Below are 72,089 nucleotides of genomic sequence, written 5' to 3'. Positions count from 1 at the left end.
AGACAAGAACTCCAGGTGTCCATGCAGCTCCACCCAGTCCTCTGCTCGCCCTCTCCACCCTTTCTGCCATGGCCAAGAGGATCTGCATTTACACATAGTACTCATTTCTAGTCTAAGTCAGAGATCACTGTGGGCTGCCCTAGTTGTTGCCCACGCCAGGAGGCTGCCTGCAGGAGATTCTTTGGGAAGTACTCCCAATTATTCCCCCGTTGGTCACACCAATTCTCCAGTTTAGACTCTTACCTTCCCAGCCTCTCCCTGAAGCCTTTTAAGATTTCTCCCAGCTCAGCCCTTTTTCTGGCCTCCATTATGTCAAGATCAACACAGTCCTCATTATTTTGTAGATATTTACCTGCTGGTTTCTTGGGGGCAGTGACATGCCTTATTCACTTCCCTAACACGCTAGCATCTCTTGCTTGTATGGAGGAAGCCCAGGGCACAATGGGAGCATGAAGGAGGCCATCTGACCTCAACGTGGGTCCTCAACAATGACTTTTTGGAGGAGGTGATGTCTAAGACATAAATTTTAGAGAAGACAGGAGTGAGCTAGGCTGAGAGTTAGGGAGATGGTGCGTCTTCCCCAGTCTATCTATTTTTCATGCACTTTCACTCCCCTGCTCCAGCAAAGGGTTTGCTGCCATATATCAAGAACTCAGGCAAACATCCGTGATAAACGCTTCAAATGCAGAAAGCACTTTTAAAGCAAATTTACTTGTTTTTTGGTGTGTGTACGTGTGTATGTCCAGGGCAGTATTTTAAAGCAATTGTCTATCAAACCTTAGACAACTTCAGCCGCAATGGATTGTTGATCCTAATAACTTTATAAGATTTTAAAAAGGATCAGAAATGCATATGAATAGGACCAGGTACTGTAATTATTCTTGCAACAGTCTCTCAGTGGACATTTAGCGGATTAGCCGTTTCATTTGATCAAATGTTCAGGCCATTTACGTACTATACTTAACAGGCCTAAGAATAGATCCATTTGTCTTAATGTAATAGTCATCCTTAGAAGAATCACTCAGCTAAGCGATTTACCACCATTAATTAAACTGAAAGCACTACCACTCTGAATAACACAGCAAAACTTAATGGTTTTTATGTCTCCAACATCACAGGGAATTTCATCCCTTCTTAGAATTTCACAATCATATGTTACTCGTCCCGTGTGGATGGGTGCTCCAGATCAAAGACCATGCGGATATACACATGTTTTATATACAATCTAGATAATTCTTATGTAAGAAAAATGGTATGACTAACAGCTAATTGTAGAACTACAAGGAATAACACTGTGAATATTATTAAGTCTGAGCAATGACTAGATGTTCTCTTCTAAAGAACAAACTTCCTGCTTCTTAATAAGTGAATCACTCACATTAAGGTAATAGCTTTCTTTATATGTGAATTCCGATTTTCCCAATCAAGGTTCCAGCTTAAAGCTCGGTATCTGCTATTTCCTTTACGTAAAACATTTGCTTTGAAAATAAAGAGACTTTTTACGATGACCATATATATGTACATATATGTATATGTTTATATACATATGTATATATACACACATATATATTGCTGCCCTAAGGACTGTATTTAAAACAATTGCTATCTTTTAGAAGTTACTTGTATTTTAGAATATAGTTATTAGAGCTGTAGCTATTTATGCTGGCTGTTCTCATACACTTTCCCTTTCTCATTTAAAAAGAGGGGCTGTGGGCCGGGCGCGGTGGTTCACGCCTGTAATCCCAGCACTTTGGGAGACCGAGGTGGGCGGATCACGAAGTCAGGAGATTGAGACCATCCTGGCTAACACAGTGAAACCCCGTCTCTACTAAAAATACAAAAAATTAGCCAGGTGTGGTTGTGGGTGCCTGTAGTCCCAGCTACTCGGGAGGCTGAGGCAGGAGAATGGTGTGAACCCGGGAAGCGGAGCTGGCAGTGAGCTGAGATCCAGTCACTGCACTCCAGCCTGGGCGACAGAGCGAGACTCCATCTCAAAAAAAAAAAAAAGAGGGGCTATATTGGGATTTAGGGGTGTACTGTGGAATGAATGTGGTTGGTTCTGGCATTGTTTATTTTATCTTATGGATAATGTTGGGACTGCATGTACTCGTGAAGTATAGGTGACTTGCAGCATGTGATGGGGTAAGAGTGGTGGTAGAACAGAAGCCCTCAAGAAAGCTTAGTCTGCTTCTGCAAAGACGTCTCCTTGGAGAGTGGGCTGCAGGAGGAGATCCTCGCTCACAAATCCCTGCCCTAGCTGGCCTCCACCAGGGTTTTGGTGTCCTCTCTGTGGAGTGACCAGCCTTACTTCGTACAGTAGTGGTACCCCACTGTCGCCTTACATGTGCAGACTCTTCACTTGGGGAAGGAGGAGAAGCCCCACACAGCTTCTTGTGTCTCCCACTCAGGGTCTGTGGTTTGACACAGTTGTGGCTGTCTGTCCTCTGTGCAGAGTGACACACCCCAGCTCTGCCCACTGGGCTCATTTGAAGAGGGAGGGCGAATTTGGGATTGGGGGGCTGTCCGGGTCTTTTCTTATCTGCTGGAAGGGAGTCAAGACTGAAACGTGGAGCCAGACTGCACAGGGTTCTGATTCTGCTCCATTTGCTGGCTGTGCAACCTTGGGCAAGGTATTCAGTTTCTGTTAGCCTCAGTTTTTTCATTGTAAGTACAGGTAATAACTAACCGACCTTGCAAGGTTGTAGTGAAGTTTAAACTCAATATTGCTTCCAAAAGTATATTTAATTCAGCAATTACTTCTTTGTTGCCTGTTTAAATATAACCCAGTGGATTCAGTTGTATGATTTACATAATTTATATTATAACTTAACATTGACCGGCTTCAATTAAAGCTGCAAATATAAACGATAAAACACTGTCAATCCAGTTTTGCCGAAACTGGGAAGACATCTGATCACAAAATGCAAAAACATTGAGGACAATACTTAGAACATTGTAGTCTTTAGTAAATGCTACTTGAATAAGATCCTTCAAGGAGAAGAAGGAGAAATTTGTTTTTAGTTCAGTGGGATGGGAGAATATTAAAGGTTACCAAACAATGATAATCCTTTAGTAAGTGTCATTATATTTTCACAACAAGCTTAGAACACGGATCCTCATGATATGTAATCTCCAGGAGCTGCTATTTGTCGGATCAAGTTTGGCTTGTTTTCTAGCAAGTTCGAGAACTAGAAATCCTAGTACTTACAGAGATTATCTGTGGAAAAGGTGCACGAGCTAGACTCTCCCTCTTGCCGGCATCACTTCCCAGCAGGGAGTCAGAAGCTCAGAAAGCCACGTTCACTCACAGGAGAACCTGGTTGGCCAGTAGTGACCCTAGTGTCAGTGGGAAGCATGGAGTCCATTGCCAACATTATCATGCACCCACTGTGCTCATTAGCGGGGGAGAGGCTGCAATGCCGAATAAAGTTCTGTCTTTCAGGGGCTTACTGTCTAGCTGGTGAATAGGACCTACGTGGAAAGCTGATAAATAACACTACATAAAAGTATATGCTGAGGGTCCAAGGAGTGGAGCCAAAAGTGAGAGCCCCAAGTAGTCAGGGGAGGGAGGGAGAAGTCGTACCAAGAGGGTGGCACTGGGTTGGGCCTGAGGACTATGCAGAGAGAGGGCACAGCACCCTGGGCAAGAGGTGTGAGGGCGCCGGTGCCCCCATGGGCAGATTGGGCAATCACGAGAAGATCGACTTGGCTGGACTCAAAGATGTATATGGAGACGGGGACACAGACCTAAAGGCCACATCAGTTGGAGAGTGAGTTACTTGTTTTGGAGGGAGGAGATGGTGCCCAGGGGGACTGTGGGGATGGTTGGGTGTGCTGGGGACTGAACGAGGGTGGGGCACAGGGAGGGAGAAGTAGGGACAGAAGCAAAGGGAGTTATGGAGGAAGGAAGAGTTAACAGGACTCGGTGAGGGAGGAGGCAGAGCGGTCCTAAGGCTCTTGGCCGAGAGACTAGAACAAACGTGGTGAGAACGGGGAACATAGAGGGGAGAGTCGTTGGGTGAAAAGAGGGAGATTTTGAATAAACATACAGTATGAGGCCGGAGGGGCAGTATCCAGCTCAGGCAGCCCAGGGCGGTGGTGCTGGCTCCCACATAGGCATCCCCGGGGTCCCCCCTCACCCCCAATCTGTGGGTTCCCAGGACCCCTGATCTGAATCACCACCTGGCTCCTGCCTGATTGATCACATGGCTCTCCACCTGCCCAGTGGCCAGAGTGATCTTTTCACGCCATGCACGGTTCACTTCCCCAGCGTGAATGGCCCCCACCAAAGGCTGCTGCCTACCCTCCCAAGGACACAGCCTGGCGAGGCCCTGCCCAGCTCGTCTCTCAGAGCCCTGTCTTTTCTCTTGGCCTCCAGCCTGGGACTCCTGCGCTGTCCACCTGGCCCCTGGGCCCACAGACACAGACCCACTGCTCCCTCTGTTTCCTTACAACTCCTTCAGCCCCGCTTCTCACGGGGTCTTCCTGGCCCCGCAGGTGGCTGGCACCTCTCTCTTCCCTGTGCTCCAGGCAGCTATGGTTCATCCTTCCTTGTCTCCTCTCTCTGTCCCACATACTGTTTTCTTGCCCTGACTCCCTGTCCAGGCTGGGAACTCACAGGGAAACTGTGTTATTCCTCCTGCTATCCGCAATCCTAGGGGTGCAGGGCTCGTCACACCAAGGAGAATGAACGGGGTAGGGGGACCGAGGTGCACGGTGGGGAGCAAGCGAAGGTTGTCAACCGACGGCGCAGGGCCCGATTTCTTAGGGTGAAAAGTAGATGGTGAAGACGAAATGTGGGAGACAGAACATTTAGAGAATATGGGAGGACACAAAGCCATTGAAGGGGAGGGCACCTGCCCGTGGGAGGAGAGAACATCGCAAGGGGGTGCAGCCTATGGGTGTGGCTGGCTGTTTCCAGCTAGGTCAGTACTGTGGGGCCTCAGAGAGCTCCCAGTGCAGTAGGAGGCACTTACGAAGGAACAAGACAGACCCCGAAAAACAGGCAGCACGAGACCAAGGGAATGCAAGGGGCAGCACAAGACCAAGGGAACGCCAGGGGCAGCTTTCTCCCAACAGCGTTCCAAGGAGTGCTCTTTGCGATGTTAATAGGTGTCCTGCTTAAAAACGGCTCTCTTGGCCGGGCGCGGTGGCTCACGCCTGTAATCCCAGCACTTTAGGAAGCTGAGGCGGGCGAATCACGTGAGGTCGGGAGTTCGAGACCAGCCTGACCAACATGGAGAAACCCCGTCTCTACTAAAAATACAAAATTAGCCAGGCGTGATGCCGCACGCCTGTACTCCCAGCTACTTGGGAGGCTGAGGCAGGAGAATCACTTGAACCTGGGAGGCAGGGGTTGCGGTGAGCCAAGATAGCGCCATTGCACTCCAGCCTGGGCAACAAGAGCGAAACTGTCTTAAATAAATAAATAAATAAATAAATAAATAATAAATAAATAAAGGCTCTCTTGTAGAAAGGTGGTTGCCAAGGGCTGAGGGATGGAGAAATGGGGAGAGGTTGGTGAAAGGGTGCAAACTTTCAGAGATGAGATGAGCACTTTGTGGGGCTCTCCCGTATGGCATGGGTGATAAAGGATGTGTTAATTTGATTGTGATAATCATACACAATTTACATGTGTATCAAACCATTCCATTGTATTCCTTAGATATGTGCAATCTTTATTTGTCAGTTATTAATAAATATTTAAAAACAAACATTTTGCGTGACTACTTGACTGCTGTGTGTGGATTGTTGAGATGATATTGTAATCAATGATCTGTTTTATCTCGTGAAGATGATGGTGATGATGATGATAATAATGATTCTTTTATTGCTACATTTTGCTTTGTGAGCATTTTTTTTTTTTTTTTTGCCCTCTACAGGATGGCAGTCAGATGCGTCTTAGTAACTGTAGCAAGTTGCTGTTAGATACTTATCTTTCAATCCACCAACTATGACATTTAGAGTTTTACATATGGTTGAGATCAACTCTTAACATGTCATATATTTGTGCTTTAGGATGTTTGCAATAAATGTGTGTCTACCTCCCCCAAATAAAATAAAATAATAAAATAAAATAAGCTATCTAGGTATCATAAAGGCTAAAATAGCATGTCCTACTAGGTTAAAAAAAAAACTTTCTGTTGTCAAATAAGTTAGGAAAATGCTGAGTTTTTACTGTAGAACTTTTCAAAGCCCTTGATGTACAAATGGAAACAACTCTCTCAGAAAAGTGTGTGCAGGGATTTTGAAATTTACCTGCCAAAGGCATCTTTAAAGGGTGCATGGTGAGGATGAGGAACATGTCACAGGGTACTTGTGCTTCTTACACAGTGCTGCTGAGGAAATAGGACATCATGATTCTAAGGAGGCAGACACCACATCGTACTGGAGGCTCAGAGCCTTCCTTCCTTTTGCATCCTTGCCTGCACAGGCAATGGTGTGGATGCTGTTCGCTTTCTAGGTTTTGACTCTGTAGTGCCTGACCCAGTGCTGGACAAGGCAGGGAGAAGGTGTGTAGACTCAGAAACCCCGGTGCACCTGGAGGCTGATGCATGCTCTAAGAAAGCCCCAGGCTGCTTCCCCAGTGCCCTGCAGCATGAGCCAGCTTCGGCCAGTATTCCTCAGAAGTGGATGTGTGTGACCGTGCAGCTGTGTGCCCATTTCTGTGTGCAGGAGAGCTCAGGGGACATAGAGAGCAGAGAGGCAGCAGGCAAACAGCACTGCTTAGCCTGACTTCTCCAGGTGACCCACAGAAACCCTCCTAATATTTTCTGAGTGTGTAGGTTCTGGTCTGAACACTTGTTTTTGGAAGGGAGGAAGGTGCTGCATTTTCAGTTAAGGCTGCTGAGGTGACTGAGCCTCATTCAGGGATATGCAGGGACTACAGACTGAGGCATCTCTGGGACCAAACTGTCTCAGGAAGTCAGAAGGATATTAAAGGATATTGGGAGTGCCTTTTACTATCATGGACCACGGGAGATTGAGGCAATTTGACTTACATTTTTTTGGTGGCAAGGAGATTTACCCTTTTCCCCGCACTGACAATTTTAATAACTCCCTGTTCGTGTCAGCTAGCTAGTTGTTTTCTCTTCTTTATTAATAATGATATCTAAGACAGCTGATTGAAACTCCAGGCCTGGAGTCCTACCTGGAGACTCAGTCTGCTTGGCTAGGACCCCCACAAATGATAATTTTTGCTGTCTTTGTTGGTCCCTCCCCATGGGACACAGAGATGCTCCTCAGTGGGTCCTAAGACCACCCTCCACACTGAGGGGGACTGCAGTGGTGTCACTTCCTAGAACCATTTCCTGGAATCACAGAATGCTGTGACTGCCTCTCTCCTGCCCACCGCCCCTCCTTGGGCATCGATGCTGGATTGAACTATGTCCAGGCATCACTGGGTGCTGGGTACCTCCCTCACTCCCCATCAGGGTGTCACTGGGTGCTGGGTACCTCCCTCACTCCCTGTCCTGGCACCACTGGGTGCTGGGTACCTCCCTCACTCCCAACCTGGTTCCTCTGTAGCTTGTGCACCTCCTTTCTTTCCTGGATTCTCCTTCCCCTCTGGTCATTGAGGTTCCAGATGCCTCAAAGAAGACCCTGCAAATGGAAGGAAGTATATGACTTTTGAGACGAATGGTGATGGCTGGGTGGGGCCTTGTCAGGTATAGATTTTGACCATCAGACCTTCAAGGAGGCAGGGAGGTGTTGGGGTGAAGAGTTGGGGAGGAGCTCAGAGACTAGAAGCTGTGTTCCTTGGCTAAATGGCCAAGGACCTGTGCTCTAAGGGCTGCAAAGAAGCCCAAGGGGGCCGACTAGGAACTTGCTGATGGGCTTTGATAGAAAAATAACCTGTGATGTGGGAGAGGACGCACGTCGCCAGAGAGGGAGCCCGGAGAGGCACAGGCTGCAGGGGAGTGCCGGGAAGGCTGAGTTTCCCAGAAGAGGCACGGCTGGGTATAAAGGGGTTTTCCAAAGCTACTGGCAGAGCAAAGAGAAGAATGAGGATGGGCCAGGCCTCTGCTTGCGGGAGAGGGTGTGATGCTAACAGGAGATGGGAGAAAGCCAGTTCTGTATCAGGGAGAACTATCTTCATGCCCCAAAGGGATTAAGAGGCGACCGAATCGCACCAACACGATGAAGGGGCAGCTCAGACTGGTGAAGAAAGTTAGAAAGCCCCGAGTGCCTTTGGGTGAGTTTGCGACATGAATCCTGAAGCGTCGATTGCATTTTGTGGTGCTGACAGAACCTGAGGAGTCCGCAGAGCCGCAGTCAGCACACTTGGAAGAAAGATTGAGAATGAGGACTATTCGAAGACGCAGGTGGATGTGCCTGGGTCAGGGAGACGCCGGCAGGCGAGGTCCTCCGGGCCCCACCGCAGCCTCCTCCGGCTTCTTCCTGCCCACACATGGACGTGCCTGGAGTTCTCCAGCTTCCCAGGGTGCGGAACGCTTCTGGTCCTTGAACCTTGCCATGTACTTGTACCCAGAGTCCATTCTCCAACCTCACCCCAGGGATGCATTACTTTTACAATTACCGTTGTAAATTGTAATGGTATCATTGTAAATTTGTACAATTATACTTTGTGTGTGTGTGTGAGATGGAGTCTTCCTCTGTCACCCAGATGGGAGTGCCGTGGCGTGATCTCGGCTCACTGCAACCTCCGCCTCTTGGGTTCAAGCAATTCTCCTGCCTCAGCCTCCCAAGTAGCTGAGATTAAAGTCTGCACCACCACATCCTGCTACATTTTTTGTGTTTTCAGTAGAGACGGGGTTTCGCCATGTTAGCCAGGCTGGTCTCAAACTCCTGACATCAGGTGATCCCACTGCCTCAGCCTCCCAAAGTGCTGGGATTACACTGCACCTGGCTCAATTATACTTTTAAATTAGAACATTGAAGACCCAGTGCTCAGACAAGACCCTAACCTTAGACATGACTTCCTGTGTGCAGAAAGAACCCACCAGTGTACATAGTTACTGCCTTTTATTTCGTATTTCATATTAACTCTTTGGCCCCAAGGAAACTTAGCATGCCCTTTCAGAATTTAAAGTAGTACTTGAATTTCATAAGATCCCAAAGATACATGTCCTTCAGTCACCAACCTTTTTCTCATTCACATCTTCAATAGTCTCTCCTAAGAGAAAGGCCAATGTCATGCTTCTGCTGGAAAGTCGGCCCTGAATCCAGGCAGACTTTGGAGTAAAATCCAGCTACCTAGAACCATCAAGGCCCTACATGGACCCAGAGAATCTTCCCAGCCTTGTGTCCTGTCCTTTCACATCCCCAGCAGTCAAGGGTCTCCTCTCTCCCCAGGTGGGAGACCAATCCTAGATCCATGAACAATATGGACTATCTCAGGGTAGGTAGACGTCGTGAATGCAGCCTAAAATCACCCCCAATTTTTGAGCAGTTTCACAATGTGGTTAATAATAGCCACATATGTAAGTCAGGGTTTACTGATGCCCACACTGGTGACATCGGAGCGGGCTGCATCTTTACAGTGGGGACTGTCCTGTGCACTGTAGGATGTTTAGAAGCATCCTCTACCCACCAGGTTCCAGGAGCACCCCTTCCTTCAATTGTGATGACCCAAAATGTCTGTAGACATTGCCAAATGTCCCCTTCATTGGGTTCTTTCTGGGAGGCAAAGTTGCGCTACCTAATGAAAACCACTGGTATACATAGAACACCCGGGTATTTTTTGTAAGGGAGATGGGGGTGGGTGACATGTAGGTAAGACATGATGAATCCTAACAGTCTAAATTCTGCCTGTTGGAAACACAGTTCATTTTTATGTATCCCCAAAACTGTATGAGAGGAAAGAAATGTGTTCCAGTGTGTATCAGGTAGAGCTTAAAATAAAATAACAGTTGTGAATCTCTTGGGGCCAAATTAATTAATGATTTAGCACTGTCAAAAAATAGGTGTATCTGTCCTAATGTATCCAAGCAGCCTCTCCAGCATTCAAATGCCACAAGCAGCCTTTTGTGGTATTTCTTCCACCCCATTTTGAAGAAGTCATCTGAGCATGAAGAATCTTTTGAGTCAAAATGTGAGTAATTGTGCTGACTTGTTCTAAACGTCTAAGGAGAATCTCTCACTCGAGTGTAAAGGTGGGGTGTGGAGGTTTGAGTAAGGCAGTTTATGTAAGATGGGTGTGTTGGTTTGTTAACCAAGGCATTAAGGAGAGGGGTGGTGTGCATCAGCAAATCAAGTGTTGTTGATAGGAGACAGGAAGAAATCGCCTTCTATTGTTCTGTTGTACAATGTGCCTGGAGCTTTACCTTGCTGGCACTTTCTAACTCTGGCTTCCTGACTCCAGAACTGTTTCAAAAACCATTTTTCACACCACATTCCTACCATCCTACTGTGTTTCCCACTGGAAATGCCATTTCTGCAATTTTTCATGTCTGTTTAGTTGTTTTAGAACCTTGGAATGGGAAGCACCTCAAGATCAAAGCAAAATAAAATTGATAAAAAATAACACACATTTCTCCAACCATAACATGTCCCTAATTTGTGCAGTGACAGGCTCAGGGAGGGAAGAAGTGTGGGGCCTGTGGAGGACCCGGGGAAGCCATTGTCTGTGAAGCTCCCATTGCCCTGGCCTTTTCATTGGTGAAACATAAGAAATACAAGTGCCTGATGTAGACTCCTATGGAAAGCTTTAAGTGCCTCAGACGTTCACACAATCTCTTAACTTGTATGGAGTTACAAAGCTTGCTGTGTACTGGGAACTAAATTAAGGTACTTTGGGAAATCTCTCCCAAATCAACAGGAAGTAGATCTTTGAAGACCTCTGAACTGGGGCTTGGGTACAGTGGTATTGGAAGGAGTACCACTCTCAAGACCTTGGTGTTCAAGCCCTCCTCATCAGTGAATCCAGGTTCAGGTGGCTCTTACATGCTTTGTGTTCACGGCTAAATCAACTGCTATGAATTCCCTTTCTTGTGGCATGTTTTGGAACTGGAACGGCTCTGGCTTTGGTGCTAAGTGCTTCCGGGGACGTAGCCAATGTGGACACTGCTGGCTCTGCAACCCGAGGGGATGTGATGCAACATAAGACCGCATTGCCAAATGTCCCACCTGAGTGTGGCTCAGCGAATGCCTCATTATCAATCCTGGAGTGTCTCCCTTCCCTGGTGAAAGGCTGGCTCGCTTCCCACAAGAGTGAGGCAGTGCCTGAGCAGGGAATTCTGCACCTAGATGCCATGGGTTTAAGTTTTCTTCCCCAGATTAGTGGCTTCAGAGGAAGACAGCCACAGAATTTTGGGCAAGGCACTCTAGATTATGGGGATTTAGTTTCCTTAGCAGTGAAAGGAAGGAGTTAACTTAGACCTCTCTGTTTCTAGCACTCTATTATTTTGAGTTTATTAGAGCAAGTGAGTACGTCTATCTGTAAGAGCAGATGAATAACATGAACTTAGGACCAAGAGGCTGTCTTCCCAGTGTTTGCTGGGGATGTTTACTTTGGGATAAATAGTCTGACTAACGTCCCCTCTTTAACTCATTGAGAACACATTTGTCTGCAACAGAAGCTGGCAAACTATGATCTTCTGGTCAAATGCAGCCTGCCTCCTCTTTTTATGAATAAAGTTCTACTGGAGCACGGCCATGCTCATTCATTTAGACGTAGACTGTGATTGCAGTTGCACTAGGAGGGCACAGCTGCGTGGGTGGGGCAGAGACCACCTGACTTACAAAGGCAAAAGTATTTGTGATCTGGCCCTTTACAAAAAATTGTCTTGACCCCTGGTCTGGAACATCATTCATCCCCTAATACTCACCAGGGTTCTGCAATGTGCCACGCTCCCTACCAGCCGTTGGGGCACCGAGATGAGCCAGACCCAGTGCCCGACTTGGAAAGGTTCCCAGCCTGGTGAATGTTCGATGAAGAAATTAGAGGTTCCTTTATTTAAAACAGTAATACAGACAGCAATGTTGTTCATAAGAAAAACTGCACATTGTTTTCTATAAACACCAGTAGTGACTATTCTTCCCTGTTCTCTTTATTGTATCTGTAAGAGATGTGGCTACCTGTTTGGTAATGTTTCCTGTGTGTCTTTTGTTTTATGCTAGATTTCAGTGTTCCTTAGAGCAAAGCAATATCTTTTTCTCAGTGAAATGAAAAAGTGAAAATGATTCTTCACATCAGGTTCATGCCGAAAACATCCCGTGTGCCCGTCTTTTACAAAGAGAGGCCAAACCCTTTCCCTCGGGTGCCGAGGCCTTGGTGTCCCGGCTGCCACTCCCCTCCTGGCTCCCTCCTCCACTCGCCTTCTCTCATGCTCTCAGCTTGGATCTCGCTCAAGTGCTTGCAGTTGCCTGCAGTTTTGGGTCTTCTTGCTTTTCTGCACACCGCTTTTCCACCTGATGTCACCCCTGCTCTTTCTTGTCTACCCTTTGAATCCCCACTCTTTTCTTCAAGGCTCTGTTCAAGTCTCACCTCCTTTGATCCCTTCCTAGGTAAAGATGTTTAGACACTCTTTTGTGCAGCAGCAACAGTTTGTATATAACTCTACTACTGTACTTCCTACACTATATTGTACATATTTGTCTATATCAGTGTTTCTCAGTGCGTGGTACAGCAGCGATTTTGTTCTTCAGAAAACATTTGGCAACATCTGTAGACATTTTTGGTTGTCACAACTTGGGGAGAGGTGGGTGCCATGCTCCCATGGGTGCATGTGAGGGATGCTGAAGGCATCTTACCATGCACAGGATAGCCCCACACACAGGCCCATCTGGCCCCAGGTGCCAACAGAGCCGAGGCTGGGAAACCCTGGTCTACATACACGCCTTTCCCATTAGGCTGAGCTCCTCATCCGCAGGGGTTGAGACTGGTTCGTCTTTGTGTGTTCAGCACCTGGGACACAGTGGGCAATGCATCTTATTGAAAGAATCCATGTCTTCCATGTATTTTGCCACCTGAAATCCATAGCACAGAGCTAGGGTTAGAGCAGGTGCCAATAAACACATGTTGATGAATTGCTAAACCGACGTGATGAGTGAAAGGAGAAACATCCTTGCTTGCAATCTGGTGACAAATTGGAACCCATTGCTCTCCAGTGATGTTAGCTTCCTTCAGATCAATCACAGCTTCAGAGGAAAAGGTCCTCTTTCGGCTCAGAATTGTTTTGTCTATAAAACATTTTCGCCATTCCAACCGCCTCGTTCTCACAAAGGGAAAGAAAGGAAGAGAGGACGGGTGCTCAGGAGTAAGGGGAATTGGCTGGGGCAGAGGGGGCACGCCATCCTGCCCTGCAGGCCCGGTGAGGGAGTGAGGAGTTTGGATAGGCATCGGCGTTGAGTGCATTTGGAAAAGACATGTCTCTTGAAACTTCATTGAGAGGTGATGCAAAACATTCTGCTCAGTGCCCAGCAATTGTTGCCTCTGGGGCTCTGCTATCCTGGAGAAAGTTGGGGAATTCCAGGCTGGAAATATTCAGAAAACCATTAGCTAGCTGTCATAGTGGGGAGGTGGAGGGCAAGCTGTGCAGAGGTCACAGATCATCTGAGGCGTTGCTTCAGCGTCTGAGCTTGCTTCCCACACACCTCTGAAGAGTGGTTCATTAACCGGGCAGGTGACCACTGGTTTTGGAGCCTCTTTTTCTCTTGCTCAACCTTGGAAAGAGCTGGGTTCCAATGACCATCCAACTCGCCAGCAAGTAAAGGTGTGAGACAGGGAAAGGGTGTATTTGCTGAATATCTAAGTCCGCTTGATAATGCTGTTTGCAGGCTTTGATCCTCAGTGTCAGAATTGTGAGTTCAAATGAAATCTGAGGATGGAATTAACTCTGGGCATTAAGAAGGGAAGAATTGCAGTTTCTCTGTCGAAGAAGGCCACCCACTCATACGTTTACCTTGCTAGCCTGTAGCCCTCCAGGAAATCTGTCCTTTTTGAGCAGGTGCTGAGGAGTACTATCTCCTAGATACACCCCTGATTCTGGGCTTTGAGTTCTGGCGACCCACGTGTAAAGGGATCACGTCAGCCCATCAATGGTTAACCGTGGAGACATGAACCTTCCCAGAGGAGGTTATTTGTTCTAGATGTTGCCGTTCTGGTGACTTCAAGGAAATGGTGTGCAATCGTGTTTGCATGTGTGTGGCTTCTCCTCTTTTAAACACATAGATTACAGTGTGATTACATTGTGATTTGGAAATCGGTGATTCTAGATTGTGCTGGTGTGCTGACAGAGGGAGGACTGAGTTACACAACGATGATATTGTAGGTGGTGCAGCCGTCAGGCGCTCTGCCAGCCTGCGGCCCAGGTGCACGCTGTTTGGGAAGATCTGTGTGCTTGTCCTATTGTCATTTATTCACACAAGTGCACAGCTGTGAGAGTGAGGCACATCGTCCCACGCAAATCTGTAGAGTAAGTTTCATGATAAGGCTAGCTCTTTTTAGGAAATCGGGTGGCAGGTTTTGATAGAACCCCTTAGAGGCTTGTATGTTTATTTCTAGGGCTTAAATTTTGCATCCTGGAAGTTTTAGCTATAAATACTGCATAGACTGGTGAGGTCTACAGTAAGCCAATTCTACCAGTGTTTAGGCCACGGGACAGTGATTTCCTTATGCAACTTTCTTTAGGTTGTTGCTGAAACAAGGATAATACTGGCTGCCACCTTGACATCTGTTTCAAGGAAAACCTTGTCTTTCACGGGAGTGTGTTATTGCTTCTCCCAAGGGACACTTTCCATGGGAAAGAGGAACAGCACTGTGGTCGTTAGGGCAGGTCTGAGATGCCCAACTAGGGTGATGTTACCCCCAGGGACATTTGGCAATATCTGGAGACCTTTTTGTTGCCACAATCACTAGGGAATGCTACTGACATTAGTGGGTTGAGGCCTGGGACACCGCTAAATATCCTACAACACACAGGACAGCCTCCAGCACAGAAATATCTGGCCCCCAATGTCAATAGCGCAGATTTTGAGAAACCTTGGAGTATACAAGTTTGAAACATCCCTTCCCTCTAAAACTACTGGCTCCATTATTGTTTAATTTTACTCTACTTGTAACCTGGAAGGCCCACGGGGACCTTGCTTACCATACAAGGCCTTTTTCACCAAACCCCAGGACCTTCATTCCTGGAGTTGGAATTAGATGCTACCTGCTCCTTTAGCAGCTTCCCCACCATTTTCCGTTTGCCCTGAAAAATCCCATCTCCTTTGAATTGCACCCCCTCAGACTATACCATTCTCCTGTAGTGAGTGTTACCACTCCCTACAGTTTCCTACCGAAGGCCTGGCTCCCCTGGCAGTCACCATAGAGTTCCATGGTTGACCTCTTCACCTCTTCTCCTGGCATCATTCCTGGCAACTGTAAGTCTCCCTGGGTGATTCTCTAACATGCAGACCTCTGCACACATGGGTGATTCTGCACTTACAGGCATTTCCACCCACCTCCTTTCAGTCCTTGCTTTGCACGGTGACTCCTTAGACTTGCCATCACCAGTGATTTCATCCTTGCCCGTTCCTGGCCCCCATGGCCGACCCCGGCAGCCTGCTTACTGCCCCTGCTCCTCCTGACTCCTGCACACGGACACCCCCACACCCACGCGGCTTAGAGTGCAAGGCGCCACACTCTCAGCATGCCCTTTGCACACACCCTCTACCTTCCTGGAAAAACCCAGAGCTCGGCTTAGCCCCAAGCTTTCCCTGCCCTAGCTCCTCATCCCCTGGGGGACAGCTCTGCTCCGAGTCACACCCAAGGCTTTCAGTTGGGCACTTCTGGGATATCTGCCTCATGCCATTCCCCCCTTTCAATGACAGAGACCCTCCTTATCCCCACTCCCAGCTGATGATCTGGTTCCTTATGTGGCTGGGAGAACAGAAGCCCTGGACACAGAGCCAGCTCATCCCTGCGTCTGCATCGAGGACCAAAGCCCCTCCTTGTTGGGTGAGCTGCCTCTGCTCCTCTGGCAGGAGGCTCCCTCCTGCTGTGTGCCGGGCCATCCCCTCTCCCCTCCAGACCCAGGGCCGCCTTCGCTGACAAGGTCTGCCCTCTTGCTGCGGCATTGGTTTCGCCTCCTGTTTTGGATCTTTTCAAACAGCACACGAACGTTCGGACTCTCTCTTACTTCGGAAAAGCCCCCCGCTTGGCCCACTTTCCATGCCAGTTACTGCTTTATTTCCATCTCCTTTTCATAGCAAGGCTCTTTAAAACAGTTCTCCAGACAATTTCTACTTCCTCCGTTCTTACCGTATTCACCAGTGAGTTTCACATGGACGGATGAAATGTCATTGCCTGGTTGCCATCCTACGCCTCGCTGGATGGTAATTGGCATCGTTAGCACAGGTCACTCCCTCTTACCGTATTCACCAGTGAGTTTCACATGGACGGATGAAATGTCATTCCCTGGTTCCCATCCTACGCCTGGCTGGATGGTAATCGACATCGTTAGCACAGGTCACTCCATCTTTCTTGCTTGGCTTCTGGGGCATCCGAACTTGGTTTGTTGTTGTTGTTGTCCTTTGCTTTAATTTTAATTTAATTTTATTTTTGCCGAGGGGGTAGCTTCGTGTCAGTCTCCTTTCCTGGCTCCCCTTCCTTTTCCTGATCTGCTTTATCTTCCTCTCCTCCCTGGATACTTTACATCCTATCGCTTAAATGCCCTCCTCTGCTCATTCCCGCGTTGCTCCTTCTCCCCTGAGTTCTAGGTGTGCTTGCCAAACTTTCTGTGTGACTTTGCTACCCAGAGGCCGCCCTCACTAGAGTGTTCGGTCCACAGCACAGGGACTCCATCTCTGTTTGTTACAACACCTCCCTGTGTCTGAAACAGTGACAGGGACAGAGCGGGGGCTTGTCAGATACTTGTGGAGTCTGGAATTGCTTTCCTTTCCCCTCAGACATACAAAGAGAAAAACTGAGCCCAAGAGCTTCATTTCCAACCATCCTGAGAATCACGCTGTCATGGCGCCTTCTGGGGTCCGTCTTAAATGTAGGCGGGGCGAGGACTTTCAGGAATTCCTCTTTTTCTCTAAAATATGTAGAAAGAGGGTGTCCTAAAGTCTGGTAAACTGGCTCAGCCACGTGCGCAGCCCATAATGTGCCCAAACTGTGAGAACAACTTGCCCTTGAAACAAACACAACAATAAAATAAAATAACTGACAAATCATCTTTATTAAATAAGCAAATGTCTACATAGATACAGTCACTCGTCTGTCCCTTATAGAGTATTTGATGCGTGTCTGATGTTGCCTCTACTGAGCTGCGTGATCTGGGTCCAACAGCTTTAACTCTTTGGTCCTCAGTGTCATTTGGTGTCACATTAGATCATCCTTTATGTTCCCTTTGGCTTAAAGTCTCTGCATTCTTGGGCCAGGCACAGTGGTTCACTCCTATAATCCCAGTGCTTTGAGACGCTGAGGTAGGAGGATCACTTGAGCCCAGGAGTTTGAGACCAGGCTGGGCAACACAGCAAGATCCCATCTCTACAAAATAATAATAATAATAAATAATAATGATAAAGTCTCTGTGTAATAATGATAAAATCTCTGTGTAATAATGATAAAATCTCTGTATTCTTTAAGTAGGAATTGATGTAATTGTTCCTCTTAAAAAGCAAATACCACTAGGAAACGGTATTTAAATGCTTCATTGGACAGTTGAGTCATGGTGAGATTTCTATGTTGGATTCTTCTTGAAAGCAGACTTGACCAGGGAAGTGAGCAGGCATGGTCCAGCTAGATGTTTCAAGTAGAAGAAGATGGTGTTGAGGTGTAGAGAATGAGGAAGGAGCAAAGAGGGGGAGAGAGCATGAAGTCAAGCTTCAGAAAGTGCAAGGCCTTGCCAGTGACCAGGTGTGGGTGTTTGGCTGTGTCTTGGTCGGGGATGGGCAGGTAAAAAAGGCAGTTAGCTGTGTTTGGCGATAAATGTGCCACTATGGGCATGGGTGGGAGGATTTCCTACCATTTCTGTGGTGGCTTATGTATGTCATGAAACCCTCCTTGGTTCAGGGCCTAAGACGTTGGCCAAAGTTTGCTTTAGGATTATGTATGAGGAAATACTTTATCAACTAAACCACTAGTGAAAACGAAACACAAGTAGACTCTTTAAACCACTTAAAGGAGTGAAATGTTCTAGAGACTTTGGAATAATGCTTCACAGCTGGTGTCCAGGGAAACCAAGGCCCACTGGAGTCTTTGGGAAAATTTCAGGGAAATGGGGTTCTGTGGTCAAATCGTCCCTTGATGTTCTAAGATACATCAATGCATCTTAGAAATCTCCAAGAGGGAGAATATCAGACAGAATGTTCCATCTGACCGCAAACGCCTTGTTTCCCATTAAGCACCTGTAAACATCTCTAGCTTTCCTTTTGACACCGTTTGGAAACGCTGCTTTGGAAGCAACCATTTGCTTGAATGCAATTTATAAAGTGATCAAAACATTCATCAAAACATATTTACTGCATAGGTCTATCAATAAAGCACTGATAGAATTGGTATAATTCAAGTTAATACATTTTCTTGAACCTAGGAAGCAGCTTTGTCATGAAACGTCGTTGGTAATTCAGCATGTTCCACTTCTTTTCCTTCCCAGTGCTGCCCTTCCTTTAATAAAACTTGGTCTGTATTAAGGGTCTAAAATCAAGTAATGAGGAGAGTCAGATTGGAAAGACAACTTATTTTTGTGTTATTAAATGTCAGAGGTCTAAAAGTTGAAATCCAGTGTGATTTGCATATTTTGTAGGCTTGCTTTTTTTTTTAGAACCGTTTTCTGCGTGGCGGATTCTTGCCAAACCCCCAGTGTAGTACAATTGCTGGACAGAGGCCAGTCTTAGAGCAATTGCTAGTGGTCACTTTAACAAAAGTTGTTTTATAATTTTTCTAAGACGCTAAGACAATTTGAATATAGTGAAGAACATCATTCATCCAAGGTCATTCTATGTGATGGAAGTCATTGTCATTTAATATTCAAGCCTCAAAAAGGAGAAACGTGGGGGAAAGGAAATAAAATGCCGGTGTTTTTAGGGGAGTATTCAGTGGTGACGTCGTCTGTCAGTGGCGTTCGGAGCTCTGCTGTGTGGCGCTTCGTGTGGGTGCCGGGCCAGGTTTCTATGCAGCTGATTCGGGTGGCATTGCTTAGTGCAGAAGCATGTGCCACTGAGGGCTCTCTTACGGCACCATGGAAAACTGCCAGGCTCTGTCATGGGATTGCATGCCACTTCCTTCGCCCCGAGACTTTCCTGGTGGGGTCCTCCCTGAGCTGCCTGATATCTAGGCTCAGAGAAGGGCCCACATAAGGCTGAGAAGTCTCCTGGCTGGGCCTGTGTTGACCCCCGAGGTTGGTATCACTCCCCACATACCTTCTCCTTCAGATTCTACGTGATGACCAGCGTGCTTGGGATTTCAGCTGAATAGAGCCCTGCATGTCTGTATTCCCAGCTCACTGTGCTCTGCAGGCACTTGGGAAGGGGCTTACTACCGGCTGCCTGTCACCTCCAGCCTGTCCTCCAGCGGAGCACTCGGGAACCAGAACGCTCTGCTCTCCACTGTCATTCACGGGGGCGAGTGTGGAAAATGAGCTCGCTCCTACTCCGGTGATCTCATGAGAGAAATCAACAGTTTTGATAATTGCTACAAAAGTAGTAACGATCCCCCCAAAATGACTTGAGACAAACAAGAGCTACAAAACCAAGATTTAATGTTGTCATTATGATTAGCGAAATCTATGCAACCCAAAAGGGTAACTCTCAGGTGGGGAGAAAATTCTGTTGAAGACAATGACATCTCTGGTCTCAGTTCTTTTAAAAATCGGAGTTAAAGAGCATAATTGGATTGTTTGCAACTGAGCTGATAAATGCTTGAGGAGATAAATACCCCATTCTTCATGATGTGCTTATTTCACAGTGCATGCCTGCATCACACATCTCACGTACCCCATAGATATATACACCTACTACATACCCACAGAAATGAAAATAAAAATAAATTAAAAATCAAAAGAAAAATAAAACTGGAGTTACAGGAATATTTTAGGCAACTCACTTCACTGACATTGGCCTCCGATTGCTAATCTTGTACAAACTGGGAGTGGTGATTGGAAAAGGTGATCACTAGGGTCACGTCTTGCTCTCAGACATGAATTCTGCCTTCCACAGATGCTTCTTTCCAAAGGAGGCTGTGCCTTTGAAAATTCAAATGTTCTTTATTTATGCCATTCCTAGTCATGTTTCAGTCATATTTGATGCATGAATTTTAAGACAGGCTATATATTTACAAAGAAAATAAATTTGCCACTAAATCCTTTTTGAAACAAGGTGGGTATAAACAAGTGGTTAGATACAAAGTTTTATTTCAAGTAGACAGAATAAGTTTGGATGATGGTCATCCTTGACCCAGATTTCTGGATTTTGTTAAAAATATGGAAAATACTTCTGCAATTTCAGTGGTTGGATTTTGGTGTCCTGAGTCTGTAACAAGTTTTACGAAGGATGTTTATGTGACTGGACTCAGGGCCAGGCCTTGCCAAAGCAGCAAGCAAGTGACTCTGCTAGTCTTATCACCAATAGTCATTATAACTCTGAATCGCATCACTTTTCTTTTATACAGATTATCAGTCACTGGAACCATTTCAGGTCAGTGTTACCATTTTCCCCTTTGGCATAAAAATAGATTTACTAAGCTAATACATTACTCTTGCTTTTAAAATATAAGCATTGATTGGCAAGTTCATGCCAAACACCTTGCGTAAGTTTCTCCTGGAACCTGTAAAATCTAGTCTGACTACGAAAGTAGGAGCAACTTTTACAGACGCTGATACAAGGCACGCGAAGAGAGTTTTCTCTGATGCCATCCAGTCAGTGTCCTAGCATTTTGTTTCTTCAAGTGGAAATACATCCAAAAGACTCTGATCGTTTCAGGCAAGTTAGAAAATAAATTTCAGTATTTGATCCTTCTTGGCTAAGACACATTGGTAAAGTAAAATTTTCCTTGTTACGTGAGCATTTCAAATGGTCATAACCCTTCTTTCTTTTTTCCTTCTATTCATAAAAGCGGTTGATTCTGTGATCATTTCCTTTTCTTTATCAACTATTCCTCCCGTCTCTTTTCCAATGCCTTTATTTCCATGAATGGTGTCATTATTTTTCTAACTGAGTAGTTTTAGAACCTTGAAACAATATTCTGTATTTTTTTCTCCTTCTTCTCGTATATTGGATAATGGCGATTCCTTGCTGGGTCTGTAAGAACTCACATCAGTCCTCAATGTACTGATAACTTTCTCCTAAACAGGACTGATAACGCTGGTATGCTTAGAAAGGCATATCAAGTTGGAACGATTCGACCAGAAATCCCATGACAAGACCACACGAAAACTAGAATAACTGTGGTACTTTAAATCAGCCTTTGCCTCAAAAGTAACTTCTGGGGCATATTCTTGTCCATCTGTCTTACCATCCTTCCATCCATCCATCCGTTCCTCCATCTCCCTACCTTCACACCTACAGACTGACCCACCTACGTCTCAACATTGTTGACATGTGGACGGGATACATCTGTGTCGTGGGGGCTGTGCTGTGCTGTGCATGGTAGGTGCTTAACAGCATCCCTGACCTCTGCACACCATGTGCCAGCGGCACCCCCTCCTCAGTTGTGGCAACCCAAAATGCCTCCAGACATTGCCACTTATCCCACGGGGGCTGAATATGTTCCCCACTCGGGAACCGCTGCTGTATCCTATCTGCAGTGCCACTCTACAAATTCCATGAAATTGTTGAAAATATGTATCATTTTATTCTAAAATATGCTATTAATGTCTTTTCAAGTTAAGTCTTCTGGAGGCAGTGTTACAATATTCAGCATGAATTTACCATCTCTGTTTGTTTATTTATTTACTTATTTACTTTAAAAGGCCAAGTGGAGAAATTGTTTGGATGACCCTTATCTGTAGCTTCTGGTTAGAGAATCTAACATAATGTGGTATTAAACGGCATCAAATAAAGAGTTTTGCCCAACGGAAGTTGGAAGGCATTTTATGTACAAATGTCTTGGGTAAATCGTCCAGGTTTGCCACTGGGCTTGTTCTGAGAAACACATTTCAAAAGTTCTTTAAGATTTACTTTTTTCAGTTTTAAAATGAGAAGAAGAATTGTGTCTCTCTCATAGGATTGCGGTAAGCACAAATGAACACTTCGAAAGCCCAGGACAGAGGCCTGGCATCTTGTAACATGATGATGGCCACTCTCAGCTGGAAATGGAAATGGCAGGTTTGCTGTGGTTGAAGTGGGGTGGGGGGTCTGGGCCCACCCACTGAGGCCTTCTCTTCACATGAGGCCCAGGTGCACTTTGGCATGGACCCAGCTACCAGCTGTGCTTGTCATCCTGTGGCTGCCCTCAGCTACTCCTGTGCAGAAGTCAGTGAACATGCAACTATATCGTGGCTATAAGACCATCCGTGTGAAACCGTCCATGCTCATGGCATCTGAAGCAGTGGATTTGCTTGGGTGGCAGCACCCATGTTTGTGCAACCCCGTGTTTCTTAGATGAAAATGGGGCAATCCTCCTGCACGTGTGTGCTCCCACCTAAGGGTGTAGGATTCAGCACGGCGAGTCGTACTTTCCGCTGGAATTGCTTTGCTGGACTCTGGTGACCTTTGATTAATGTCCACTTGACCCTTGAACAACAGGAGTTTGAACCGCACCACTCACTTACACGTGGATTTTCTTCCACCTCTGCCACCCCTGAGACAAGGCCAACCCCTCCTCCTCCTCCTCTTCCTTATGATTTTCTAAATGACATCGTCTTAGTATACAACACATATAACATACAAAACACATGTTAGTCAACTGTTTATGTTATCAGTAAGGCTTCTGGTAAACAGCGGGCTATGAATAGTTGTGTTTTTGGGGAATCAAAAGTTATATGTGGATTTTCAACTGTCCAGGGGGGTGGAGTTGGTACTCTTAAGGTCAAATATATTAGTCAATTAAAATACACTGAGTAAACCTACTTTATGATCAAAACTAGACTGGCCATTACCAGGACTGCTCTTCTGTTTTAGACAATCCTGCCCTCTGGGAGATTAAAATGTAAGTGGAAAGAGACGTGTGTCATGTTCAGAAATCCTTGAATCGAGAGTGTGTCTGTCACAAAAAGAACATGAATGTTGGAGTCATTTACGAGCCGAGTTTGAGTTTCCAGTTCTTTATTTGCACACTGCCGTTTCTCTGAGCATTTGCAGGGATTGAATAAAGCAACGCTACAAACTGTGCAGCACAAGGTATCCTTGGACATAGTAAATCATGTCAACGAAAATCATTGTTTTTCTCTGGTAATTCATTAGGCAAAAACGGTCGGGTATATTTTCATCAAATGCATTGGGAGTGTTTGGAATTTCTAATTTAAAATATGGGTGAAGTCGACACTCTGTGACTCAAGGTCACGTCACCCTGGAGGTGGCACATGTGACTTTATCTTCCAGTTCTGGCGTGCAGACCTTCACCTTGGTTCCACCGAGTCCCAGTTCTAATGACAGGACTGCGGCTTGGGCCCTGTGACTGAATTCGCCTTTAGAAACGTCCAAGGACCCAGCTGGTTTTAGGATTGAGGCTTTACTCTTACTAACCTCCCTTTCAGATGTGAGATTCCAGGCCCTGAAGCCCATCCCCGCAGCCTGCCCATGGGACAGGTGCACACCTCCACTTGAGGCAGGATGTACCTCTCCCTGGACACCTCTCCCCAAACCACTAACACGGGTGTGCTCCAAGTCCTGGCCCTTGGAGGGCTTCCCCGCCCTGCTTTCCAAGAGTATGACAATCCCCTTGTTTAGAACATTCTATCAGAGAACACTATACGGTCCATAAAAACGTTTTAGCCCCTTAGGCTAGTTTCTGTGGAAGGCAGATGGTAAAGTCAGTCCCTGAAGTGTGAGGAGCTGCTGGGGATGTTTTGCATGGGGATAGAGTATGGTCCAGATGGTGGCAAAGGAATAAATCAAGAGCAGTTACTGCTCAGATCAGAAAATAACAAGGAGGTTGTAATTTAAAATTTACAAACATTTACTGGATCAGAAACCCTATGGGCTTTGGAGATACAGAACGGAGTCCGGTTCATCTCCCACTGGGACAGAGTATTCAAGATAACTCTGCAAAGAGAAGCAGGCTGGACACGCCGGACAGACAGACTGGACACGCCGGACAGACAGACTGGACACGCCGGACAGACAGGCTGGACACGCCGGACAGACAGACTGGACACGCCGGACAGACAGGCCCAGCCTGCAGCAACCAGGGGTCCACAGGGTCCAGGTTCAAAGGCAAGCAAATGTTTAAATGAGTGGAACAGTTAATTAGTGACAAGGATATGAGACTCGGGTTTAGGAAGTTTTTAAGAAAATTCCCACACAACTGGTGCAGTAAAACAAAAAACTAAGTTACTATAAATATCATTTTTCTTGTTAAGAAATGATGTTTTCTTTAGAAACACTATGGATGGGTATGTTGTTATATTTATGTATTTTTTTTTCTTGTCTGTTAATCATGGCCGAAAACATCCATCCAATAAGCCAAAGTTACTTTAAACAGGACTTTCATTCTCCTGGCAGTAATTAATCGGAATGGAAACATATTATCTAGATAGCCAGTTTACATTTAAAAAAAATTACAAAAATGTCTTTTAAAAAATCATGCAATAATAAATAGCAATAATAAAATCACTGACCTTGGTTGATTCTCATGTGCCCGGCATTGTTTATATTATCTCATTTAAACCTCTCAACTGCCCTCCTGAGGCCAACTACGTTGTTATCTTCATTTTAAAGATGAGGCCGAGGTTCAGATCAGTTAAGTCACTTGTCCAAGGTCACACAGCCAGTGGCATCTAGCAATTGCCTTCTGAACAGGTTCTTCACTCCTATACTACATACAATAGCAGGAAGAGCAGCTACAGCTGCCGTTCTCTAAGTAGGAAGATTTCTGGCTGCACTTCCATTTCAGGGGAAAGATATGAATGGCATTTGAGATATGTGTTTTAAATTACTGAGCTTGTTCAGCCGAGGACAATTGGCACTCAGGTTGCCCAGCTGAGGCAGCTTTTTATAGAGAGGTGCTGAAAAAAACGCCATTTCATTGTCAGCTGTCACAATGACATACAGTCAGGATGTCACCTGGCATAAGAGCTGTTGTTTACAGACTTAGCTTACTGTATACTCAAATAACCTGTTGGTGTATTTATGTCCTGCTCTTGGACAGGACCGGGGCCAGAGTGAGGCAGGCAAGGTACAGAGGGGAAGTTGCTCCCGCCTTTTGCTGCCCTGAGAATTCGTCGTCCTCAGACTTTACTGGTGGCCTCATTCTCCTAACCCTAACCCACTGGGCCACTTCAGAAGAGCTAGGCATTCACAAAGAGGCAGGAGAGCAGGAAAGCAAGGTGCATTCTTCTGACTCAAGATCCTGCGTGTTTGTGTGGATTAGTTTGACTTCCTTGTGTGTCCCTTGGGTTTGGGAGGGAAGACAGAGCAGTTGCTCACCTGGCTAGAACCTCACTCCACGTCGCGGGAGGATGCAAGCAGGACCTGGGTAGGCTGCTGCCGCTGCTGCTGGTGTAGATCCTCGAAGCCTGCAGCACTGGAAGCTTCCTTGGCCTCTCCAGTTTTCGCTCCAGCCTTCCCCATCGTGCTCGGTGCCAGTGTGAGTTTGGCCAAGTAGGAGCTGGGGCGGGTGATGGTGCTGAACGAGGAAGTCAGGCAGGGGTTGAAAGGACCCTGCTGTTTCCCAGAGGGGTCTGAGTGGGCGACTTCCCTCAGAGCCTGGTCTCAGCTCTGCTTGGGGAAGGGCCCTCCTGGAGCCCTCCATTCCCAGGCATGGGAACGGCGGCCTGCCCTTGCCCTTTGGCCCAGGAGTGGTAGAAGAGCTGTGCTCTGTGCCCACGTGTCAGCACCATTGTTCCATGCCCCATAACCCTTATAGGCTTCTTTCAGGATCAGCCCCTTGTCAAAAGGCCTCCCTGCACCCTCTTTTTTTTTTTTTTAAATTGAGACAAGGTCTTGCTCTGTTGCCCAGGTTGGAGTACAGTGGTGCCCTCACAGCTCATTGCAGCCTCAACTTCCTGGGCTCAAGTCATCCACCCACCTCAGCCTCCCAAGTAGCTGGGAATACAGGTGCAAGCCATCATGCCAAGTTAATTGTTTTTTAAATGTTTTCTTTTTGTAGAGACAGGGTCTCACCATGTTCCCAGGCTGGTCTTGAAGTGCTGGCTCAGGCCGTCCTCTGCTTCTGCCCCTGCCTCCCAAAGTTTTGGGATTTCAGGTCTGAGCCACCACCACGCCTGGCCCCTGCACTCTCTTTCATGCTCTTTTACTTGCAATGACCTGAGGGATACAGCTGGGGACAGTCACACCATGAGCTGTGCAGCAGCCTGTCTGAGGAGCTCTTGGCCGGGCGCGGTGGCTCACGCCTGTAATCCCAGCACTTTGAGAGGCTGAGGCAGGCGGATCACGAGGTCAGGAGATCGAGACCATCCTGGCGAACACGGTGAAACCCCGTCTGTACTAAAAATACAAAAAATTAGCCGGGCGTGGTGGCAGCGCCTGTAGTCCCAGCTACTCGGGAGGCTGAGGCAGGAGAATGGTGTGAACCCGGGAGGCAGAGCTTGCAGTGAGCTGAGATCGCGCCACTGCACTCCAGCCTGGGCGACAGAGCGAGACTCCGTCTCAAAAAAAAAAAAAAAAGAAAAAAGAAACCTGAGTCTGAGAGTGAGATGGCCTCAGGCCAGGCCTGCAGGATGAGCCCCTCAGACTGTCGCTGTAAATTCTACTGAACCTCCAGGCTTGCAAATGCCCTTGGGTGGCTGACAAAGCTGGCTGTCTACAGCCTTCTCCGTCGCTCTGGTTCCGGCTCAGTGGACAACATGGAAAGCAAATCTTGGTGGTGAATGTATCTGTTTCCAGAGTGGAATTCATGCCAGTTGCAGCATGGAGCTCAGGAGACAAGAAACTTCTCTGGGTCTTGTGGGCAGGAGTGGTTCCCGGTTCTCTGGGGTCCTGATGATTTCTCAGATCCCTTTAAGAACAAGAATATAAAATTCTCTTTGGTTTGTGTTTTGTTGATCCCAAATAAGAATAGCTTTTTTTTTTTCTTTTTATGAGAGTGTTTTATTGTTGCCGTGTTTCATCATATTTGAAGAGAAACAAAAAGTTAATTTTATGGCAATCCCAGGCTTTGATAAACAACTATTTCTGTTCTCATAGCACACGTAGCAATAGATAATAAGCCTGCCACCATTCAATTGAATAAACACATCAGTTGACAGTAAGATCAATAACAGAGATATTAAACCCTTCTCCCAGACACACACACACACATGCGTGCGCGCACACACACACACTCATATTCCACAAAGGCATATAAACTAAAATAATGAAAATAACTTTTTGATTACCTAAATGGTAAATGATTATTGCAGAAAGACCTTTTAAACAGTATAGAAAATTGTAAGGACATTACAATGATCTGGAACTGTGCTGGCCCTGGCTATTGACGCCGTGTTGAGGCCCATGCTTCCTGCATCTCTTGTGTACATAAGTATATTCAGCCCTCACCTTTCACCTCGCGCTCTCCACCTCCGTCCCCCAGGGTCTTTATATAATTATCTTCATGATCATAGAACCATATGGGGTTATTTGGGTAGCTAGCCACAAACATATATGACTGTATTTTTGTCATTGTGTATTCTAAAAAAATAGAATCCTTATTCCATACACTTTTGCTACGCCTTGCACGTCTCATTATAGATACTCCTTGAGCCTTTTGGCCTAGATCTAACAGAATCTAAGACTCTGTTAGATCTTTTTCTGTTAGATCTATGCCAAATGAAGCATAGACGAAGCATGTTAAACATACGGAAAAGAAGATATTTTACAGAAAACACTGTATGCCCACTACCTCGATTCTACCATTAACCTATTACTTATACTTATTTTCCATCCCTCCATCTCTGTAGCCATCCAATCCATCTTATTTTGGGGGAATGTATTTCAAGCAAAGTTGCAGACTTTCTCAGCCTACTTCCCCCTAAACACTTTGCACACATGCCATTAGCTAGTGTTCAATATTTTTTTCCTTCAAGGTAAATTTGATGTACAATCTAAAGCGCTAATATTGAGCGAATTATCTGATGAGTTCGGATGATGGCATGCATCTGTGTAACCGAAATCCCTATTGAGATACAGAGCAGCACTATTACCCCAAAAGGTACCCTCATGCCCCCCCACCCAATGAATTCCCAATTCCCCGACCCAGGGACAAACTCTATTCTGATTTTTCCTGCCATAGATTAGTTTTGCTGCATCTAAAACGTCATATATATCATTTATGAAGTCATGATATATATGAAGTCCTTACAATATCAGGGGTTTGTTCTTCCCAGCTTTTTTTTTTTTCCTTGAGCAGTATTCCATTTTATGAGTATACCACACTTAGTGTGTTCATTCTCTCATTGATAGACACCTGGGCTGTTTTCAGATTGGTGCTATTATAGAGAAAGCTGCTATACAACTCACTCTTTTTAGTGACTGTCTAATATTTCAGTGTACGCATTTATAATATTTATTCAAGTATCTCTTTTGATATTTATTTAGTCCTCTCTTTTTCTTTTTCTTTTCTTTTAAAACTTTTTGGCTACTATGAAATTGCTATGATGTGAAAATCTTTGACCCATTGATGCTTTTATTTGCGTAGACAAGATTTTTGGCGGTGGGCTTGCTAGGTTGAACAACATGTATTTCTTCAGGCTTGTTTGAATAGATGTTGTCGTGCTTTTGCAGCGAGGCAGCCACCGCTGAGTTTCCAGCAGAAGTCTGCGAATGCTCCTGACCAGCTTCCCTGACCAGCTTCCCTGACCAGCTTCCCTGCTGGTGCAGTGTCACCAGACTCCGATGGTTTTTCTCGTTGAGAGTGGTACCCTGTTACTCATTTTCGTTTTCCTAACTACCAGTGGAGCTGAGCGTTTTTTTTATATGCCTGCTGACCACTTGGGTATGTTCTACGAATCACTTCATTTCTTTTGCCCATTTTACTTTCAGGTTGTATGTCTTTAACAATCTGTGAAAGCTCTGTGTATATTATGGACAATTGCCTTTATCTACAGATAATTCCCCTTATAATGTGCAGTACAGATATTTTCACCCAGTGTATCATTTTTCTTTTGATTTTATTAGCACTATATTTTTATCTTAGATATTTAATTTTTTCCTGTAGGCAATCAAGTATATATATATAATTATACTGTATGTATATAAGTATATACTCTATAAATATATACATATATATTTCTGTATACCTTCTGAGCTCCTGCCACCTTTTTTTCTTTTTTTCTGTTTTGGTTGCTTGTTTGTTAAAAGATCTACCTATTCTCTAAGTCATATGTATATTCTCCTAAAGTTTACTCTAAATTACTGCTATTGTTAATTAATTTTTTTACACTTAACCCTTTACTTCCTTTAGCGTTAGTTTTCTGTGTAGTGTGGGTGGTGCTTTAATTCTCTTTTCTTCCAGATGGAGAGTCATTTGTGCCAACATCATTCATTTAATAAATCAAACTCCACCCACCGAACTAAAATGCCAGCTGTACCATTTATTACACTCTTGTGTAAATCTAGATCTGTTTCTGGATTTTCTGTTTTGTTTCATTAGCCTATTTGCCTTTCTCTATGTCAATATCATTTATTTTGATTGTGGGGTTAGAGTGATTTTCTTGTATGTCTTAGTAGTTGGCAAGGCAACCCCTTCACCCTCCAAATCCTAAAACCTTTTATCTTTGTTATCTTTGGGCACTTCCTTTTCCATATAAACTTTAAGATAACTGTATTCAACTCACATTTCCCCTGAATCCACTAGGATTAAATTGCAATTATATTACATATTAATTTTTAGAAATATTGACATTTTAGAATATTAAACCTTCTTCCTTCAATAAGATTTTACAGTTTTCTCTACATACCCTGAACAAGATTTCCTATCGGATTTTGTCTTCTTTTATAGACTTATTCCCTGTTATGAATTAGCATTTCCCTAATACCAATTTTTAGATCTTTAATATCAGTATAGAAAAAATGTTAATTTTTTTATGTTTATCGTGTACAGAGATCCTTACCAAATTCTTCAATGAATTCTAATGGCATTCCCCAGCCCCGCTTTAAGTGCTGAATTTTATGTGTATAAAATCATATTACTAGAAAAAAAAAAAGTATCTTTACTCTTCCAATACTTAAATGGACTGTTTTCTTTTCTCATGCCATTTTCCGGACTGTTAAAACTACACTGAACAACACTGGTGATGGGGGAGCCCCTGCCTGTTCCTGATTTTAGTGGAAATGACTTTAGCTTTTAGCATTTTTCCACTTACAATTATGGTAGTGGTTGGATTTGGGTAAGAATCCTCTCTTGTATGTAAAATATTCCATTTCTATTTCCATTTAACTGAGGCTTTGGTAGAAGCAGCTGTTCCAGTTTTATAAAAGTTCTTTTGGGCTGGGCGGGGAGGCTCCCGCCTGTAATCCCAGCACTTTGGGAGGCTGAGGCGGGTGGATCAGGATGTCAGGAGATAGAGACCACCTGGCGAACACCGTGAAACCCCGTCTCTACTAAAAATACAAAAAATTAGCCGGGCGTGGTGGCGGGCACCTGTAGTCCCAGCTACTCGGGAGGCTGAGGCAGGAGAGTGGCTTGAACCCAGGAGGCAGAGCTTGCAGTGAACCAAGATTGCAGTGAGCCGAGATCACACCACTGCACTCCAGTTTGGGCGCCAGAGTGAGACTCGTCAAAAAAAAAAAAAAGAAAAAAGTTATTTTGGTCTCAATTGGTATGCTTATATGATTCTTCTTCTTGTGGATATAATAAATAATGTTGACATGTTTTCTCATGGTGAGCACTGGGTCATTCTTGGTGTAAAGCTGACTTGATGAAACTCTGTTCTTTTTAGACACTGAATTTCATTTGTTAATTTTTTATTCAGAATTTTAGCACAGTTTTTACTCATAAAAGGTATTTATTTATAGGGGTTATCTTAGGTACTACACTATTTTTTAAATCAAGTTTTGTTATTAAGAACACATTAATTTTAGAGAATGAATTGGGGAAATTCTCATACACAAATATGGATTATGTTAAAATTAACTGTAAAGAAATGTTAGTAGGACTTAGCTTTGAAGCCAACTGACGCTGGGATCTTTTTCAATGGTAGGTCTTTAATCATTCTTTAAATGTCTCCTATGGTAGTTACATATTAAAATTTTTTTCTTCATTCATGGGGAAATGTTGGTGTTTTATATTTGCTAGAAAATTACAATTTTTTTGTAGATTTAAACTTCATTGCTTCAGAGTTACACATACTACTTACTTACTATTCTTATAATCTCTTCCATATTTGTATTTTTTCTTCCCTGTATTCTTCCTCTGTTTATGCTCCCCCTGTTTTTTTTTTAAATCATGTCCATGGAGACCTATTTTAATCATCTTTCCAAATAATCACCTTTAAAATTTATATGTTCTACTACTTTTTTCTTATTTTTATTAATTTCAGCAAATGTCTTTATTGATTCTCTCTACTTTTTGAAGATTTGGCTTTATTTTCATAGGCTTTTTTCCTAATCTCTTGAGATCAAGTAGTTAGTACTGCTTTAGCTGTATCTGTATCTATAAATATATCTAGAGCACAATTATTGGATTTCTTTCCAGATATATTTAATTTTAAGTTCGAGTTTTAATTTTATTAACATGATTATGTAGAAAGATACATTTTGTTTCCTGAGTAGTTGACCTATTTTTGTTGTTCTTTTTATTGTATTTTTCTAATTTTATTGCATTATGATGGGATAATATCTTGTTCTTTTAAAATTGACGTCTAATTCTGAGAGGAGTGTATTAAATTCTTCTATAATTTTTTTTTTGAGGGAACACATGTTTTTGACTGTTATATAGTCTTAATCTTGCTTAATGCTTTAAAAAGCCCTTTAAATACCTTTAAACTACTTTTTTCTTGAAATTAATGTTGTGATTCCTGCTTTCATCGTGTTGCCTTTGTCTAATATCTCTGCCTGCCCCCTGCTACCTCTCTGCTTATGTGCTCTGTCCATGTTTAAAGGCTAGCCTGTGCATCAACATTGTAACCAGGTAGCATACAGATATGCACCATAAATTCGTCCCAGAACAAGGAGGAGAGTGAATGTGAAAGGAAAGAAGAGAGGAAGAATGAACAAACCAATCTGCCAATAATGGAGGGAAAGGTAGAGATTTAAGCACAAGGCCAGGCAAGGCATGTAATAGAGAAGACCAGGCAAGGCATATAATAGAGAAGATAACTGAATATGCTCCGAAATAAGCATCTTTTACTTATTTGTCCTGGTTCTCACTTCAAACCAGGCCTTTGTTCCTCTGTAAAATAGTTATTAATTTCCAATATATGTTCATACACATATATACACAATACATCTATCATCCATATGTATTGTATAGAATTTATACACATTTTGAAAGAAGTAGAATAAATGCTATCTCAATTTAGTAGTCAGTCCCTGTAAAGGATCCCATGAAGAGGAAGACCAATTCAAGACAGGTTCCAGTTTGTGGTTTGAATTTTTACAGTTTAGTTGGACCAAATTGGACATCCAGTAGGTGTGCTGGGAAATGTTTAACAACCAGCTCTGGGGCATGGGTGGAGGTGAAACACCCTGAGTTGCGGTGTTTGTGGATTTCTATGGTGTAAATGCTGGTCGACTTCAAGCTATTCATGTGATGGCACTGGACATGGAGTTGGGGACACAGCATTAAATCCAGTGGAAGTTTAGATGTTTTATTCCCCAGGATAAGTTTCAGGGGGAATCCCTGACTCCTGTTTCCACCAGCAGCCAGACCTTACTAGACTACTGGGCATTGCTAGATGTGGGCATGAAAATAACATGAACTACCTGATGGACAAGTTTCCCAGACACATTCCTGTGGTTTGCTAGTTGTTTTTAGCAATTTAGTCACCACTTTAAGTTTCTAATTACAGAGTTTTGTTTTTATTTTTAAAAACAATGTGGTCTTGATGGAGGTAATCTCTTTAGTGTACATTCTCTGCATTACTCACAATCTTTTCTTAACAAATACAGAGTAGTTATAGTCTGCATATCCTGACACTTCAGAGAATTTAATTTTAATGCTGGAAAGAGTTGCAAAGGTGATTTCTTATTACATATATTTAAGGAGAGTGCTAAGGAAATGAAGTCCTCCTACTTGAGGACCTGAGCCTGGTTATTATCAGAGTTGAGATCTAGAACATATATATTTGAATCTCAGTTTGTTCTCTTTCACTATATTCACCCAATTTTAATATGATGTAGTTTCTATGGCTATAGGGGCAATTAGGCTACTAATTTATACCAGGAAAAATACCTATCGCCTCAATAGGAAAATATCAGCCTAGAAAAATTAACTTTAAATGTCTTTTCATGAAGTTTGAGTTGCATAATGAATAAAGCAGGTTTGGAATGAGATTATTCTGAGAAAAAAGAAGATGAACATTCATTAAGCACCTCGTCTGCCAGGCATCACTCCAAGTGCTCTGTTATCTTCTTTCTTTGAATCCTCACTTCTGTCTTAATGGCCTCATTTCATCCAATGAGAATTCCCAGGCAATACTACATCATCGAGGTTGGTGTATGAGCCCGGCTTTCACACTGCTATGCAAGCACGCCCCTGAGACTGGGTACGTAGGGTTGCAGCGAGTTCGGCTCACATGCTATGTGCACGCCCTGAGACTGGGTGATTTAGGTTGGTGTATGAGTTCGTCTTCACACTGCTATAAAGCACGTCCCTGAGACTGGGTGATTTAGGTTGGTGTATGAGTCTGCTCACACTGCTATGCTACCTCCCCGAGACTGGGTGATTTAGGTTGGGTGCACGGCTCACACTGCTATAGCACCAGACTGGGTGGATTTAGCTGGTGCCCGCTCACACTGCTCTGCAAAGCACGGCCCCTGAGAGACTGGGTAATTTAGGTTGGTGTATGAGTTCGTCTTCACACTGCTGTAAAGAACGTCCCTGAGAATGGGTGATTTATAAATATATAGGCTTGATTTGTGGACTCCATGTCTCCTGCCCTGGGAAATTCCTGTGAAACTTACAGTCATGATGGAAGGGGAAGCGGGCACCTTCTTCACGAGGTGACAGGAGAGAGAAAAACAGAGGAGCTTCCAAACACTTATGAAACCATCAGATCTCGTGAGAACTCACTCACTGTTATGAGAACGGCACGGGTTGGGGAGACCTGCCCCCATGATCCAATCACCTCCCTCCCTGGACACATGGGGAATACAGGACCCTCCCTCCACATGTGGGAATTCCAATTCGAGATGAGATTTGGGTGGGGACACAGGGCCAAACCCTATCAGTTTTTCCCACAGCCAGGAAGTGGCTGAGCTGTCATTTGACCCCACACATCCTCTTAAACCACCACACTGTTCAATGTTAAAAGGTTTCATTGAAGGTGTCAGCCTTGGTAATTAGAGCCTCAGTAACATATTAGGATAAAGGAAAAAAGCCCTGGACATAGGAATCTTCGGGGCAGGAGTCACGTTCTTGACACAAGTGACTTTTGAACAGGCTGCAGAAGGCAGTGCCTGTCCCAGAACAACCCAGCCCCCTGTTTCCACCAAACAGTGACTGAAACTCCAGAGTTACATAGAGGTTTGGGGATGCGAGACGTACAATCTTGTGTGAGATTTGCTTTATTCATTGTCACTCTGTTTTTTAATAAAAGGTACTTAATTTTTTTTTTTTTTTTGAGATGGAGTCTCGCTGTCACCCAGGCTGGAGTGCAGCGGCGAGATCTTGGCTCACAGCAACCTCTGCCTCCCAGGTTCAAGTGATTCTCCCGCCTCAGCCTCCCAAGTAGCTGGGACTACAGGCGTGTGCCACCACATTGGGCTAATTTTTTTGTATTTTTTCAGTAGAGACGGGGTTTCACCGTGTTAGACAGGATGATCTCGATCTCCTGACCTTTTGTTCCGCCTGCCTCAGTCTCCCAAAGTGCTGGGATTACAGGAGTGAGCCACTGTGCCTGGCCAGTGCTTAAACATGTAAAAGACAGTCTTAATCAACAAGTTGAGTGAAAGGTTAGGTTGTCTGTCTTGTGGCTGACAGTGTTTCTCCTGTTTCATCAGATAGAATCCCAGAAATGAAGCACTGGTTTTCTCAAGCCAGTTTCTTCTCAGACACGGGAAGTTCAGCAACCATTTGATAACAGAGGCAAAGATGCTTTCGGATGGGATGGAAAGAAATCACAAAAGTCTTGGACTCATGAGTGTGTCTCTGGCTTGTGTATTTGTTTTAATTAATTTTCTTTCACTAATAAAACAGCACACATAATATATATGTACAGAATAAAGGATGATAATAAAACAAAGGCCTGAAGGAATTCCAATAGAGAAAAGGTAAGAAAGAAGATTTCATGATAATAAGAACAGGCAAAATTTTGGGACTGATGTAAAAAGGTGATTAAAATGGAAAGTAGGAAGAAATAAACAAACCAGCAAACAAATAACTCCTATTAGGTGATACCACTACTCTCTAGGGCAAAGGTATTTCCAGACATTTCCAGGTGGCTCCAAGGGAATGTGATACAAATGTCAGAATTATAGGGCTGGTGAGTTGGTAAAGGTGATTGGCAGTCACAGGAACAGGGACGAGGCTGTGGGGTAGCACTTCTAAGAGCTAAGGGAGGAAGAAAGTGCCTTAGTTTCCAGGGGAAATGAAATTCCCTTAGAACTGTACTTGGTCCGCTGCTGGCCAACCACAGGGTTTTGGATTCTCTGGAGGCTCAGGTCGGGAGGAAGGTGCCATTTGCATGTTAGTAGCTGTCTGAGGAACTGAACATGCGAACCTCTCTGGCCTTTGTACTTTAGTGTGGTACTGTGCTTGAACAAATAGTAGTAGATTTAGCAAATAAAGAAGCCCGGCTAGGCCAGGCGCGGTGGCTCAAGCCTGTAATCCCAGCACTTTGGGAGGCTGAGACGGGTGGATCACAAGGTCAGGAGATCGAGACCATCCTGGCGAACACGGTGAAACCCCGTCTCTACTAAAAATACAAAAAATTAGCTGGGCGAGGTGGCGGGTGCCTGTAGTCCCAGCTACTCGGGAGGCTGAGGCAGGAGAATGGCGTGAACCTGGGAGGCGGAGCTTGCAGTGAGCTGAGATCCGGCCACTGCCTCCAGCCTGGGCAACAGTGAGACTCTGTCTCAAAAAAAAAAAAAAAAAATTAAGAAGCCAGGCTAAACTTGAATTTCTGATGAAATAGAGATGTTTTTATTTTTAGTATAAGTTCCATGTTATATTTAGAGCATACTTAAAAGTATTTATTGTTGATCTGAAATTCATATATAACTGGAGGTTCTGTGTTTTATCTGGCAACCCAAGCGTGTACAGGAGAAGACACTGACATTTGAATGAGGCCAGGAATATTCTGGGCAAGTTAAGGTCTCAGAGGCTCGTTTTCCTGTGGAATGATCTGAATGTGACCTAAGTGGCAGGGCTGTGGTGAAGACTGAATGACAGGTCAAAGCGTGATTGTGGGGGCTGGTACACAGCCAGTGCTCAGTAGGGCCACCTCTAGCAGATGGGCACATCAGGGTGTGAATGAGATGAGAGGTCTGGAAAGATCCCGGCTCCGCTCACTGGTGTGCGTCCACACGGCAGCCTGGGCTGGGCTCCCTGCTGCTGTTTGTTACTCCAGAGAATGGGACAGACGCAGAGCGCCGTCTTCCTTCTCTTGCCTTTGTTTCTTGATCTCTTTCCTCCTTCCCTTCCTCCTTCCTGACATCTATGCCTCAGGGGCTGAAATAGAGTGGATGCCAACAGGCAGGGCTGTTGTTCTCCAGCTCCCATAGCCTGACGAGGGGAGAGGGGGCAGAGAATAAGCACATGGCTGATTAATTACCAATGGCCCGATCTTCTCTTGAAAATTTTCAGTGGGCTGTGGGATAGTGTGGCTGACAGAGCCCTAACCTGGTGGAGGTGGCTGTAACCTGGTTGGAGTCGAAGGGAGAGGAGCCATCTGGGGAAGGCTTGGTTTCCCATTTCCCGAGATCTGCGGAAACTGTGCAGCAGCTGTGAAACCAAGCCAAGTGCAGACTAGCTGGGACTGTACATCACTCTTGCCTTTCTGGCAGCCCAGCCTGGCTGACCCCCACTCCCCTTGGAGACCCTGGGCAGGGCCTTCCTAGGTCGGAGAAGTGCCCAGCACAGGGGCTGTGCCTCTTTCCTTCACCCCCGTTCCACTCCATGCCTTTCTGTTTGCTCCTCCTCAGACTCCTGGGACAGAGATTCTTGGCTTGGCCAAGCTTTAGCCAGGCTCCTAGGCCTTCCCCTAAGCCCATCTGTGCGCTTCATCATAAAATCCAGTTTTAGCAAAGAACATTGCTAGGCTAGCTTAGCCAGAACCTTCCACCTTTGATACATGATCACCCTCCATACCTGATTGGGCTCCTCATTTTCACCATCCCCAGGGGCTGTCTGATCACCCTGACCTGCCTTTAGCAAGAATCCTGTGAGGTCGGTTTAGCCAGAATCCCCCTGACCCCTGATGTCCCCTCAGCCATTTTCCATCCACTGACCCCACCCTTTCCTTTGCTGTAAATCCCCGCTTGCCCAGGCTGTATTAGGAGTTGAGTCCAATCTCTCTCCCGCACTGCCAGACCCTGTTACCGCAGTCCCTAACCCTATCGAGATGGCCCTGCGTAGTCTTCCTCACTGAGCTGCAGGAAGCGTCACGGAGCAGTTTCTTTCTGAACACGTGTTCCTGTGACATTGACGTCCCTCAGCTTTACCCTTGGCTTCCTTCTTTCTCCCCTGCCCTCTCCCTGGGGTGGTCACATCCTCTCCTGTGTCTCCAGGACACCCCATAGGTCATGGCTCCCGGATCTAAACCCAAACCCACAGCCTAGCCCTGAGCTCTAGACCTCTGGCTCTGACTGCCTCTGGTGTCTGCGGCCGGATGTCCCGTGGGCATGAAAGGTGGACCCTTCCCAGGTTCTGCTTGTCCTCCAGCCCGTTGCCCTCAGTGAATGCCTTCATCGTCTAGACAGCTGACCAGGCCGAAAGACTGGAAGCGAACACAGTCTCCCTGCTCTTGACCAACGCAAGCATGTCCTGAGAATCAGCTTGCTTCTGTCTCCGGGCCACTCTCCCAGTTCAGGCCAATGGACTTCCACGTGGATGCCCGCAACAGCTTCCTCGCTGTCCCCCAGCTGTCAATATGATTCTCTGGGTGTTCCTCGAGGACTCTCCTGAGATTCATAACGGAGCCTCCTTCCACAGCTCCAGAGGGGCTTGGGAATAAAGGCCGGAATCCCTAAAGTGGTGCCAGGCCCTCCATGGTCTTGTCTCTGCTTACAGCCAACGATCTCTTCCACTCACACACACTCCTCCAGATCACTGAGCTCTGCCAGGCCTGTGTCAGGCTTTCCACCTTTGCCCTCAGACACACCTCACCAGGTGTTCTAATTCGGGAGATCACTATTGCTGTGCATTGCGCTGTCTGCTTATGCAGATGAAACACATTCAGGGATCGCCTCGATGGAAACGAAGCTTGGCCACGCTTTCCATTGACACCTGAGAGGAGGCAGTGGCTGGGAAATAAGCCCTGCAGATTATGATAGGGAGCCACCCCTGCGGTGTGCAGGTGGATCCAATCTCCATGCTTGACTGCACAGGAGTTTCGGGGACCTGCCTCTGGCTGCAACCTGTGCTCGAATCACAGGTACGGAGGTGAGAGCAAGCCCCTGCCTGAAAGCGGGTTGCGGTCCAGCTGCAGGAATCTGACAAAACTCAGACAGAATCTGAGACTGACCGTGGGAAGGTGAGAAGGAGATAGCACAGCTGAGTCCATGGGCCAAGAAGGCCCGAGTTACACGGGACTGTAGGGCAGTGGGTGAAGCTCTGGGAAGACTTGGTGGAGAAAGAGTGCCTGGAAGTGCCTCTGCAGGGCTTCTAGCAGTGGGTCTCTGCTGGCTGAGCCTGAGATCACCAGGGAAAGATTTTATGAATCTCAATTCTGTCCTCGACCCCTGACCGGATGTATTGCTGCAGCCGGACAGACTTGACGTGGGGCACGCACCTGTTTAAAAACGCCCTGAGTGCCTCAAGAGCTTATGCAGGGCTGAGGAACCACAGGATCTTAACAAGGGGAGCCAAGGAAAGATCACTAAATGCAGAGGCATGGAGGGAGCAAAGGTTCAGCATCCAGGTGGGTGGAAGGCTGAGCAGCCCATCTGGCTGGGGGAAACTGGGGCGGATAGTACCGGAAGGCAGCGAGGAGCTGTGTGCTCCACAGTTGTGGGGTGCAGATAAGGAACCTGCACCTCTGTAGTTGGGTAGAGATGGATTGGTGTGAAGGGATCAGAGCTCTAACGGAGGGGCAGCCCCTGGCCTGGTGATTGCCATGGCTGGGGTGAGGAGAGAGAGCGGCCACAGCACTGAAGTCCAGGTGAGCAAGGGGAGAGAGCCTCACCTGGGAGAATGCCAGCATGGGAAGCTGGGGGAGATACCCTGACATCAGCAGGCTTCAAATCTTAACCCTGGCTGCAAATGAAGCCCCCAATTAGGAGACAACACAGAAGATGCGTTGAGAATGAGTAGCTAATCATGCGGGAGATGTGAAGACAGCGTAAGATCAAAAGAGCCTCAGAGGAAGGTAAAAGCGTCACTGACCACAGGGCTTCAGGGGCAGGGAATGCAGCTGTGACCTTCAGCACGTTGTTATTCAGACTATCATTATTCCTAAGAAACGATCACTCCTCCTTAAACGTGTGATTTGAAAAATATTTTTTTCCTTTTATCCTTAAAAATCTTGTATACGGACAACTCTATTTCGCCAAAGCCCATGGCATCCTGTAGTTGAGATTAGGCCCCCAAATTTGAACAGGTGGGAAAGCTCTGCACGCGGCCGCTCTTTCATGTGGGATTTGCATTGCAGGTTGGGGCTGGAGGCGGGGGCTCTACCTTCTGATGCATGGGGGCCAGTTCTGCTCGTCACCCGTCTGGGTCTCTGAGGTCAAGATGGGGATTAACTACTCTGGTGACTCAGAGATTTCGAGCATATGTTTTTTCCACTTGAAACATCAAGTTCCAGAAAAAGAAAGTCCCACTAATAACAAAAGCCTTCCCGGAGCCTCACCCACTGCCCTACAGTCCAGTGCGATTTGGGCTTTCTTGGCTCATGGACAATTTCTCCAGAGTATGGAAATTGGTCTGCAAGAGATAAGAAATGCCTGGAAACCCAGGCATCTGGCCGGGGTGTCATGCTGGTCTGGGGTTTGGAGACGCTTACAGAGGCAGAGAGGATGTGCAGGCCATGGCATGGGGCACAGGCCCTAGCCCTCTGCCTGGTCCACTGCTGTCTCTGCTTTCCCCGCTCCCCTTAGTTACCTGGTAGCACGGGCTTGAGGAGGGGCTGGCTGGAGCGGTGGGGGGTCTGCTCTGCTCTGCGTGCTGCTCCTCCCCTCAGTGGCACCATTTTGGCCTCTCATGGTCGTTCTGGCCAACACCAGGCAGCACAGCACAGCAATTCTGCAAATTGGCACCAATCATATCGGGGCCTGCCCCTCTCCTCGGCCGCCCACTATCTGGTACGACCCTGAGCAAGATACACAGCTTCCCGAGAGAGCCTCAGCTTCTCTGTCTCCCTTTGTGAAGATTACAAGAGAAATACATATGAGTTGCATGTCACTTTGTAGACCCTTGACGGATTGTAGCTTTTGTTATTAGTGGCATGTTCTTTTTCTGGAACTTGATGTTTCAAGTGGAAAACACACATGCTCAAAATTTCTGAGTCATCGGAGTAGTTAAGTCCCCATCCCTGGGCCCAGCCACTTCCTCTCCTCTCCTCTTTCAAATTCCACAAAGTGGCAGATCAAAGTGAAGTAGCACCCAGGGACATAGGGATTAGGGAGCCCCTTAGGGAAAAAACTGAGGTTGCAGCCATACGGATCCTGATGGCCGTAGAACAGCAAAGGCGAACCCCTTGGGAGCAGGCCTTCCGTGTGGTCACTGGCGTGGAGTGTGAGCCGTCATCATTGCGGTATTCTGTGGGCTTCCTTAGCGGTCACCACACCCAGACATTGTGCCGTATGGGGACAGATCAAAGTCACAGGGAAGCTAACACAGTTTACAGAAACACAGAGCTGATGGGGTTTTGTGACTTTCCTGTGGGGCCTGAGGCAAGAGGTATTGATCGTAAAACAACCAAAACTAGTTAAAGAGCTGAAGCCGCTCCAAATTTGTATGTGGGGCAATTCCAAATGTTTGGTGACGAGCCTCCGAGGACGGGAGTAAGGACTTGGTGAGTTTTAAGGCAGAGAGGGCTCTGGAGAAAACAGCACCACGACTTGTTCCACGAGGCTGAGCCTGACTTTGCTAACCCTCCAGAGAGAGGAGAGGATGTCCCCATCCAACAGGGGACAGCTGGGAACTCAGCTCCCCTCCTTTCCTTGGGGCTGGTCATGCCCCTCCATGTCTTCATAAATCCCAACTGCCCCTTGCAGCTCAGCAGCAGGCGTATAAACGGTGAACAGGTCCCACCAACCCTGTGATGGGGACACCACTGCATCACTTACCCCAGGACGAGCAGAGGCCTTCAAAGAGGGTAGATGGGAGAAAAGGGCTGGGCAGGAACCCTCCTTTGATGAAGCATGAAACAAAAAGGAGATTTAAGACTGTTCATTGTTGAAATAACTGCAGCTCTGCTCACAAGCAGTGTAACTATTAATATATATTTACAGGTCTCTGCCTGGGAGGTATATTCATGAAGCAGGGATGCATTTCACACCATCACAGTCTACAACAAAACTCAGAATGTTTTCCAGATCAAAATCTACCTGACGGTGAGTCGCATTGAGCCAGGGTGATGAGAAGTTCACTCTGCATCTTTCCCGGTAGGTTCGCTCCCCCGCTCTGCACAGCTGGGCGAGGCCCAGCCTCCGTCTTCAGAGGCTTTGTTGGCATCAGCCATATCTGGGCTCGCACTCCTCCCCTGCCGCTTGCTAACTGCTACTGGGAGAGCCCTGGACTTTAGTGCACGTTGGGTCACATCCTGTGGTCGGTCATCTGAAGGCCAGAATTCTGATGCTTACTGGCCAAGTTGTGCTCCCTGGCTGGGCTGGGGGCCCTGGACCCGGGACACAGCCTCCTGGGTGGTCCTTGCAGGTTCTTCCCCCTCTGTGGGGCTCTGCAGAGGATACACTCCAAGTCCTTACTCCCCATGGAACACAAGTCACTGTCTTCTTCTCCAGTCTGGTCTCTTCTCCCCAGGCACTTGCCCCTCTGCCCTTCCTTTAAGGGAGGGTCCCACTCATCTCCCTTCCCTGGGTCTCTCTCCACTGGGGTTAGGGGGACAAAGACCAGCCGGACATCCATCACTTGTTTTCTTATCCACTCATTCACCTGCCTATCTTTGCGTTCACACCTGGGGAACAGAGCAGAAGACAGGCCCTTTTAGTGGAGAAAAGTATGTCTCTGCCCTCTGATCTTTCCCTCCTCCCCTCTGCCGTCTCTTCTCATGAGATCTTCTTGCCCTGACGGGACAGCCACCATGACCCTGGCTTTAAGGAGGAAAATAAAAATGAAATAATGAAGCCAATGCTCTCTTACATGCCACTTTACAATTTGACAAATATCGGAGCATTCTGAGTGCAAGTTCCACCTGCTCCCCGCCTTGTACAAAAGGAGCACGGGAACAACGGAGGGAGGGAGGCTGACTGTGGGGGGAGCTCCAGGGACCTGAGTGATGTCTGCGCTCCCTGGAAGAGGCTCCTGGCCCATGCCCCGCATCACCCCAAAGCGGGGACCCAGCCCTAGCCCAACACCAGTGTGGCCTGCTGAGTCTTCTAATATTTGGATTTGATTTTGGCGTTATCATTTTAATTCTCTGAGTACTTTGAAAAATTCTTTATGGGATTATGCTTTAGTTTTTAAAAGCAGCAGGGGTCCTACATTCTGGGAACAAATAAAATAATGAAGCTAGTCCTGGAGGAATTCATAATTTTATCCATTGATGGCTTCATCTAGAAGGTGAATTTGGAGAAGGGTAGGTGTTGGTGAACAGGCAGTTAGTCTGAAACCACGAGTGTCTGACATGTTACCCCGTTGCAAGCTAACAAGTCAGCCTATAGCACTTGACTGAGTGATAGGCACATACACACAAGCACATGTATGTCAGGCAGGCTATCCGAACCATAGGGGTGCGTAGTACATATAGGCAGGCATCTCTGCATCAGGGAATAGGCCCTTTATGCACAGAGCAACTTGTGTGGCTTCTCCATGCCTCATCACCACAGGGTGATGTGCTGAGAGCCACCCAGAGCACCTGTCCTGCGGGGTTTGAAATGATGAAACTTGGCGCTTTTCTAGGAGTTGCTTGCCCATCCTCCTCTCTTCTCCTCTGGATAGAGACAGGGGGTTGTGAAGGCGATAGGTGTTTGCTTGAGAAGGTGACAGTCCTCTCTGGGAGAGAAGGGTCTCCAGGTTCACAACCCTGGAATGTAATCAAGTGTCTCCGGAGCTGTCCCTAACTCTCTCCAGAAGCCTCTGTCTTTCACTTCCGAGGCTTGTTTGCGAATCAACCGTCCTTTAACCCAGGTTGCCAGTAATTTTTGTTTAAATGGCTCTGACCATGCAGAAACGAGGAAACATCCGAGCGCGTTGCCTGCTAGCGCTGCGTGAAACAGGGGAGTTGTCCCAATAGTCAGACATGGCGGGGGCGAAAGCTTGGAACCCAGACTAGGAGTCACAGTTAGGAGAAGGTCACCTTGGCTGAAGAGTTTTTAAAAAGTATTTGGGTTGGCCGGGCGCGGTGGCTCAAGCCTGTCATCCCAGCACTTTGGGAGGCCGAGACGGGCGGATCACAAGGTCAGGAGATCGAGACCATCCTGGCTAACACGGTGAAACCCCGTCTCTACTAAAAAGACAAAAAACTAGCCGGGCGAGGTGGCGGCGCCTGTAGTCCCAGCTATTCAGGAGGCTGAGCCAGGAGAATGGCGTAAACCCGGGAGGCGGAGCTTGCAGTGAGCTGAGATCCAGCCACTGCACTCCAGCCCGGGTGACAGAGCGAGACTCCGTCTCAAAAAAAAAAAAAAAGTATTTGGGTTGGCTAGGAGATCGTCTGCATTCAAATAATTAGAAGTAAACATGCTGAAATTCCAAACTTTCTAGATCAAATATGTAATCTGTTTGATGAGTTGGGTTTGGAAGAGCCCCCGTCCCCCACCAAGGAAACGATAATAAAAATGGAGAAAAGTACATGTTTTCAGGAACTCCACGGAATGATACCATTTGGTAGTAAGAGGATGGAACCAGTTCCTTGTTGACCATGAAGTTACAAATGCAGGTACAGTTGCATATTAACACTGAGTGCTTTGTACGTGGCAAGAATTGTTCTAAATGTAATTTACCTTGGTTAACATAATTTAATTATCTAACCACCCTTATAAGATAGATTCTATAATTATTCCCATTTTTTAGGTTAGGAAATAAAAGCACAGAAAAGTTAAGTAACTTGACAAAGATCACACACCTAGGTAAGCGGTGGAGCTGTGATTTGGACCCAGGCAATCAGAATCCTTGCTTCTAACCACCAACCGTTGCTCTCCTGAATAGCTAGGCATCCTATTGGACTATTTTCAGACACCAGCAGGACTCTATAGAGGTGGGATGTGGAAGTGCTGAAGATCATAGAGACTATTTTTTTCTTTTATATGTATTAAATTCCATATACTTCCCTATAATTCCTTAAGCCCTCTCTGACAACAGCTTGGTTATTATCTGGAATAGGTCAGTCTTAGTGATCTTTCTCTCTAAGTGTAAACATCAAATCTTGTGCTTCATCTCGTGCTCTCAAGGGAAGCAGTGCTTCAGGAGAGAACTTGCTGAGACAGAGCGAGATTCAGGAGCTGTTGTTACCCTAGTGGGAATCCCACTGTAATTGTTAGAGGCCTCGGTATTGCAATTCCTTATTCAGCTCTCCCAGGTATGAACACAATGCAGCCATTAATAGATGCCTGGCCACTGCCTGGAGTCCCCAGGTGAACACCCAGGATCCGTTTCTTGACCCATCTCCTTGCCCCCCACATCCTGAGCTCTATACCCCTCAGAAAGGAGTCTAAGCCCACTAAACCTCCATCTTCAGCTCTGGTGGCTTCTCCCTAAATCTGTAGGAAGCCTTGGAGGTTGAATGTTTGTTTTGCTCTTTTGAATCCTAAGAATAGTAAGTGGAAGAAGTCAGCAAGATAACTAAAGAATGCTCATTTATTTAAGTTAGCTTAATTACCTCCATTAAACTTAATTGTCATAATTGTTGCTTCGCTGTCATTATTGTTTTTCCTTTATAGGAAAGGCATTGTGAGCTTTGTGCAGCTGTTTACATGGTGTTTGATCCTATTTATTTTCTCATTGCTTACTTCCTGCTCTTTAGGGATTGCATAGTTTACTCAGGACCCTGCCCTGTCTCCAGGCTCTTTGAGGATGGGACAAGTAATTGTGCCCATCCTCAGCCTATGATGGCATGAGGAAATTAACTCTGCAGATACAGTAAATCATGTAAATACACAAATGTTCCCCGGAAACATTCTCGTTACTGCTAGAAGTAGTTAACATTTATTGAGACCGTAAGTCAGATACTTTACCTATCGCCTCTGATTTAATCTTCTCAGTGACTCTTAAGTGGTAGAAATTATTATCATGATTTTGCAGATGAGGAAACGGAGGCACAATAAAACAAAGGGCCAAGGTCACCGAGTTAGGAAGCAAAAAAGACCGTCTATGATCCAGCTTCTGTAGCTGGTCTACATCTTCTCTTATTCTCCCCTTCATGCATCCTGTGCTCTAGCCATGCCCAAGCACTGACAGATTCCCAAGTGGGCCATTCTTTCTTATGTTTCTTTACCTTTCCTTATGTTGTTTCCTCTAATGAGATTCTTTTCTATTCCCCATGCCACTTACTTACATTTATCTATTTATATTTTAAGGGCAGTTAAGTATCACTTCTTGAATAAAATCTTTTTGACTACCCATTTCAAACAGCTGAAAAAGGCTACCTCTCCATTTTGTCTTATTTTCTCTTATACATACTCGCTCATCATTATCATCATCACCTCAGCTCTCACCATTGAGCAATTAATCTCCTATAATTGATTTACCAAGTATTTATTGGGTACCTACTATATGACGAAATCTCTCATCATGCTGGGTGTACAGTGCTGAGAAAACCAGATATTGTTCCTGCCCTACTGGACTCATATAAGAGAGACAAATCCTAAATAAACCAACAACTACGAAATGATAAATTAAAATATAACATAAAATGAAAGAATGGGGAAATAGAGGGAGATTAAGAGTAGGAGGAAACCTACTTTAAATGTTAGGGGAAACATTTGCTGAGGAAGAGACACTTTCCTTATTTCATTGATTTACACACCGTGTCCTCTGAGACCTTACTGATGAGTGTCTTAAAATACAAGCTTTTATTTCATTGATTTTCCCTATTGTTTTCTGTTTTCTATTTTATTGATTCCCTCTTTAATCTTTATTGTTTCATTTCTTACACTTATTTTGAGTTTCATTTACTCTTTTTTTCTTATGTAGGAAGCAGATCTTTGATTTCAGACCTTTCCTCTTTCTAATATAGATACTTGAGTGCTACAAATGTTCCTTTAAATACTGCTTTAGCTGCATCTCACAATTTCTAAAATGTATTTTTATTTTCACTTAGTTCAAAATCCTTTCTTTTTTCTTTTCTTCTTTGATCCATGGGTTATTTAAAAGTATGTTATTTAACTTATAAATATTTAGAGACTTTCCAGATATCTTTCCAATATTCATTTTTAATTTAATTTCACTATGTTCTGAGAATATACTTCGAGACTTATTTTATGGCTCAGCATATAGTTTATCATGGTAAATGTTCCGCGTCCACTTGAAAAAAGTATATTCTGCTGAAATTGGGTTGAGTGTTCTATAACTACTAGGTCAAGTTGATTGAGTTATTCAAGTCTTCTATGCCCTTACTTATTTTTTTGTCTGCCTGTTTTATTAATTATTGAGAGCACTATTGAAATCTCCGAATATAATTGTGAGTTTGTCTGTTTCTCCTTGCAATACCAGCAGTTTTTACTTCATGTATTTTGAAGCTCTGTTATTAGGGGCATTTATGTTTAGGATTATTATGCAGTGCTGGTGATCTTAAGGGGTTGCACTATTTCTTCTACTGCATATACAGTCTCCTTCTGATATAATTATATTCAGGCCTTCAATTATAATCAGTATTTTATATTTCCAATTGCTTTATGAGTAAATTGAGTGGGATATTGTATGGGTGTCTCAAATACAAAATAATACAAACAATACAATATCCCAGTAAATTTACCCACACCTAAACTTTCCCTACTTCCTGTGTTCTTCATATTAGTTAATGATGACTAAATTAGCACTTAACAGAACCCAAATAAAGTTGGTCAAATCAGGTAGAGATTTATTTTTAATATGAAAGACATTTGGATAAAGGAAGTCCAGGGCTAGTGCAAAAGCTTAGTGGTCTTTGGGAACCCAGGATACTTCTATTTTTTCTACTTCATCACCCCTAAAATATGGATTCTATCCACAATATTATCTATTGATCGAAGATGGTTTTTTGGAGCTCTGGCCATTGCATCCAGTTTCCAGTTAGGATGTAGAAGAAAGGTGTAGAAGGGCAGCAAATATGCACACCACTTTCTTTTTAAGGAACTCTCCTGGAGATCCCATCTAGCAACCTCTGTTCGTATCTGATTGACACCCCTGAGTTGCAGGAAAGGCTGGGAAATGTGTTGCTGCCCTGAAAGAAACTGGGATCCTGTAACTAAAAAAGATAGGTAAACATGGTGAGTATAACTAACTGACAATGCCATGGCTACTAACAATGTATTGTATTCTTAAAAATTGCTGAGTTAATTTTAAGTGTTCTCCCCACAAAAATAAGTATGTGAGATAATGTATATATTAATTAGCTTGATTTGGTCATTTCACAATCTATACATATATCGAAACATAATCTTTTACATGACAGGTATGTACAATTTTTATTTGTCAATTAAAAATAAAGAGAAGAAGTAAGTAAATTAAAAAAGAAAGAAGATAGGTGAGTGGATACTGGATTGGCAGTGCTTGAATCCCAATAATGCCCTTAGCAAAAAATCCAAGACTCGTCACTAGTTCCTCTCTCTCTCCTTTCACATTTGAGCACATACTCACACTCATGCGCTCATGCATGAAACCAGTATCTCCATTTCGGTCATGGCATCTTGGATCCATTTGTCATCCTCTTTGCTGGACTTTTCAGTAGTTACCAGTGTCCTCCTCTCATTTGTCTTTCTTCAATACTGCTAGAGATACTTTGCTAAGCGACACTTTGCTAAGGTCATATTGCTCTTCTGATTTAAAAGTTTCCTTTTCTTCCCACTAGTGAAAGAAGAAAATCCAAATACCTTAGATCATCTACATCACAAGCCCTTTTCTTGCATGTAAACTCTCAGAGTTCTTCTCAAGCCCATGCTTCATTTACAGCACTGAGCCCAAGGTCAAGGAAGACACAGAGCTGGGGGTTCTAGCTCAGGATTGTGAGCCTCCAAATCCCAAACTCTATGCATGGGCATCTACTCCCTGAAAAGGAGAGGAAGGAGAAAAAGTGGAGGAGGTAGTCAGCATGATCGTGTGGGTTAAACAACAGCTTACACCAGAGAGACTCTCTGGAGAGGCACTTGCGCCTTAGGTCTGGCGCATATAAGACCCTCAACTGGGTGATTTGCTGGCCTTCTTGATTTCCAACTTGAGATGAAAGTAACAGCTTGGAAAGTAATATGAGATAAGGAGAAAAGTGACATCAGGGGCTATTAAAACAGCATTTGTTGTATTTTTTCTAATTAAAAGTGATACACATAAATAGTAAGAATGTAAGAAAATAAAGAGAAGCACAAAGAAAATATTAAATCACTAGCATTTCTACCACCTGGATATAAAAGTGTATTTATTTGTTTCATATACATACATACATGAGTACATATGTATGTATGTATGTTTATTTATATAGATCCTTTTCTGTATTGCAAAATTCATTTTTAAAGTAAAACTGAGATAAAATATAGAAGAGATATTTAGCTTACTTTTTTCATTGAACAAATATGGTAAACATGTTCCCATGCTTCTAAATACTTTTCACAACTTGATTTTCAATGGCTAGATAAAATCCCATTGCATAGATGGAATAAACATTCGTTTGTTGAGCCTTGCTTCTGGTATTTGCTATTATAATGAATAAGCTTGATAGACCTTTTTATTTGGTGTATATCTGATTGTTTCCTTACGTAAAGAAGTAGAACCATTAGGTCGAATGATATAAACATTGTTTTATACCAGCTGCCCTCCAGGAAGATTATACTGAAGTGTACTTATACCAATAAGGTGTGAGAATTTTCCCTATACTCCCTATGTTATCACTTAAAAACATTATTGTTTTAAAAATCCACCTGTTTTGACAGGTGATGAGCAGATCCCATTTCATTTGTTTGCCGTTTGTGTTCTTCTGGTTTGAATTGTCTTTCCAAGTTTTTGTTCCTCATTCCCTTGTGGTATTTAATAATAATATTTTATTTATTATATAGAAATATAAATATCATCATGCATTATTTTATTATACTAATGAATAATGATATAATAATACTTTTGATAATAATGGCAGCCAACATTTAGTAAGCCTTTACTGTGCTAGTTTTCATGTATTTTTTTTTATAATCCTCGCAACCCTCTGAAATATATTTGATTATTATCCCCATTAAAATAATAGAAGTTTGTGAAATTAAATGACCCTCCCACAGTCACATTGCTAGTGAGGCGCAGGCCGACTTGTGAGGAACCCCTTATGTAGAATTTTAATCACTTGCCTGTCAAATTGTTTTAACTTCTTTCCTCCTGGTTTATTGTTCATCTTTTAATTTAGTTAGTGCTCCTTTTTATGGAGAGAATTTCTAATTTTCTTACAGTTCTACTTAGTGTCCTTTCCTTTATTATATCTTCTTTTGCACATATGCTTAAAGACACTCTCCCTTGACAGGGATTGGGTGAGTATTTAGTTATATCGCTTTCAAATTCTTTTATTGGTAATTTTCAGTATGCCACTCTGTGATCTATTTGAAATTTATTTTGGTATATGATATGTGAATTAGGAATAGAGCCCTATACTAAAGAATCTATTTTCCTTTCTAATGTTCAAATCAAACTTTTATTATATATGTAGCTATCATTTGTATAGAAATACGTTTGTTTAGAAATGTATACATTTGTATAGAAATGTATTTGGGTCTGATCTTCTACTTAATTCTGTTCAATTGATTTCTTATTTATTCTTACTCCAGGATCACACCATCCTGACCTCTGCACCTTTCTAACATGTGCAGGTGTCTGAGGGGTATGCCTTCTCTTTCTTTTCATCAGAGTGCTCTCAGCTGCTCTTCCAGATGGTCTAAAATCCAGGCTCACTTCAGAGTGGATTTCTCCCAAGGCCTTGCCTCATCCACTTATACTCTCCTGCCCCATAAACAAGCCTGGTGGTGTGTTCGCCGACCAGAATCCTTCGAGGTGTCTTTGGAGAGTCTCTTCTGACTTCTCATTCCTTGCGGATGCACCGTCCTGTGTAGGCTCCTCCCCGGCCCTAGATGGCAGCCTGGCACCCAGGCCCTCTCAATGTCTCTGGACACTGGCAGGCATGGCCGGGCTCAGCATCTTCAACAGTGTGGTGGACTGGACAGGTTGTGTCGCACTTTCTTGGCATCTGCCGTCAGCACTCAGCCTCAGCTTCTTCCCCAGTTGTGGTTTCGGTTAATCCACCTGAGAGTCATCTCAGCCAGCATTTGGGAGACGAAGTAGCGACCTCTACACCAGCACAGCTGGTATTCAGGCTCTCTCAGAAATCCTCAGAGATGCCTGGAGCAACATTGAATTAGAGCTGAGAGGACTTTGGAGATGATCAATTCCAACCCCATCGTTTTCCACAGGAGGAAAATAAAACTTCCCTCAGAATCCCCTCACCTGCCTCCTGCCCAAAGCTTTGAGCCTCCTAACAGTCCCAGGTGTTTATCGTGGAAGTCAGCACCCGTACCCCGGTGTTCTGGTTTCTAGCCCACAGTTGTGTCCTCAAACCTTGCTTCCATCCTGACCTAAAGCTGTCACTGTCAATGGCAAGGGTTAAATGCATCCCATCTGCACATGGAAGAGCTCGTTCCTGTGACTCCTGAAGCATTTCCCCAGTTCAAGCACGCAGCTTCGGTCTTATCCTGATTGAATCTTGGCCAGCTCACTTTCAACTAAGCCCCTGGTTCAGCCAGGCACGAAACCACCTCATCAGGAGTGGATGAAAGGGAGCTCGGCTGCTGAGCAGAGGAGGTTGCTACGTGGCTGACGAAGCAAGGCAGAGGCTTCCCAACAGGACAACAAGTTATTGGCTCTGGGAAATGATGTCAAATTCCCAATGACTCAAAGAGGGACAGGATGTCTATATCTATCCATCCACAAACACTGAAAACCTTGGTTACTTTTTTCCTTCAAATTAGATACTCACACTCCCCATTCCTTATAGCATACCTTTCATTCCTTCTGAATGTAGAATGGTACAAGAGACAACTGATTTTCATCTAACTAGCCACTCGGGAAGATAATTAGAAAATAATGTTTGGGGAAGTAGCATATAGAATTAATTTTCGACATATGTTTACAGAGCACGTACTATGAGCCTGACTGTTCTATGTGCTTGGTGGATAAGTTCATGAACAAAATAAAGACCTCTGCCCTCATGGATATATATTTTTTAAGAGACGGAGTCTCCCTCTATCACCCAGGTTGGAGTGCAGTGGTGTGGTCATAGGAGTCTCCCTCTATCATCCAGGTTGGAGTGTGGTGGTGTGGTCGTAGCTCACTGCAGCCTCAAATCCTAGGAATCAACTGCTTCCCCTGCCTCAGCCTCCTGAGTAGCTGGGATTGCAGGTGGGAGTCACTGTACCTGGCTCCTCATGGAGTCATGATTTTTCTGATTGGATCTTGAGAAATCTCCATACCATTTCTGTGAGACCTGGTGGTATGAAATCGATAAGATTGTGCAGTTGGGCACTTCTCATCCATAACTGATCATTGTATTCATATGTTCTCATGCTGCTATGAAGAAATACCCAAGTCTGGTAATTTAAAAAGAAAAGAGGTTAATTGACTCACAGTTCTGCCTGGGTGGGGAAGCCTCAGGAAACTTACAATCATGATAGAAGGCACCTCTTCACAGGGCAGCAGGAGAGAGAAAGAGTGCCAGCAGGGGAAATGCCAGATGCTTATAAAACCATCAGATCTCATGAGAACTCTCAGTCACTACCACGAGAACAGCATAGGGGAACCACCTGCCCCCCATGATTCAATTACCTCCCACCAGGTCTCTCCTACGACTTGTGGGGATCATGGGGATTACAATTCAAGATGAGATTTGGGTGTGGACGCAACCAAACCATATCAGTCACTGTTGGTGATGCTTGGTTCTCTCCGGTGTCTCTGAGAATTATGACGAGCAATGGACAAGTGAACCAGGAGCAAGCACAAGGTACATGTTCTTCAGAGCTTCACTGTCTACCTAGGACGTCGTAGCCTGGACTTCTAGAATGAAATGGAAAGGCTGTGCTGGTATTGCAGAAGGATTACAGATGAGGACCCCAAAAGCTCATCATAAAGTAAAATACCAAGAAGTCTTGTGTTTGATATTCAAATTTTGTGCAAATTAGGCATAGTCCTATAAGTCATCCATACTTTAATATTAAAAACATTGGACTTGCTCTTAAAGTGAAAGAACATTTCTTTTTTTTTTTTGAGATGGAGTCTCGCTCTGTCCCCCTGGCTGGAGTGCAATGGCGCGATCTCCGATCACTGCAAGCTCTGCCTCCCGGGATCATGCCATTCTCCTGCCTCAGCCTCCTGAGTAGCTGGGACTACAGGCACCCGCCACGGCGCCCGGCTAATTTTTTTTTTTGTATTTTTAGTAGAGACAGGGTTTCACCGTGTTAGCCAGGATGGTCTCGATCTCCTGACCTTGTGATCCTCCCACCTCGGCCTCCCAAAGTGCTGGGATTACAGGTGTGAGCCACCGCGCCCGGCCAAAAGAACATTTCTTAACACCCCTTCCCCTAAATCTTCAAGTGAAACTTGCTCTAAAAAGATGTTCTAGGTATGTTGTATAGATTCGAATCTCCTGGTTTACCTGTGCATATCTATAGAAGTAAAGCCTGTTCTAACTGGAGAAGCATGGATGTCTGAATCTTTTACAAGACCAAATTCTGGGCAGCAAAGTGAAGGGAGGTTTGGGTGAGAGTCATTATTCAACTTTGTCTGCTAGTTGTGTTGTCCCTGGTTCTGCTTGGGTTAGCCTAAGTTCCCAGGATGTGTTCATCCTATAGGCAAAGGTGGAAGAAGCAAAAATTTAGAGCATTGAAGCTAAATGAACTCCAATTATTTGTCTTCTCAATATTCCAGCCTTCACTTACAACCTTTAGCTGTTAATTAGATATTTTACAAAGTCTGTTTATTTTAAAGGCCCAAATGTTTGAAGACTATAAAGTCACTGTCAGTATATTTCTGGAGAAGAAATGTTTGTCTCTTGTCTTCAAGGCTGATGTTTATTAGTATTCCCATCCAAAGACTAGGTCTGATGCCAACAAACCAGACTTTTCTTCCTGCATCTATGATCAAGCACTTGAACATTTCCCCACGAATGTGGATGCGCCCTGGGTTAGAACTGTTTTCTGCTGTGAGCCAAGGCTGAGTTCCAGCTCTCATTTACCCGCAAGGAGGAGGGCGATGCAAAGGATTGTCAGTGGCGGAGAAGATGCCACTTTTTTGGCTGTTTTCCACAGCATTCAGATTCATATCTGAGCTCAACATGCTTTGTACGTTTTCCCCACATGCCAGGACAGGCCTGTTTTTAAAGACAAGGTTGAGGAGTGGAGAGAAGAGGCTTGTTTATTCACATGGTCATCAGTACAGCACAATCTCTCTCCAAAATGGGAAAGGGATGAGCTTCAGCTTTGGTCTGTCTCACTGGGGATGAGCTTCAGCTTTGGTCTGTCTCTGGATTCTCCTCTACCCGATTTTCCACTCTTATCCCCCAATCTTGGACCTGCCCTTTAACTGAAAGAAAGATACCCTTTTCCCCGCTTTTGATGTTTTATCTGAATCCTTGGCAAAAAGTATAGCTTATAATGTTTTAATTACGATGCCTGTGTTTGAGAAGGTGGTGACAACTGAGCTCCAGGCATCTGGTTTATCGCATGCTCCAGGACAGGTTTGGGTCTGGGTTTCAATCAGGTCATAACATGAAGTCAGGATCTGTGATCATTGCGTTATTCACAGGAGCAGAGGCTTGTGGAAATAAAAGGAGGCACTCCAGTCCCCAACACACCCACTGTCTTTTCACTCTCATTGGACGGAAATTTCTTCCCACTGGATCGGGACTTGAAGATTTCGTGAGACTTGTTGCTTACTTGCAAGAGATCGTCTTTCTCTTTGGCACCCTGAATATTTTTACTCACTTGGATAAATAATTCACGGTATATATAGATCCCACTTGAAAGGGCATTTGCCAATACTTAGGCAAACTCTGGTTTGATATAACTGGTGGGCTGTTGTGCAAAGCCAGGAGGGTAGCGGTAGCTTTACTATAAGTTCCTTACCAAGGAGCAGTAGCTCATTAACTCTTTCACAACTCTTTCATTTTAGCCACTGTTGAGTGGTAGGCAGCATGGTCCTGTGGGGTTGAGACTAGAGTCAGCTAAGTTTGATTTGGACAAGGATTGTGAAGTCTGAGCCTGAGACTCTCAGTGGAAGTGTCAGGCACAACACAGTAGAGAGAGGTCAAAGTCAGCCCATGGAACAAGTGGAGAGGACTGCAAAGGACAAACTTATTTTGGAGAGATACGTGGTGTGCATTAGTAGGCATGGCTGAGAGTTCTCAGAGGCTGAGGCCATCCCTTTAAGGACTGAAACTTCGTAATGTCAGCTGTTGTTGATGGTCATGTCCTACACACTGTTAAATATTGCTAAGCTTTGGGAGGAAATGCTGGCCCCATCATATGTCACGGTCAACGCGGGGCAGTCTCTGTTTATGCTGATGGTCCCAAGTTCATTATTAACAGCACCCCTTTCATTCTCAAAAGTCTACTTGTTTGGAAGGTGCCTGGTATGACCACACTGGATAAGGAAAGTGGATGTTGCTACTTTCTTTTAACATGTCAGAGATACCTCAAGCTTTGAGATGCTCCTCTCCCAACTCTTTTGCTCTTTTAAAATATCTTTTTATATCCTTAATATGCTCACATTTTTCTCCACCTTCTTGAACATATGGAATGTAGTTATAACTGTTTTTGATGTCCTTGTCTACTAACTCCTGCATCTATGTTATTTCTGGGTCTATTTATGTTGATCAGTTTCCCTCCTGCTCATTATCCATTATGCTTCCTTGCTACTTTGCATGTCTGGTAATTTTTGAGTGGATGGCCAGACGTAATTTTTATCTTGTTGGATGTCAGATATTTTGGTATTCTTTTAAATATTCTTGGTCTTTGTTCTGGGACACAGTTAAGTTGCTTGGAAACAGTTAATCTGTTTGAAGTTTGCTTTCAAGCATGGTCAAATGGAACCAGAGCAGCCTTTGGTGCAGGGAAGTTTTCCTTTTTTTTTCCACATCAGAGCCAAGATGTCGGCGTCATAATGTTTGAGGTATAAAAGACCATAATACATAAAACCAATCATCACACTTATGAAGCACCAAAGAACCTGGTCTAGGGTAAATTCATTTTTCCTTGAGGGCACAGCGCTCGAGGATGATTCCACCTGCTCGCTCCTGGTACAGCTTCTTCACATCCACGCCTTGACCAGTACCCAGGCGAAGAGTAGGGGAACCCCCTTTCCATCTCCAGGCTCTCCTGCGGCACCGCGGCTCTTCCCTGTGAAGCTCTCTTTTCTCCATTACTCTCCTCTGCAGGGTTAGCTAGAGTGACATCCCTGAATTCTCACCTGTGTCCACAAACCGGTAGTTTCTGGCCCGCCTTCTGCACCATCGCTTAACTGAAAACGTCCATCGGGTGGTCGATATCTCAGGGCTCACCTTGCTTAGTTTTGCGTGAGCATCTCAGGGCTCACCTTGTTTGTTCCCTCCTCGCTGTCCATCGGTAAGTCGTGGAGCATCTCAGGCTCACCTTGCTTGTTCCTCGTCCACTTTGTAAGCCTGGAGCATCTCAGAAACACCTTTGCTTTGTTCCCCCGCTGTCCACGTGGTAAGCCGGAGCATCTCAGGGCTCACCTTGCTTGTTCCCCCTCGCTGTCCACGTGGTAAGCCGGAGCATCTCAGGGCTCACCTTGCTTGTTCCCCCTTTCTCAGGAGTCACTGTCCTCTGCTGCCTCTTGTCCAGTGTCTGAAATTGTTTAAAATTATTTCCATTTGTTGCTGTTGTTTAAGGTAAGAGGGTGAATCTGATCCGTGTTACTCCATCATGGCCAGAAGTGCAAATCCTGAGTACTGGGCTGTTTCAGCTTCTGTATCTTTGGGACTAATGCATTCTCTTCTCCAATTGCAGTGTGAATGCATCTTTTCTCTCTGCTCTGGTTTTGCTAATGGTCAATACCTTAGCTATTATTGCCTTAGATCCTCTTCTTTACCATCTTCTGTTGTTCTCTTCACTTGTTTAGTTCTTGTCTAGTTTTTCCCCTCATTCTTCCCAGTTTTTGCACAAGGTGGCTGGTTTTCCACATATATCACCATCTGTGGGATCAGACCATAAATTTCTTTTTAGCAGATCCCACTGACAGTCCATTGGCTTCCACCTTCCAAATGTCCATATTTTCTGCCTGCATTTGTTCTTGCAACAGTGTTCTGCTACTGCAGCTTCACCAGCAAAAGAGCTATGGCCAGCCTGTCTGTCTGTCTGTCTATCTATCTTTCTATCATCTATGTATTACCTATCTGTCTATTTAATCTATCTATTATCTCTCTATCACCCATCTATCATTTATCTATCCATCATCTATCAATCATCTATTTATTCTATTTTATCTACCTACCTATCTATCTATCATCTATTATCTATCATTTATCCATCATTTATCTATCCATCATCTATTTATCAATCATGTATCTATTCAATTTCATCTATCATCTATCTATCCATCATCTAATTATCAATCATCTATTTATTCTATCAATCAATCTACCTATCCATCCGTCGCATATCTTTTCATCCACCCATTTATCCGTTATGTGTTATCTTTCATGATGATTATTTCTGCCACTACTTCTTCCCTGGCTGAAATTGTTGTGCGTGGAGGAAAGCTCCAGCTGGTGTCACTTTTTGCCGAGGGTTATCACTAGAGTGCCGTGCAGGGTGTGCGCATTTTCCCCAAGGCTTTATGCCAGACGCTGTTAGACCGGGGATATTTATGGATTAGTTTACCCTTCAGTTGATGAATCCATTTGTCCCTTTAGGCAATTACATATTTCAGTTATGGTCTTTATGTGATTTAAATCTTTGAGATCAGGCTTCCCTTTATTCCTCTTAGTTCCCTGTTGACGTCCCAAACTCTGAAAACATGATAGATCATCTGTGTCTCACAATTGTTAAATGTGCCTATAAATAAACTCTCCCCAACATATGGTGTTCCTTTTTGCTTTCCTTTCTTCTTTTCTAGATTAATTCATTCCACAAACTTTTACTGACCACCTATTATTGCATGGACTCTACTAGGTGATAGAGACAAAGATGAGGACTCCATGTCTGTCTTTTGGGTTGCTAGCTTTGAAGAGGATCACAACACAATATGGTAAGTACCACGACGGAGGGGCAGAGGTGAGCACAGGGTGCCACGAGAGGAAGGAGATGGGGGCCGAGTCCACATTTCCTAGAAGCGACCTTACCTTGTATAGGAGTATGGAGGGATTAGCACAGAAGGAGTGTGACAGGCGTGGGAGGATAAGCACAGAGATGAGAGTGAAGGCCATTTGAGATGAAGTATGGAGTTTGCTTTGACTAGATTGTGGAGGCACAGGGTAGGAAGGACAAGGGTCAAAAATGGAGAGGTGGGCAGGTAACAGATCATGAAGGATCTTATATGGCATGTGAAGACTTTTGGATTTTATACAGAAGTGTCTAGAATCAATGAGGTGAAAGGACCAGATTAGAGTGGAAAATGGATTATGTTGGAACAAGACTAGAGAAAGAATAACTGGGGACTTGGTTTACTTGGTTTAATTCAGATGAGAAACAATGATGAACTAAAGGCACCACTGCTGGATGGAGGGAGGGAGAGAGAGAGAGAAAGGGAGAAGGGGAGAAAGATGAAATCAGGAAATATGCAAGGGCAAACCTGAGAGAACTCAGTTGTAGAGGGAAGAAGATAGAGAGGAGTCCAGGTGCGAGGGGACCCTTGGGTCTCCAGCATGAATGACTGTAAGGATACCTGGGCTAATCACTGGAATAGTGGATATTAAAGAAAGAATGCATTTGGACTACACGATTATGAGCTAAATTTTGGATATTTTTGATATATTGAATTTGAACTCTTTGCGACATATAACTGGAGCCATCTGAAAGCTAATTGGATATATGGTTTTGCAGTTCAGTAGAGATGTTGGGACTGATATAGCAGTCTTCAGCTGATAAAGGATAGGTCTAAAGGATGGTGGAGACTTGGGATGGAGGCAGGTCACTCTCATGCACTTGCAGCCTATAATTACGTGCTTTCCAGATCTTTACTGTATTATTTTCTTTTTCTAAAGAGTTATGAAAACATGACTTCTGGCATTGTCTGTCTTTGTCATTACATCTGATAGCTATAAGAATATTTAACAATTAATTAAACAAGTTTTACATTTATACTTTCAACCTGCATATCTGCGTTTTTTTCTACTAGCTAAGGAGAAAGAAGGGTGTGCAAACTGCATCCCTGCATAAGGCTGCATGAGGCACTGCACCACATCCCTGCACACTCAGCTCCTCTAGTGGAAATACGGAGGCTCAGTTATACAAGTGGCCCTCACTGGCTTGTTGGGTGTTTTATTTTTCACCCCATAACATTGAACTTTGTTACACAGAATGTCCTGTGATTTCCCGACACAGTAGGTATCTTCCTGAGTTTTTCGACCAGTAGTTTCATATTGGTCAGAATTCCTCTGTTGGCCAAGCTTAATCTTACACCTTGATTGTTTTAGTAACCTACTGATGTGAAGGTGGAATTTTTAGGACTTTACTCAGGTTTCTCAGTGCAGTGGTAGAATATGACCTTGGAAGTCAGACAGATCTGCAGTTGATCCCAGCTCTGTGACTGAGTAGCTCTGTGATGAAAGAAAGTCTTTAACCTCTCTGAGACTGAATGTCTATAGCTAAAAATCAAGGATGAAATAAGGTTGTCTTGGGTTGTTGCAGGATCTGATGACACATGTGAAGTGCTCAGCACAGAGACTGAAACCTGCAGACGTGCTTCATGAGCTGGTCATTGTCAATGTCATTTCTGTGCACTTACTGTGTGCTCTGGGGGTCGGTTTGCTCAGTTTGACCAGCACTTAGTAAGAACCTTGTGCTCGGCACAGGCCTTGCATTGGTGTTCCTCCTTGAGGGTCGGGGAAGCACAGTCTAAGTTTAAGAAATGAATTAATATCCTCAAAGAATTTACCCTAAAGTTAAACCACCATTATTTCCTACTTTACATTTCCTGTGGTACCCACCCCCTTCCTCCATCCAAAGGAAATATTTTAAAAGGATTTCCCAATCTTCTTTGGACTTTGGGAGACTTTTGGTCTATGGCGATGAGGCTTTCTCACTCCATGGTGCCATCTGGAATTCTTTGTTCAGGCTTTGGCCAGAAAAAACACCGCCACCACCACCAACACACTAACTTAAGAAAATAACATTTGGCAGGAACTTGGCAACAATAACCCTTTGTTGCCAGAATCCTTGTTCACAGTGTGGGTGGCTCAGATGGCACTTAATTAAATGTATTTCCCTATAAATTCTCACAGTGTGCTTATTTTCACTGATGTCTAATAACCACCCTATCTCTACAGCAACCAAATTTCACAGCCTGCAAAATAGGGAAATCAGCATGTATAAATAACATAGTGCTTTTGTTAGTACCCCGTCATATTCCTCATCATTCTGAGTGACAATGGACGTATCTGTTATTATTTCCCACTGAATGCTTTGTCATTCAGTATTTTCCTACTACCTGGAGTGACTATATAATAAAAATAATACCTACTATTTTCAATGTCAACTATGAGTCATGCACTGTACTGGGCATGTATTCATTATCTCAGTTAATCTTCACCAGTCTTTGAGATAGGTACCAGTATTCTCATCTAAAAGATGGGAAAAAAATACGGTGACTCTATCTCCACATAAAAAAATTTTAAAACAATTTAACCACGTGTGTGGCACACACTTATAGTTCCTGCTACTTTGGAGGCTGAAGCTGGAGGATCACTTAATCCCAGGAGGTTAAGGCTGCAATGAGCTGTGATCGCACCACTGCACTCCCGTGTGGGAAACAGAGCAACACCCTGTCTCACACACAATAAAAGGAAAAAATGAAGAAAAGAAGCCTGAAAAAGGTTAAATATTTTGCCCAAGAACATACCACTGGGCTGGGTGTGATGGGCCTGACTAACATGGCAAAAACACCTCTTTACTAAAAAATAAAAAAATTAGCCAGGTGTAGTGGCAAGCACCTGTAACCCCAGCTACTCGGGAGATGAAGGCAGGGAGAATTGCTTGAACCTGCGAGCTGGAGGTTGCAATGAGCCGAGATCGCGCCACTGCACTCCAGCCTGGGTGACAGAATGAGACTCCATGTCAAAACAAAACAAAACAAAACAAAACAAAAAAATAGACAACTGGAAACTGATGGATTCGAAGAGTGATCTGAAAAATCTATTTGATGCCCAAACCCACGATGGTTTTTTACACTCTACAAACTTTATTAAGAAAGGTGCTGATTACGTTTTTAGATACAGTCTCAACATACTCCCTGCACTGTCTTTGTTCCGCACAGGATTCGGGAGTGTAACCAGGAATGTAATTAGGAATGCAATGCGGAGGAAGGGCAAGGCCTGTCCCTTTCTTCTTCAGCTGCTGTGTGGTGCCAGGTAAAATATTTAAGTTAGTTTTTCTCGTGTTTTTGAATTAGCCAAGACGTTTACTTATGTAGAGACATTTCTTAGGCACAGCATTTTATATTTTGATGACAAAGGTAAAGTTGCTGAAAGCTGTGAATTGGAACAAGGAAAAACCTGATAGGCATTGGTTGATTGTTCTTAAAAATAATTTATTGTTTTTTGTTTTTTATCTTGTCTATTTCCTTGCAGGTCTGTAACTTAGTGGGAAAGGGCATATACATTAGCAGAAAAACGTATGACACAAAGAATGTTTTTAACGTACATTTACAATTTTGTCTGCTATACTCTATGTCAATAAATTTAACTAAAATGCGTTATTTGGCCTTCGCTTTATAAGATATTTTTCCAGATCTAGAATTTGGCACCAGCCTGGCCAACCTGGCGAAACCCTGTCTCTACTAAAAGTACAAAAATTAACCGGGCGTGGTGGTGGATGCCTGTAATCCCAGCTACTCGGGAGGCTGAGGCAGGAGAATCGCTTGCACCCAGGAGGCCGAGGTTGCAGTGAGCCAAGATTGTGCCACTGCACTCCAGCCTGGGTGGCAGAGCGAGACTCTGTCTCGTTAGAATAAAAATAAAAAAAGATTTTGGCAATCCCTTTCAGCGTTTTAAAGACACCATCCCATTGTCTTCTGGACTCCACCGTTTCTTCTGGAAGATCTGTTATCAGCATAGCTGTTGCTCCTTGAGTGTGATGTGCCCTTCTCCCTGGCTGCCTCGGCCCTCACCCTCGGCTGTTTTGAAGATTTTCCTGGGTTTTTTGTTTTCAGCATGTGTGCCCATGAGGTTTTCAGCAAGATGTCACTGTGATGTATCTCAATGCATGTATTTTGCCTTCTGAATTTATTCTGCTTTAATCCTGTAGAGCTTCTTGAATCTGCGGATTAATGTTTTTAGCATGTTGGGAACATTTCCGGCCAGTGCCTCTGTAAGGATTGTTTGTGTCCCTTTATTCCCAACCCCTTTTCCTAGAATTCTAATGACATGTACATTAGACCTTATCACTGTGGCTTAGGTTTTTCAATCTGTGTATTCACTTGTTTGTGGTCTCTTTTTCTCCAAATTCTTTGCTTCTCCAGTTCTGAAGCCTCAGTAGTCCCGGACTCCAGGGTTTGGAGTGACGTCTCCTGAACACTGAGTCTCTGCCTTTGTGTTAGAGTGTTGGGGAAGTAAGCAGATGCTTGAAGGAGAGAAGCAAGGAATGACGTTGGACTCGCCTGTGGGGGCTTTTGCTCTGGGATCGTAGCCCCTCGAGTACTGGCTGACTTGGTTATTCTCTGTTGTCTTTCAACAACGTGTTTTTTATTTTGTGCGGCTTTTGTAGTTAGGATGTAGGTTGGTGGGATTGATGCACGTTACTCCATCAGAGCCAGAAATGGAAGTTCTGTGCTAATAAGTTTGAGTTAGAAGTTCTATTTCTTTTCTTTGGTCTCATTTTTCCTACTCAGGTAATGAAATACATATTACCGAGGCCATAGTACTGAAATCAAAATTTTAAAAATTAGATTTTCATTCCAGAATCAATAGAAAATTGCTTTGTGATGATGAGCCTTCTGGCTTCAATTTCTCTGTAAAATGGGCATGATCTCATCTACATCATTATCAGGCCTATGGATTTTTTTTTTAAAAGGTAGAAGAGTTTTTTTTTTTTTTTTCCCTGATAAAATGCTCTAATTATTCTTCCTCTTTTTGTAAGTTAGCTCCACAGGGAATTGAGAAATGAATTCTTAATTAAAAACCTTACAATAAGAGCCGGTAGCAGTAATCATCCTTACACTGTGTCATGCCCGTGTTTACCACCTCCCCACCTTCAAAGAACATGGGGAAGAAGGGTGAGCAGATGCTAACTCAGGGTGCAGCCAGCGTCAGAGTGCAGCGGGCATTCAATTTGTTATACCCATACAGGCCTGAGTCTGCACAGTGTTCAGAAGAGATTTCAGGTATTTTCTAAGAGGAAAGAGAAATGCGTGTGTTCACAGAGGTGACTCTTACCTATGTGGAACATCTGCGCCCATTTCAGAAAACCACAGCGTTTTGAGAGTGGATACGTGCCTGTTAATTTGAGCACTGCTAAGTACATAAATAGATGAGCCGTTAATGTACACAGCTTGGTCGTCTCAGTAAGCCAAAATTGAGTCAACCTTTTCCCAGGTTAACCTAATCTAAAAATAACACTTTCATCTCTTATTAATAGGCTGGTTGTTATCTAATGTTTTGCTGTGGGTTCAGGGTTCCAGAATAAATCATGCTTTGATTATAGGGTGGATCAAGTTAATGTTGACTCATTCAGGTTGGGGCTGGGCAGAGCTGTGGCCTGTCCCAAGTCTCATCTGAGACAGAACTCTTCAAATCCTAGGTCTTGTTTATGTCATGCAGGAGAAGGTACAGAAACGCTTGTGTTTTATCTGGCAAGCGGCACAGTGTGGCTGGAGCAGGGGAAGGAAAAACGCATCTAAAAATATTCTTTCTTGCTTTTAGTCCTAGTAAGAGTTTTTGTCCCATTATTAATCCAAGTTATGAGCTAGAAGGATTAACCCCAGGGGCAGGTACACATTTAGGTTCACTGGTCCTCCATTCACTTAAAAACCTCTCCAGATTCAAGGTCTCTACTTAGTTTCCACCTTGACAAGGTCTTGTGGACTTTTTTTTTTTTTTGAGATGGAGCCTTACTCTATTGCCCAGGCTGGAGTGCAGTGGCGTGATCTCAGCTCACTGCAACCTCTGCTGCCCAGGTTTGAGCAGTTCTCCTGCCTCAACCTCCCGAGTAGCTGGGATTACAGGTGCCTGCCACCGTGCCCAGCTAATTTTTATATTTTCACTAGAGACAGGGTTTCACCGTCTTGGCCAGGCTGGTCTTGAACGTCTGACCTTGTGATCCACCCACCTTGGCCTCCCAAAGTGCTGGGATTACAGGCATGAGCCACTGCTCCCGGCCCCTTTTTGGGGTTTTAAGAGACCTTTCAGAGTATCTAAGTTACTGTCATTTTATTTTGAAATTACACAGGTAAGAAAGACAGAGCAGGAAGCACCCCCAACAGTGGCCCAGCTTGGCCTCGGGCAGGCAGGCATGCTGTGTAGGACAGGAGACATTTAGGGATCAGATGATCTTGTCGTCCACTCAGCAGTGGGTGACACTTTCTACACTGAGCTCCAACATCACGGTCAAGAGCTCCCCGATGTCTCTACTTCTTAGTGTCCTGCTGCCGCCGCCAGGTATCTCCCTATTCTTGAATCATTCTCTGAACACATATTAACTGAACACCTACCCATGAGCCCATGAGGCTCCGGGTACCTGGGATTCACAGGCACATATCCAAGTTGATGTTCCTTCTGCAGTGTGCTTCTGCTGGCTGATATCCTCTGAGGTTCATGGGTTCTGTCCACTGCCTTCGTTGTGTTTCTCAACTGTCTGCCTCCACACATAGCACGAACACCCCAGCCCAGGGCACGTGGTGGTTCCTGCCAGTCTGTCATCTGTATTAAGCACTGATGTTGAGTGGAGCTCTTATTCCAGGCTCCATTCTGGATCATACTTGGGCCAGACACCAATCTTTGGTCTAGTTCACTGTGGCCAGGATAGTAGGATCTCCAAAGTAATCATGGTGACTTATGCCTAAGGAGATCGTCACCAGGAGGCTCTGAGGGTGAGAGGTGACAGGTGTTCTCCAGAACGTGTCCATGTACACCATACATAGCTTGTCCAGCGTGGTGGTGACTGTTATCCAGATAGTATGGAGCCGTGCGTGTATCATAATAGGAACCGTTTCACCTACGTATCTGAACTGAGCAAACACATTTAAAAAGTTAAATATCCGACTCCCTTTTAGGTTCCCCTCTGACAACAGCAAGGGCTTCTCATGTGAATGAGGCTCAGGGGAATCTGCCAGCCATCTTGGCTTCCCTGGCACCATGCAGAGACATGCTCCTATAGAAGAGAATAGTGAAAGCCATCCAGACCCCAGCTGTAGCAACACTGAATGCCAGAATGGTTTGCTCATGGAGAATTCCTGAAGGACCTCCTACGGAGCTCACCTGAGCGACATGGAAGGATGACATGTGGGACAATCAGAGTGAAGCCTGGGGTGGTGAGAACATTGCAGGCGTCCAGTGGATTCCTTTAAAGCAAGTTGCTCAATTGTGGTCCTGTGGATAGTTTGGGCTGGGTGGTTCTCCACTGTGGGGCCTAACATGGATGTTGTAGGATGGTTGGTGGCATCTCTGGCCCCCACTCACTAGGTGCCAGGAACACCCAGTGCTCGTCCCCAATGTCTCCAGACATCGCCCGGGGTCCGAGTGCCATCACTTTCAACTGAAAATCACTGCTTAGAGGAAAGCAGTTTGTGGATAAGAAGCATACATGCTGTGACTCACAATTTCAAGTCAATGAAGTTCAACCTCAGACTGTGCACATTTACTCCCCACTCACCAACAGTCAACAAACAACAAGAAAGATGACCAACAAGTATGATCGAAAAGCCTCCACCAGGTGCAAAGAGTTTATTACCTACGTGTGTTAGTTTACTATGATTCTTACAGTCAGGAAAATTATGGGGGTCTTGAATAAGGATTGTCAGTTGAGGTTGAATATATTTTAACATAACTACTGAGTCACTCTTTGAGGGGACAGTTTCCTACCTTTTGTTTTCTCATTCACTGTTTTAATTTACTTAATCTCATTCAGCCAAATCTTGTGTATTTGCCAGTAAACTGTGTACCGAGTGAATTATTTGTAGCATTATTTAAGACCTTGAATCAACATTATCTAACATGTTTGGAAGCAGGGCAGCCCTCAGATCTCTGGTTAATGTGATTTCAGGAAAACATAAATAGATTCATACTGTTTTATAGACCAGAGTGGGTCAAAATTGAGGAAGAAAATCTGCTACCAGAAATCTATGCAATTAAGGAAGCTGCCTGTGACTGACTGCAGAAATGCTCTCCCCGTGTGGGACAGGGAACATAAGAGCTGGAAGCGAACCCAGGGAAAATAGATTCTGGATTTCTCATGTGGGTGGGGCTGAGCGGGAGGGAGACTTGGGCTTATGGGAACCAGGAGCTCTGGAGAGGGGATGGAGGCAGAAAGAGCAACCCTTGGATGTGGAATTTGGGTGGGCTGTGGCTGTGAGGGAGCAGGTGGAGCCTGGAGCAGAGGTTCCTGTAACCAGCTTCCCTTGCAAGAGAGCTGGGCTTGTTGGGGGAAACCAGGGTCTATTTCCCTTCATCTGCCTCTCCCACGCCAGGAAGCAGAGCAAGATCACCTGTGTAACGCTGCAGTTAGACCCCTCTAGACCCAAGCTCATAGAGAGTAAGACTGTGTCTTACCCATTTTTCATCCTCTGTGCCTAGCACAGTGCCTGGCACAGAGGAGACACTCAATGGGGCGCTGGACTGAACCCAGTGGCTTCAGAACAGCTCCCGGAAGAAGCTGGAGGGACTGCATTCAAAGGGCACTGGAAAGATGCCTGGAGTCCTTTTCTACCCAGGCACAAGCCTTTTCTTTATTACCCAACTCTGATGCCTGAGGTAAAGCAATAGCATGACTGAATGTCTTTCACATTAGAGTGTAATTTATCGACATCAGCCGCAGCCTTTGATCTCACCAAGCTGTGAGAGGAGAGAAGTGATGAGGCATACAATGTGGACGAGGTGAGTGAGGTGTATGTGGGCTGCAGCAGCTGAAGGGAGGGAAGGGCCAGGAGGCTGTGGGTGCAGATAGAACGTTCCGGTTGGGACCTGGAGGCCCTTGGCCAGCAGATACAACCCGGGAGGAGAGGTCTGAGACTTGGTCTTGCCATGGTGGGCCAGGTTTTAGTATTGTCTGTATTATCTGCTGGGGATAACAGAGCTTCCTGCGGGCGCCTTGAGAAGTGCTTCTGAACCTCTCTAGTCGAGGTCTGTGGGCCTTCTTGCTATACTCTAAGCCTGGATCCACTTGCAGGTTGCTCTCAGATGAATTTGAGTGATGGCCTGTCTTTTGTGGGTCTGTTTTTCGGGACATGAACACCAAAACATGATGGTTCTGGACTGCATTTGTTTTATTCGATGAACGAAGACTTGGGCCTTGTTGTTCTTGACTGTCACTGTCTCAAAGGTTTTAATCAAAGGTTATTTGGAAATCATGCCAGCTAATTAACGTTGATGATGCAACGAAGGTGACTCTTCCTTAGTGCCTTAAACCTCTCACCTGAAACACAAACATGCTACATTGGGGCTTTAATTGTCAAGGAAGAGGAAAAGTATACACCAAGCCACTTGCGGGGCAAAGGCCTCCTGTTGATATAGGCAGCAGGAACCCACAAGCTTGTGCAATGCAGGCTTGTAGCTGCAGATCCATTTCTCCCCAAGCACGCTGCTCCGTTGAAAATGGGTAAGTGATGCGTCTGATCTCTAGCAAGCTCCACCGGGAGAGTTCTAGAAGCTTAGCCGAATAGCCCTGTCTCTCCGTTGTTTTCATGGAAAGCCCTACTAAAAATCAGACGGCACAGAGTTCCTTTCTTGAATGAAAACTTGCAAGAGAAAGATGAAATCAGGTTCAAACATGCGTTTTGTTTCCTACACTTGGGTACTTATTTGTTTGTGGATTTATAAAGGGCCCCCCTTTCATTTAGCTAACAACATTTACTTAGAAGCTAACATGTGCCAGAGACTGCAGATAAAAAGATGTGAATCCTGCAGAAAAGGAGAATGCAGTTCAGGATTAGAAACAAATAGCAGATGATCACAAAACAGTGTTACAAGTGCTTTGACAGGTGGCACTGTTAGGACCACTTTGTGAGGCACTTAACTCAAAGGGGTGAGGATGAGAAGTAAGAATTAAGGAAGAGGTATGCTTGTGTTGAAAAATATTCCAATATATATGTCATGAATATGGGTCATGGCTCAGATCCAAACTAGTAGGTTGATATTAGTGTCAGCCATATTCATTTGCTAAGAACCTGGTTGTGTTCAGGCGGCAGTAAGTCTACCTCTAATCCAGTTCCTGTGCTCGGCTAACAATGTTATCTGTCTAATCTTTATAATGCATCTTTTTCCCTTATCATTTTGTGGATGATGAGATTATCCAATACTGATGTTAACTAGTTTCAACATAAGCCATTTTCTGGTTTTGTTACATGAGTGTTTTGTTAACTATCTGCCTTTATGCAATATAAATCAATTGACTTTGAGTCTTGTAGTTGGCGTATGAGGTAATTTAGATAGAAGTTGAACTGATTCACTCTGAGCTATCAGTAAAAGAAAGGATTTTGTAAGTCATTTAATAGCTAAATAAAATTACTGGAATTTTAAAAGTTTAAAACTTTTAAACAGAATCCATTGTTTCAAGTCTTTTTAAACTTGACAAGTATCCACTTACTTTCAAAAGAATTAAATAAAATTAAAGAGATATTTTCCTAAAGAGATATTAATATTAGACATAAATATGGTCATGCATCACTTAATGATAGGGATACATCTGAGGTATGTGTCATTAGGTGATTTCATCATTGTGGAAACATCATAGAGTGAACTTATGCAAACCTAGGAAGTAGAATCTGTTACATGCCTAGGTTCAATGGTAGAGCCTGTTGTTCCCAGGCTACAAAGCTGTACAGTGTGTTCCTGTACTGAATATTGTAGGCAGTTGTAACACAGTGGTAAGTATCTGTGTATCTAAACACAGAAAAGGTGTTTTCATCTTACGGGGCCACCATCCTAAATGTGGTCTGTAGTTTACTGAAACATTGTTATGCTGTGCTTGACTGTATTAAATCTAGTTCTATTAAAGGAATTTCTTGAAAGTAGTGAAGTTGAATATCTTAAAACAATTCTGTAATTAAGATGAGTTGCCAAATCGTATTTAATAGTGTAAATTAAGGCCATTTTAACTTTTTTGTTGAGATGTTAATGTCAACAAAATGGTTCAAATGAAGGTCTTGAGTTGGCTGATGTAACAGGATCATTCCGAAACTTTCTAAGGACATGAACCCTTTTGAAAATCTGATGAAAGATGTGGGTAAAGTTCTCAAAAAATACATGTATTACAGAACTTATCACACTGTTTTTAATAGTTTCTGACTCCCCAGGAGCCTCACATGATGTTAAAGCAAGTCCTCTTGACCTAACGCAATAGTGCAGTTCGCTTCAGGTAGAGCAGTTTCTCGTCTCTCCATTGTTTTCATGGAAAGCCTTACTAAAAATCAAACTGCGCCTCAGTTTAATTAGATCCCATGTCAATTTTGGCTTCTGTTGCCATTGCTTTGGTGTTTTATTCATGAAGTCTTTGCCTACGTCTATGTCCTGAATAGTACTGCCTAGGTTTTCTTCTAGGGTTTTTATGGTTTTAGGTTATATGTGTAAGCCTTTAATCCATCTTGAGTTCATTTTTCTATAAGATGTAAGGAAGGGATCCAGTTTCAGTTTTCTGCATATGGCTAGCCAGTTTTCCCAACATCATCTATTAAACAGGTAATCCTTTCCCCATTGCTTGTTTTTGTCTAACTAAACTAAAGAGCTTCTGCAGAGCAAAAGAAACTATCATCAGAGTGAAGAGGCAATCAAAGAATGGGAGAAGTTTTTTGCAACCTATCCATCTGACAAAGGGCTAATATCCAGAATCTACAGGAACTTAAACAAATTTACAAGAAAAAAACAACCCCATCAAAAAGTGGGCAAAGGATATGAACAGACACTTCTCAAAAGAAGACATTTATGTGGCCAACAAACGTATGAAAAAAAAGCTCATCATCACTGCTCATTAGAGAAATGCAAATAAAACCACAATGAAATGCCATCTCATGCCGGTTAGAATGGCAATTATTAAAAAGTCAGGAAACAACAGATGCTGGAAAGGATGTGGAGAAATAGGAACACTTTTACACTGTTGGTGGGAGTGTAAATTAGTTCAACCATTGTGGAAGACAGTATGGCAATTCCTCAAGGATTTAGAACCAGAAATACCATTTGACCCAGCAATCCCATTACTGGGTATATAATCAAAGAACTCTAAATCATTCTACTGTAAAGACACATGTACATGTATGTTTATTGCAGCACTGTTCACGATAGCAAAGACTTGGAACCAACCCAAATGCCCATCAATGATAGACTGGATAAAGAAAATGTTGCATATATACACCATGAAATACTATGCAGCCTTAAAAAAGGATGAGTTCATGTCCTTTGCAGGGACATGGATGAAGCTGGAAACCATCATTCTCAGAAAACTAACACAGGAACAGAAAACCCAAACACCACATGTTCTCACTCATAAGTGGGAGCTGAACAATGACAACACATGGACACAGGGAGGGGAACATCACACACTGTGGCCTGTTGGCTGGTGGGGGGCTAGCGGAGGGATAGCATTAGGAGAAATACCTAATGTAGATGACAGGTTGCTGGGTGCAGCACACCACCATGGCACGTGTATACCTATGTAGCAAACCTGCACGTGCTACACATGTATCCCAGAATTTAAAGTATAAAAAGAAAGAATCGGACTGCACAGGATTCCTTTCCTGGATCGAAACTTGCAAGAGAGAGATGAAATAAGATTCAAAGGTGTGTTTTGTTTCCTACACTTTGATATTTGCTCATGGATTTATAAAGGACCCCTCTTTCATTTAGACGACGACGTTTATTTAGAAGCTAACATTTAGAAGCTATGAAATTAAAAGAATTCTTCCACACACGGCTCAGGCAAGGAGCCAGTTTATGAAAATCCAACAAACAAAGGCATTTTGTAAACTTAAGAAATAGGAAAATAAATCTAATTAGCCATCTCAAAAGAAGTTTTGATACTTCAGCTCTTTTGTCATATGTACATGGAATATATATGAAGTCTACATGTGGGATACATACGGGGTGTGTATATGGAATATACACAGGTACATTTCCAAAGTATAATTTAATAAGTATAATTTATAAGTTTTTCCTATACTCTCATAATCAATATGGCTTAAAAATTATTTACCTGATCAAATATGCAAATACCAGGCCAGGAGCGATGGCTCACGCTTGTAATCCCAGCACTTTGGGAGGCTGAGGTTGGTGGATTAAAAGGTCAGGAGATCGAGACCATCCTGGCCAACATGGTGAAACCCCGTCTCTATTAAAATACAAAAAATTAGCTGGGTGTGGTGGCACGTGCCTGTAGTCCCAGCTACTTGGGAGGCTGACACAGGAGAATCGCTTGAACCCAGGAGGCGGAGGTTGCAGTGAGCCGAGATTGAGCTACTGCACTACAGCCTGGCAACAGAGGAAGATTCTGTCTCAAAAAAAAAAAAAAAAAAAAAAGTGTGTGTGTATATATATATATATGCAAATACCAAAACATGTCTCATAATCAATATGGCTTAAAAATTTTGTACCTGATCAAATCTGCAAATACCAGAATGTACATCAAATATGTCTGCCTGTGACCCAATCTTTGCCGATTTGTAAAACTATCAAACAACAACTTGAGTGTGGACTCATCAGCTTTCTAAGCACTTTCCCTCCCGTCTCAGAATGGTTCCTGCTTATGCTGAGGACTTCACTTTTCACTTCGGGCTTTGACATTTGTACAGGCTATTCTTTTTCCTTAGTGAAGTTCAAACCTGTATGGGTAGAGGCAGAAAGATATGTCAACGTGTGATCAATTACATGGCAGGTAGGACCTCTTTGCTTTTGAATGATTTCTGTTATCTGATTATTGGGACCAGACTTCACCCAATGGTGGGGTACCTTCCCTTAAAAAGTTGTAGGCTGGGTGCGGTGGCTCACTCCTGTAATCCCAGCACTTTGGGAGGCTGAGGTGGGCGGATCACCTGAGGTTGGAAGTTCGAGACCAGCCTGACCAACATGGAGAAACCCCGTCTCTAC

General features: G+C 44.3%; 1 long non-coding RNA gene across 1 annotated transcript; it reads left to right on the top strand.

Moving 5' to 3' along the window:
* The first annotated feature begins 36,204 nt into the window (after nt 1–36,204).
* On the top strand, nt 36,205–61,679 carry LOC103883399. The gene is made up of 4 exons (XR_002521396.2): nt 36,205–41,862; nt 47,753–47,889; nt 57,767–57,898; nt 61,124–61,679. It is a non-coding gene; the product is annotated as an uncharacterized LOC103883399 (long non-coding RNA).
* Nucleotides 61,680–72,089: the final 10,410 nt, after the last annotated feature.

Source organism: Papio anubis, chromosome 6, assembly GCF_008728515.1.
Source record: "Papio anubis isolate 15944 chromosome 6, Panubis1.0, whole genome shotgun sequence".
NCBI classification, from domain to species: domain Eukaryota; kingdom Metazoa; phylum Chordata; class Mammalia; order Primates; family Cercopithecidae; genus Papio; species Papio anubis.
This window is presented reverse-complemented; position numbering and strand designations above follow the sequence as displayed.